The sequence below is a fragment of the Prenolepis imparis genome, unplaced genomic scaffold (assembly GCF_030444845.1).
Source record: "Prenolepis imparis isolate NDT839.2.m4 unplaced genomic scaffold, iyPreImpa1.0 SCAF_67, whole genome shotgun sequence".
Lineage (NCBI taxonomy): Eukaryota > Metazoa > Arthropoda > Insecta > Hymenoptera > Formicidae > Prenolepis > Prenolepis imparis.
In genome coordinates, this window is record NW_028141225.1 from 74358 (window position 1) to 146446 (window position 72089).

General features: G+C 39.0%; 3 protein-coding genes and 1 pseudogene across 3 annotated transcripts; 3 read left to right on the forward strand and 1 right to left on the reverse strand.

Annotated features, from left to right (window-relative positions):
• Nucleotides 1-26711: 26711 nt before the first annotated feature.
• Nucleotides 26712-28039, reverse strand: LOC145947333 (uncharacterized). The gene is made up of 2 exons (XM_083057137.1): nucleotides 27801-28039; nucleotides 26712-27696 (listed from the first exon to the last, which is right to left on the reverse strand). The coding sequence occupies exons 1-2, from the start codon at nucleotides 28037-28039 to the stop codon at nucleotides 26712-26714; spliced, it is 1224 nt and encodes a 407-aa protein (XP_082913263.1).
• Nucleotides 28040-40152: 12113 nt separating this feature from the next.
• On the forward strand, nucleotides 40153-48991 carry LOC145947334 (uncharacterized; annotated as a pseudogene).
• Nucleotides 48992-56026: 7035 nt separating this feature from the next.
• LOC145947335 (uncharacterized) lies at nucleotides 56027-62427 on the forward strand. The gene is made up of 8 exons (XM_083057138.1): nucleotides 56027-56039; nucleotides 59264-59481; nucleotides 60083-60331; nucleotides 60667-60801; nucleotides 60958-61158; nucleotides 61640-61881; nucleotides 61966-62125; nucleotides 62282-62427. Exons 2-8 carry the CDS (start codon nucleotides 59418-59420, stop codon nucleotides 62425-62427), a joined length of 1197 nt encoding a protein of 398 aa, XP_082913264.1. The 5' UTR covers nucleotides 56027-56039; nucleotides 59264-59417.
• Nucleotides 62428-70232: 7805 nt separating this feature from the next.
• LOC145947336 (uncharacterized) lies at nucleotides 70233-71030 on the forward strand. Its single transcript, XM_083057139.1, has one exon. The coding sequence runs from the start codon at nucleotides 70233-70235 to the stop codon at nucleotides 71028-71030; it is 798 nt and encodes a 265-aa protein (XP_082913265.1).
• The last annotated feature ends 1059 nt before the right edge of the window (nucleotides 71031-72089 follow it).

The window sequence follows — 72089 nt, forward strand, 5'->3', positions numbered from 1 at the left end:
AACTTGAAGAAAAATGAAAATATTGTCATTGATAAAGTGGTCATTTTTTTGTCCTTGAATGTATTTTTCGATAGGTACCCTTGCCCCCCAGGTAGAGAGCAAGAGTTATGTGGGATTCCTTCTCCTTATCCCGGGGAGAACCGAGGTTTTCCCCGTGATAAGGCACAGAGGGTTACCGCACTAAAATCACACCGGGTGTCCTTCTCGGGCGTTTAGGTAGGGGGTGCGGAGGATGCTGGTATCCCATGCCTACTCCGCACCCCCTGCCTTTTCCTTCTCGGGGGAGTCACAGGAGTGACCCTTCCCTCCGCCATCGTGCGGACTTCGCGGTTGCGGCGCAGGACGGCACCGATCCCACGCCGCGCCCACCCAAAGAGTTTGGGGGGAAGGGTCACGGCTCGAGTATTCCCGCTCGAGCCGGGCCCCCCCCCCGCCTCCGAGACTGGTGCTCCTTCTACCCCCAAAGGGGAGTTGGATTTGACAGTCAGCCCCGGAGGCTCTCGCCAGAGAGCCCCCCTCTGAGGGAGGGGAACTCTCTCTACGGCGGCGATGCCCTCACCCCGGTGCCTTGCGGCTCCCGGTAAGAGGGCACCCACCGCCGCATCTCCGTCCGAGGGGGAAGCCGCGCGCCCCCGGTGGCCGGGCCAAGATCCAACCCCCGCAGGCGCGCGACCCCCCCCCACTCCGGCCTCCACGATTGCGGCTCCTTCCGCTCCCTTGGGAGTTAGGATTCGGCCGCAATCGAGGAGGTTGCCCGTTTTGGGGCTAGGGTGAGCAAACCCTGCCAAAGCGAGGCCCGATCGCCCACACCCCCAATTCCCGAGAGGTCGTAGGGGGGGAGTTTGAGACTTAGTCTCCAGTTCCCCCCCCCGACAACCTCATTTTACCACAGTATTATCTGGGGTGGGGGGAACGACCCTCCCCCGGCCCCCGCCACGGCGATTTCTTCGCCCAGGCAGCCAAGAGGAGTCGTCCCTTTCCTCCCGGGATTCAGGGGTGAGAACAAGTCTCCCCCTCCTACCCCGTCTCTCCCGCTCTCTCAGCCTCCTCCTTCTGCGTCATAACAAGTTCGCAGAAGGAGGAAACCGCTGCCCATCCCCTCTCCATCCCGACCATGGCTTTCGCCACAGCCGGGAGGGAGAGGTCTCTCCCGATCTTCGCCTCCAGCTCCGACCTCTCGCCATTCCACTCGGCCAGGGTGTGCTGGGCCGTGTCCAAGTGGTCCCCGCAGTGATTGCAGGCTGTGGACTTCTCCTTTCCTATTCGACACAGATATTCACCAAAACATCCGTGACCGGTGAACATCTGTGTCATATGATACGTCATACTTCCTTTGTCCCTGTCTAGCCACTGGACCAGGCATGGACGAACAGCCTCGACTGTCCTGCGGCCTGGAAGGTTAGAGTCTTCTAACAGGCCCGCCCATCTTTCTATCAGGACACGTCGAGACTGTGTCCTTATTGCACGCCGGGTGCTGTCCGTCACTATAATCCCCGCCCGCTGTAGCTCTCGCACTCGGTTATATACATCCGAGTACATGCGGGCGAGGAGGTCCACTGGGGACACTCCAGCGAGTACCCCCACTGCCGTCCAGCTTGCCGTACAGTACCCTCTACATATTCGGTTGGCCACCCTACGCTGGACTTGCCTTAGGGCATCCTTCAGGCGTCGGGTGGCCACCATCTTCTCGGCCCAAATAGGAGCACCGTACAGCAGCATGGCATGCACAGTCCCGGCGTACAATCGGCGAACACTTTCCGCTGGTCCCCCAAGGTTTGGCAACAGACGGCTCAAGGCCATGGCCGCTTTTTCCACCCTGGGGATTATGCGGCGAGAATACTCGCCGAAGGCCCAGTGGCTATCTAGGTGGAGACCCAAATATTTTATATGGGTCCCCACTGAAACGGAGGTGCCTGCTACCGTTAAATTGATTCTTGATGGCGCCCCATGTCTTCTATTATAAAAGAATATTGCTTTCGTTTTCTGGGGCGCCACCTTAAGTCCCACAGCCCGAATTGTTCTCACGATCCTTGTTGTCGCCATGTTCGTTCTGGCGACGGCTTCCCCCCAGTTTCCTCCTCCGGCCAGTATTAGGGTGTCATCTGCGTAGCAGGGGGGACGGCAGTCCGTAGGACAGTGTCATATGTGATGTTCCACAGCAATGGACCTAACACTGATCCCTGTGGAACACCACCCGACACCGTTCTCTCTATTCTCCTCGCGTTCCGGTCGACATACGGTGTTGAAAGCATTTGAGATGTCTAACGAGACAGCTAGCAACACCCCGCCCTCCTCCATAACGGACCCCGAGATCGAGTGAACCCTCTTGATTGTATCAATGGTGGATCGTCCGATCCGGAATCCGTATTGGTCTTCGTTGATATTAGGACCCTCCCGGGACAAGTGCCGAACGAGGCGGTCACAAACTATCCGTTCCAATACCTTCCCCGCCTCGTCCAGTAAACATATCGGCCGGTACGCGGAGGGCTGTTCCCGCGGCTTGCCCTCCTTCGGAAGAAGGACGATGTTCGCCTTCTTCCAAATTGGGGGGAATTTTCCCTCCCGCAGGCAGATGTACATCTCCTTCATTTCGTCAACTAGGCCCTTGTATGCAAGACCCCAGGCTTTGCCAGGGACGCCATCGGGACCGGGTGCATTTCCGTTTTTTATTCTTCCGATGGCGTCCCCCCTCGTGACCCCCAACTCGTCTTCGTTCCACTCTATTTCCCTCTCCGGAATGGGGTCGTTGAGTCCTTCTTCCATCGAGGGAAACAGAGCGTCAACGACTCTTTCGATGAATTGGGGGTCCATTGACTCCGTCAGCGGGGACGCCGTTTGTTTAAGTTTTCCTAAGATCATCTTATACGGACGTCCCCACGGATCTTTGTCAAGGGAGGAGAGCAGCTCCCCCCAGGATCTTGCCTTTGCTTTTCTTATCTCCTTTCTGAGATTATCCCTCCTTTCTCGGTATTCTGCCCATCTTTCCTCATGACCGTCTCTGTGTCTGCCTCTAGTTGCCCTTCTCTTGGCTTCTATAGTCAGCTTTCTCCATTCCGCTATGTCTTCCGACCACCAATACGCTTTTTTGATGGCCGGAAGCTAGTCTTCGGCATGGAGACATTACATGCCTCCTCTACCGTTCCCAGTGTCCATTCCAGCTTGTCCTTAAGCTTCCATTCGTCCGTGGCCCCTCTCGTAAGAAGGGCCCCGTGTATTAACGCCATAAATGCGTCTCCATCCATCTTCTTGAGGGCCCACAGCTTCCTATCTGTTTTCCTTTCTGCTTGGCGGACCATGACCTCTCTAGGAGTGGCGACAACGGAGAATTCTACGTGTTGGTGATCGGATAGAATTTCTTTCTCCGTTGCCACCCTCCATCGCCTGATGAGTCTTTCAGCGGAGGGGTTTGCCCACGTGAGGTTGTGACCGGACGAAAAAGGTCGAGAGTAAGGGATTGAAGAAAACACAGGTTTCCTACCTTTGTTGTTACGGTCGCCAGTCCGTTTTTCCGTATCACGGACAAGATTTTGGATCCCCAGATTGAGAACCCCTTCGGTTGAGCACCTCTACTGCTTCGCTGTTTGCGGCTGCTGCGTAGTCTCCTTTGTCTTTGTAACAAAGGCACAAGATGACGTCATCCAACCGCCACCTTTGTTCCTTCGCGTAATGACGCAACACTTGTGTCCCACACTGTTTAATGATTAACTGTGTTAATTATTGTTTCAGGTTCCACCAGGATGTGACAGCTTCCTTCCACCGTCGTCGCTTGCCCTGGTTTTCTCGTCGGACGTCAGCACGTACGGGATTTAGGTTTATTAAGTAATCACTCACTCATATATATTTAAATATATAAATATTAAAATATTTATTTTAAAATATTTAAAACATAAAACTGATTACATAACAAAATTAATACATGCAAGCTATTGCGCATCTGTTTCGCATCACAACTTTTTATTGCACGGACTTTATTTTCGGGCGTCTCGCGTCGCGTTGTTACCCGAACTCGAAAGAGCAAAAGCCTCGAGTCTCTCTCCGCTCTCGCTTATATGCTTGGCTCCCCACTCTGGGTTCTCGCCTCGCGCCTATGCATTCTCTCGCACGCCTCTGGCGTGTTCACTTAGTCTAACTTATTCTATTTTGCCTTGGTCATACCTCGGCAGTCGGTAAGTTTAATAATTTTAAAACTAATTATCTCCGCCGTTGGTAAGTTCGGTCGGTGGTAAAATAAAAGTAAAATAAAATTTCCCTTCGGTCGGTAATTACCCGCCGTCGGTGGGTTCAGTCGGTGCTGAGCCTGATAGCTTATTAAAAACTAAAGTTTGCCTTTCGTTCGGCAATTACCCGCCGTCGGTTAGTCCCGAGTCGACGGATGATAATCTAAACTTAACTTATTTTACTCGTCGGTCGCTGATTTCTCCCTTGGTTGCCGATCTGCCCCTTCAAGACCTCAGTTTATCCGTGAGTCTCTCGATGCACACGGTGCTGGTGACTCCGGCGTTTTGATCGGGCTCCTCGGTTTCCTCGGTATCTTGAACGTTCCGGCTTCGTCCTTGGCTGTTTCCTTGATTGGCGGACTAATCCTTATTAGCTTCACCTCCCTTCCTCCTTATTAGCTTCATATTCCCTCCTTATTAGCTTCATATTACCTCCTTATTAGCTTCATATTACCTCCTTATTAGCTTCATATTCCCCCCTAAAGGGATTTGTCGCGACTTTATGTCGTGACAAAGCTCTTTATTTGTTTGAGCTTTTGTTTGGTGGTTGTCTTCTGTTAGCTTCCGTTTCTTTGTCTCGTCCTTGGCTGGTGAGATATTTTCTTTAATTGACTGTATTGTGCTTTCAGTCATCTTTATTGATGATTTGTTTATTTTGTGTTTCTTATCACCGTCTTTTATTTTAATGTTACTTATTATCTTTGGTGAGTTATGTATTTTTTCTGTCGGTACCTTATCGATAGTTTTGGTTTGTCCCTCGGTCGGTATCTGATCGATGGTTTTGGTTTCGTCCATCTGCTCTTTTGATAGCACTTTGAAGTTTTTAAGCCTTTTACCTTTATCAATTATGATTTCCGCACTGAATGCTCTGTCTTCTTCTATTCTATTCTTGAGGAATTTCACCTCCATGATTGTTTGCACTTCATATAGGTTTTCGTTGTTCTCGTCCTATATGACTGATTTGTCATAGTAAGTTTGCGATACTCCTTGTGCCTTTAATACTGAAATGATCATGGCGTTGACTCTGTTTGACTTTTCAGCCTCCGTGTTGATGAGTTCGTCAATCTCCTCAGGTGTGTATTTCGCGTACTCTTCTTCCGTGTCCGTGAACTTTTTCAGCATTTTGGTCCGTGCGTCTCGTCTTCTTTTGACGCCCTTTAGTTTAATTATTTGTAGCGCTCTCTCATATTCTGCGTCCTCCTCTTAGTAGAACTTTTGTACGGAGCTGGATTGCTGTTTCTTGTCCATAATTTATATGGATTTCTTTGACACTTCGTAGCACGTTGTGTTAGCTGTCACTTTGGTACGGCCATATTGGATCTTGACCTCAGGGCTTGTTTCCATGTGGCTGCGGTCGTTGTCCTTCTGCCATCTATCCTGGGTGTGTTTTGAAGTTTCATCTTTATTGTTCGCTTCATTAATATTTTCCCCTAGGCTAGTGACTTTTTGAAAAATCGTGTTTTTTACAGTTTCTCGCGATTTTTCGCTTAATTCTAACTTATTGTTTAAGTTTTTCATGTTGTTTATCTTCTTAAACGTTAAATTATTATTTTTAACATCGATATTCACTATTTTATGATTTGTTAGTGGATTGTTGGTATATTTCCTTTCGGAATCGTATATTTGTGTTACATAATTATATATTTCTAATTTTCCACTAGATTCTAGTGATTTTTCTTTAGTAACTTCTTTAATTTTGGCTGAATTCTCGAAAATTATGCATTTATCTTTGTTCTTAACCAATTTCTTTAAATTTTGGGTGTTTAGCGTCGCCATTGCACCGCTTTCTATCTCGTTATCGATAGGTGTTAATATTATTGTTTCTGTCGGCGAATTTGATAATTCGTCGACTATTTCGACTTCATTCGTCGTTTCTTGTTTTATATATTATCACTAGAATCTAGTGATTTTTCTATATCGTGTTTTAAATCTACGTTATTTAAAATTAAATTCCGATTAGTTTCGGATTGTTTCTTACGACTATTCTTAAAGTCTCTAAGAGTGTCTGTCAATTTTTCGCTGATTATTTTCACTTTTGTGTCTTTTTCAGCATTTTTATTGCTTTGTGCACTTTTTTCACCGTCGGAAAATAAATTTTCCGATATTATCGGAGTGACTCTGCTATCGCGCACCTTTTGTTTCTTTTTAGGTGGTTCTTCGTTTTGGGATTGACATTGGCTTCCTCCGGGTTTCTGGTCATCCTTCTGGTCATCTTGGCTGTCTGCTCCCCTGGACTCCAAAGATATGTGTTCGCTTCATCTCGTTAATGCGTATTATGTTTCTATCGATCCACTTCTGCTTTTATTGAGACTTTTGGCTAATTCTCTTCGCGTTATCCTTCCAATCATGAGACACGGTTCGTCTCCTTCAAGGATCATTGCTTCTACATTTAATTTTTTTCCGTAGGCTTCCATTTTTATTGGAACTGCTCGGATTCTGATCTTTTTCTCTCTTTTTAGATAAGCTGGGATGTTTTCTGGATTTTTTATTCTCTCCAGGATGTGTCCATCTCTTTCGATTCTTTCGATTGCTTTTTTAGTGATCACATTAAATTCTCCACGTGTGTCCATCAAGATTTTCATCACTTGACCTTCTACTAGACCCATCGTGAACGGAATTTGCTTGTTTCCGTACATCAATTTGGTTATTCTTGATATATGGCGCATCCCCTTCTCGCTAATCTTTTCTCTTCTTTTTCTTTTCAGGGATTGCTGGTTGACCTCCTGACTCACTGTTGACGTCTCTGCTTCGTCGTCTGTGATCTCCAGGTCTCTCGGCGTTGAGTTTCCTTCCGGCTCGCTCCAGGTAAGTTCCTTTTCTTGTTCATTTAAGTTGATCAAGAAATTATTGACTTGCTGTCGCTTAATCCCTTTCGTCGGTATTTCGGGCTTCATCATGTTTATTTGTATTTGAGGTTTTAATTTTGCCTCACGATGCGGTTTTAATTGTCTGGAGTTGAATGTTCCTATTTCGTTCTGATCTTCATCCTCCAATACGTATGCGTTCGGTCGGATTTCCTGTCGGATGGTATATGGTCCGTCGAACACGAGATGTATCTTCTTGGTTAACCGACGGCTGGCGTCGCTTCTGCGGTGGAGTTTTAGCCACACCTTGCTGCCTGGTTGGTAAGCTTTCGCCTCACCGTGTTTGTTGGTTTGGGTTTTTCCGCTGTGCTGCCCTCTTCTCGAGTGTTGCGGTTGCTTTGTTTATCTTCTGTTCCAGATCATCCTCTCTTTCCGCTCGGTCGGTATTCTCATCTTCGGGGTCGACGTTGCGTTGAGATGTGAACCTGGGGTCGATCCAAAGAACTTCTTCGTACCCTGGGTGTAGGTCCACCGGTCGGTAACCCGTGCTCCGGTGTGTTGTTGCGTTGATGTTGATCTCGGGTCTCTTTACAATTTTATCCCATCCGGTTTGCTTTTCGTCTAATTACGCGTCCTAATTCGCGCATTACCCTCTCAACCGGGTTGGACTGAGGGTTATATGGCGACGTCTTTCGGGTCGAAAACCCTATTTCCGTCCCAAACTCTCGCCATCTGTTAGTTATAAACTGACCCGCGTTGTCGGTCAGTATCTCGTCCGGTATACCGACCTCTGGAAAGTACTCTAATTGCAAACAATCCATAATCGAGTCTAGTTTTTGATTTTTCAGAGGGAAAAGTCTCGTTAGCTTGGAGAACTGATCCATTAATACTAGGATATACTTATTTCCGCGTGCGGTTTGCGGAAGTGGCCCGAATAAATCTAACGAAATTGTTTGGCCTGGTTTCAGAGGTAAGTTATAATATTCTGTACCTCTCGTTGGTCTCGTATAATACTTAGTAGCTTGACACGCGTCACAGGACGCTACTACGTCTCGCACTGTTCTTTCGAGATTTAGGATTGACATGTACCTCTCCACAAAGTCGGTTACCTTGTCGGAAGTGCAGTAGGTAATGATGTACCCGGTTGATAATTTTCCATTTTATCGACTCTGGAATTATCAGGCGATCTCCGTCATGCAAATTTAAACGAATCAAACCCTCGCGCTCTAAAAAGTTTTCCGGACGTTCGCGAGTTTGTTTCAACAGTTCCTCGTCCGCCCGTTGCGCTTCCGCAATCATTTCGCACCAATTCGACGTCTCGGTGTCGTCGTTCGGTTTGCTTATCGCTGCGATACGCTTAGTTTTCTCCTCTTTCTTTACGTAATCGTTTTTGATATTATTACGCGACAGTGTGTCCGCGATTTTGTTTTCTTTTCCCGGTACGTGTATTATTTCGAGATTGAATTCGTTTAGGAACGCGATCCATCTCGCGATTCGCAAACTATCGTCCACGCATGCGTTTATAAATTTAAGCGCGCGATAGTCGGAATGAACTCTAACATGTCGGCCTAGCAACGTAGTGTGCCATTTTCTCAAGGCCCACACCAATGCGAGACATTCTATCTCCGTCACCGTGTAGTTTAATTCAGCCCCTTTGAGGCTACGGCTCGCATAGGCTATTGTGAATTTATTTTCCGGTTCATCGTCGCCGTATTGGTACAGCATCGCGCCTAACCCGTATTTGGACGCGTCGATGTATATACCGAATTTTAATCCCGGACGGATCACGAATAATCTATTCGCGTCTTCGAACGCCTGTTTTATCGACTCGAACGCTTGCTGCGTTTCGTCTGTCCATTGGAATTTTGTCGCTTTTTCCAGCATATTCTCTAGAGGTTTAGTTAATCTAGATAGATTTTTTACAAAACGGCGATCCCAATTTACAAGACCTAGGAAAGCTTGGATGGCTTTTTTATTCTTTGGTTTCTCGAAATTCCTAATCGCGGTTTTGGTACTCTCATTCATCTCGGCTGTTACGTTATCGAACGTGTGACCCAAATATGTTATTTCGGTCTTGAGAAATTCGCATTTCTCCCAGTTCAACCGAAATCCTACTTTACGTAACTTCTCGAGTACGTAATTGACGTGGAATAGATGTTCCTCTATCGTATTCGACGCGATCAGAATGTCGTCTAGATACGCGATTGTGAACGCGTCGCATTCGTCTCCTATCGCCGCTCGCATCGCCCGTGTAAACGCGGCTCCTGCCGTTTTCAGGCCGAACGGTAGTCGTTTAAAGACGTAAGATCTGTTATCGAACATGAATCCGGTGTAACGCTTGCTTTCGTTCGTTAAAGGAATCTGCCAGAACGCTTTGGCCACGTCCAATGTCGAAAAGTAGTTTTTGCTGCCTATTCGGCGGAAAACTTTGTCGATCGTCGGAGGTTGCTCGTGGTCATTCGTCATTCTTTTATTTAGTTCGCGCGCTTCTACGCAGAGCCTAATATCACCAGATTTATTTACCACTATCACTACTGGGTTGACGTATTGAGTCGTGGCTCTTTCTATTATACCCTGGTCTTCGAGTTCCGCTAAATGTTCGCGCACCCGATCCCTATGTACCTCTGGTACAGGATATATTTTAGCTTTGTACGGTCTATCGGTGTTCATTTTTAACTCGTGTCGGTAATGCGTCACGCACCCTATCACGTTTTCGAACAACTCGCCGTTGTTGTTGATTATTATTTTTAATTGCCTCTCCACGGTATCTACGTCGATCGCGTTCAACTCGACAATATTTTCCTTTTCCGAGGGAAATTCTACGGTGAACCGCTCTATATCGCAGTGCAATGTAGCGGTGTTTTCCGTTAAAAAATCATGACCTAAGATCATGTCGTATGATAAGTTTTTTACCACGTATACTTCGTAGGTAAACTCCCTATCCATCAGCTTGAAAGTTAGCTGTACCCGATTGGCTATCGGCTGTCCCCGGTCTGAGAACGCTCCCACCAGAGAAAACTTTCTTATTGGTATGATCCTCATTGGGATCTTCTTTGCCGTCAACGTGTCGTACAGGGTCTTCGTTATGGCTGAGATTTATGCCCCTGTGTCGATCAACGTTTTTACCGACATGTCTCCTAACCTCACCGTCGCATACGGCATTGCCCTCGCGTCGGATTTCTTCTGACCTTCGCTCGATAGATCATCGATCTCGCGAACCAACTCTTTGGTCCTCATAATCGCGATTTTTCTGTCGGGTTCCGCGTTTTCTTCCGCTTCGCTCGTCTCCTCTCTCGTATCGATAGACGCTACTTGTTTTCGCTGAGCTCGTTTCTTACCGACACTTGTTTGAATGCTTTCTTATCGGCACTCTTGTCGTATTTCGCGATCTCTTTATTGCCCATTTTACCGACACTTTCTGTTTTCTCGACGTTACACGCGGTATTTTGCGCGTATTCCGAGTTTTCGCGTTTCGCGTTATTAGCTGCGTCCCCATGATTCGGTTTCGAGCTCGTTCCGTTTCGCTCACTCGTGTTCGCGAATCTCTTTGCACCCGTCCTATCCCTATTTGGATATTCTGATCTATTCTTTGGCGTTTCGGTACGCGATTTCTGCGCTTGTATCCTTTTACGTTCGTAATCTAGTTCGTCTTGATAACAGCTTGATAAGCTCCTCGACTGTTTTGACCGTAGTCGGTATAATTTCTCTAGCCATGGTCTCGCCAAAATGCCTCTTTACGCATCTAATGACTCCGTGATCCGACATTGGCGGTGACAAATATTTGGCTTGCTTGGATACGTTTAACGCGTATTCCGACATCGAGATCGCGGAATCGTATTTATACTTCCCGTTGTATACCTCTTCGCGGAATCGCTGTTGCTCCTCGCCCCAAAAATAGTCTCTGAACGCTTCCTTCGCGTCGCTTATATCGTCGGGATCGCGGATCTCATGCCAGCTGGCTGCCGCGCCACGCATGCACCTACCAAAGTAGTAAAGCTGGTCACGCTCGTCTACCCCCTCGTACTTTACGATATTCTCGAATTTCCGTAGAAATTTGATAGGATTCTGCGCGTCATTCCTCCCGGTGAACTTTAGTTCCTCGAATGGGTTCTTCAACCAACCCCCCCTCGGTAACTTAGCTACGATCGTATTTTCACCGATGATTACGAAAGGACCCCCGGAAACTTCTTCATCGCTCGACGTTGTATCGCGGATACTTTTAGTCTCGGCGCGTCTCGCTTCGGTCGCGTTTCCCTTACCACGAGCCTCAATCGCGTCTAGTCGGTTACTAATTGACCTCGACACTGTCGATAACTTATCGTCCGTCGACTCGTTACCGACCATGCCCTGCCTGACTCGCATGATACGGTCACCTCCTACCTTACCGTGCAACCGCAGGTCCGGGTGGAGAGGATGGTCACAGCCGGAGCCAGCAAGGAGCCAGCCAAACAACCGCCAAGCCCGTCTACAGAGGAGAAGATGGCCGAAGGGGTCCCGACAGACCAGATCCGGGACCAGGGAAAGAGGTCAGCCGCTGCAGACTTCTTCTGAGGTAACTAAGTGACAGAAGATAAACAGTTACCGACAGCCGACGGTCGGTAACTAACCGACCCGAGGAAAAATATTTTACACGTCGAGTCTGACCACTTACCGACGGACGATAAGTGACCGACTGTAAAATGTACACAACAAAACTTACCGACTTACTGACCGAGCACAGTCGGTAACCTTACCGACACTCGAACTTACCATCAATGGTACTTACCATTGAGGAGATAACCATATTATATTTAGTTATATTTAATTATTAATTATTATTTGTTGCGTTACATTTAAGCGTTTATTGGACTGTAAACAGTTATATCTAATAAGCGCAAACGATATAATGTGTATCTAGATTTTAAGGAGCGTATGCGTTACTTGTAGAATGCGCAGGCGCAAGGAGCTCTCGACGACGCAGAGTGGGGGCTCGGCTATATAGGGAGAGCCGAGAGAGGATTCCGGGCTCTTGCTCTCGCGACCACCGACGCGGAAAGACGCATGAGTCAAGTCGTGCAATTTTAACCAAAGAGATTTTATTTTGTATTGTGCGTGACGTATATTTTATTTTGTTTTGGATGTGAAGGGTATTATTTTATATTTAATTAAAATAAATATTTTATATATTTATAATATAAAATCGAGTGCTCGTTTATTTATCCATAAACCGAAATCCTGTGCGTGGTGACGTCTTCGGTGAATCCTGGACAGGCCCTGACGCATAGACTGGAAGCCGCTACATCCTGATGGATCCTGAAACAATAATTAATGCGATTAATTATTAACAAAGTGTGTGACGCGAGTGTTGCGTCATTGCATATAACGAACAAAAGTGACAGTTGGATGACGTCATCTTGTGCCTTTGTCTCTGACAAAGGAAACTACGCAGTAGCCGCGAGCAGTGAAGCAGTAAGGGTGCTCATCTGTAGAGGGGGTTCTCATCCTGGGGATCCAAAGGTCTTGTCTGTAGACAAGGTAAACTAAGTAGTAGTGGTGATCATCTGGAGAAGGGGTTCTCATCCTGGGGATCCAAAGGTCTTGTCTGTGGACCAGGTAGACTACGCAGCAGCGGTACTCATCTGGTGAAGGGATTCTCATTCTGGGGATCCAGAGATCTTGTCCGTGATGTAGAAAAACGGACTGGCGACCGTGTTAAAGGTAGGAAAATTACCTAAACAAAATAACTCCCGAACTCTCAAGACCCATCGTTCGGTCACAACCGACCGTTGGATCGGTTTGGTAGTTATCTATACCAGCGTGCCCGCCGGTCATCTCCCTTCCTTCATTATCGACTTGTGACCTTGGAATTGTTTTGGACGACTCGGTCATCATCCTTCCTAACCTCTCTGTCACTTTGTCTAACTGTGCGCGCAGCATATCTATTTCCGCGCACTTGACACCCAACATTTCTTCCGCGCTCAATGTTGACTTCGAACGCGTCGTTACCTTTTCGCGTACTTCCGTATCTCGCGACATGATCTCAACTTTCGCGTTCTCGCTCGCGTTCGTCACACTTTCGTTTCGACTTCCGGTTACGAGTTTCGCGATATTTTCCCCACGAGTCGGCGTATGCTTCACCGGTCCCGGGATTTTTGTAGCGATTTCGCTCGCTCTCTCCTCACACTCTCTCTCGTCTTTGTCGGCCATTATGCTAATCTTAAAGCTCTTCCGACACCGTTTGCCGTATAGCTACGCACTTCCTAAAACGATTATCACGTCGCGCACGTTTCTCAAATTCGCGTTACACGAACTCGTTTCCCTAAAGCACTTACTACACTGCTTCTAGCAACGTCCTGTCACGGTCGCCAATCGAGAGTTTTAACTTCTTCTTGGCTCTACCATTTGATTTGATCACCGCGTGTACTTCCCAAAGGAACAGCACGCCGGACTTCGTTTCCGAGACAGATTAGCGGATTACGGAATTGATATTTCTCCCGGATTAGCACAGTTTTACTGTGACCGGACGAAAAAGGTCGAGAGTAAGGGATTGAAGAAAACACAGGTTTCCTACCTTTGTTGTTACGGTCGCCAGTCCGTTTTTCCGTACCACGGACAAGATTTTGGATCCCCAGATTGAGAACCCCAGGTTGAGCACCTCTACTGCTTCGCTGTTTGCGGCTGCTGCGTAGTCTCCTTTGTCTTTGTAACAAAGGCACAAGATGACGTCATCCAACCGTCACCTTTGTTCCTTCGCGTAATGACGCAACACTTGTGTCCCACACTGTTTAATGATTAACTGTGTTAATTATTGTTTCAGGATCCATCAGGATGTGGCAGCTTCCTTCCACCGTCGTCGCTTGCCCTGGTTTTCTCGTCGGACGTCAGCACGTACGGGATTTAGGTTTATTAAGTAATCACTCACTCATATATATTTAAATATATAAATATTAAAATATTTATTTTAAAATATTTAAAACATAAAACTGATTACATAACAAAATTAATACATGCAAGCTATTGCGCATCTGTTTCGCATCACAACTTTTTATTGCACGGACTTTATTTTCGGGCGTCTCGAGTCGCGTTGCTACCCGAACTCGAAAGAGCAAAAGCCTCGAGTCTCTCCGCTCTCGCTTATATACTTGGCTCCCCACTCTGGGTTCTCGCCTCGCGCCTGCGCATTCTCTCGCACGCCTCTGGCGTGTTCACTTAGTCTAACTTATTCTATTCTGCCTTGATCATACCTCGGCAGTCGGTAAGTTTAATAATTTTAAAACTAATTATCTCCGCCGTTGGTAAGTTCGGTCGGTGGTAAAATAAAAGTAAAATAAAATTTCCCTTCGGTCGGTAATTACCCGCCGTCGGTGGGTTCAGTCGGTGCTGAGCTAAATAGAAATAAATAAAATTAGGAATAACTGTAGACGACCTAACTGGCTTAATTGATTTTTATTAATTCGATGTCATATAAAAATACAGACTACGTTTCGACCTTTGGTTCAGGTCCTTAATCCAAGTCTAAAATTATATAAAAAATAATAATACGAATATATCAAAAAGAAAATCATTTTATGGATGTATAGCGTAAACCAAGTGAAACTAACGATTGGTATAAAGTAAATCATTTAAACATACCTTACGTAACATTTAATAAAATTTCAACAAGTTAAACTTCTCTAAATACATATGATGTGTCAACTATCGTTTCATAGAGATGGTAACGAACGAACTAAGTTAAACATCCTTTATTATTCTATCATAAATAGGATTTAAATTCTCTGTGTCTTTATGTAGGTTAATCGTGTTGTTATATTTTTTTATATAAAACATTTCGGCTATCTCTCTTTTCCTAGTATGTGTTTCCCGATGTAAAATATTAAAGGTTGTCCAATTAAAGTCGTCTTTAATAACTAAACTGGGTCGTCTACAGTTATTCCTAATTTTATTCTTCACTGGCGATACAAAAATATTTGCTATATGTTATTGCACATTGACCGAATGATGGTGCTTACACGGATAGATGGTTTTTTTCAAACAATCTCAGATCAATATGGATTTTACCACACATTATTATTGAAATCATGGATTCATAACAAGAAGAAGATATTTACATCGAAACAACAACTAGTTTTCTTACTACGCTGCAGAAGATTTGATGTTCTTCCAACACACATCATGAAACTGAAAATGAACATCTTTTTTCACAGTAATAGCGTAAACCAAAAATTTGATTATTTTTCTAGACATACTCGACTTAGATTGTTGAATTTAGAAATTAAAGATTTAAATTTTAACTTAAAGTACTTACATTCTAAACTACATATCATTGAAAAAAGAATGTTTGATTCTCTTCCACGGAATTTATTGGATAGATTTTTTGAATTTAATTACCATAAACTATTTACTTTTAATCAAACAAAAAAGATTAACGCTATCAAAAAGTTCGACAATCTAATTCGAAAGAATAAAGTTTCACTTAACCCCTTTAGTAATATTGACAGATCGAAATGGATAGTAAATCTCAGTAATAAAATAATCCCTGAGAATATTTTAGATATTTTAAGCTTAGGAGAAAAATTCGGCATGCCCGTTTTACAGAATGATAAGAAAGACCGCATTAATACTGTTATTGAGGTTGTTAAGAACTTAGAAATTAATTGCTCTAAGATCCCCAAAGATCTTGTTGAATCGACAAGGAACGAAGTAACAAATGCGGTACATGGATATCTTAGTAAAAAGAAACACACTAGCTTCATAGATAGACATATTATCAATAGCTCTAAGCAATGTCATAAGTTCTTACGTGACAACGAGGACATTTTAGTTACTAATGCCGATAAGGGCCAAACTACAGTAATTTTAGACAAGAAAGATTATATTGACAAAATGAATGTGTCACTTAATGATCAATCTACGTATATTAAACTGAAAAAAGATCCTATTAGGAAACTATCCAGCAGAATTAATTCTTTAATTAAATCTTGGCGTGATAACAAATTGATTGATAATACAATATACAAACGTCTTAATACCACTAACGGAAATCTCCCACGATGTTATGGTTTACCGAAAATCCACAAAGTTAACGATCCTCTACGTATAATTGTTTCGTCTCTTGGGAGTCCGGTTTACAATGTAGTGCGCTTTATTCATGATATATTGGAACAGTCAGTTACGAAACCTGTTTCCCATATTAAAGTTGGTTGGACTTTCGCGAATAAAATCAAGAACGTTAATATTGACGATAGTGAAATGTTGATTTCACTTGATGTTACGTCTCTATTCACAAACATTCCTAAAGAATTAGTTTTAAAATCCATTGAAAAACGCTGGACGGACATTTCATGCAACACAACTTTTAGTTTAGCACAATTTTTATATGCAATCGAAGTCTTATTAGAGTCAACAAGTTTTTGTTCAATGATCAATTCTACGAACAGATACATGGGATCCCCCCTCACCTATTTTAGCCGATTTAGTTATGGACGATCCTGAGACACATTGTTTAAGCTCCTTACAATTTGATATTTCAGTTTATTGCAGGTATGTTGATGATATTTTTGCGGTAGTACCGCGTACTGAAATTGACACTATTTTGACTACATTTAACAGTTATCATCACCGGCTGCAATTTACGCATGAAATTGAAACAAATAACAGGATTAACTTTTTAGACACAATGGTTATTAGAAACGATGGGAAACTTATGACGAATTGGTATCGGAAACCTACCTCTTCTGGTAGATATTTAAATTATTATTCCAATCATCCGTTTAAATACAAACTGAACACCATCAATAACCTAGTTGATCGCGCTATTTTGTTATCTGATGATCGTTTCCATAATGGGAACTTACATATTGTAAAAAGAATCTTGTCTAATAATTGCTTTCCTATGACGATCATCGAGCGTTATATCTATAAAAGAACATGTTTTTTAAAAAACTCTCATAACGTTGCTGACAAAGAGAATGATTTTGATATTTCTTCTTGTATTTTAATGCCGTATATTAAAAACTTAAGTGATATTATTGCGAGATCTATTAAGAAAACAGGCTTAAATGTTATTTACACGATACCAAAAAAACTAGACAATGTAATTAAACGCGGAAAAGACAAATTGCTTAAAGCGGATATGACCGAGATTGTATATAAGATCGACTGCAACGACTGCGACGCTACATATATTGGACAAACTAAAAGACACCTAAATACTCGGATAAAAGAACATATGAATAACATAAAATTGCATAGTAGTAACCAGAATGTTATAAGCAAACATAGAAATGAATATTTACATGACTTTAATTGGACAACCTTTAATATTTTACATCGGGAAACACATACTAGGAAAAGAGAGATAGCCGAAATGTTTTATATAAAAAAATATAACAACACGATTAACCTACATAAAGACACAGAGAATTTAAATCCTATTTATGATGGAATAAAGGATGTTTAACTTAGTTCGTTCTTTACCATCTCTATGAAACGTTAGTTGACACATCATATGTATTTAGAGAAGTTTAACTTGTTGAAATTTTATTAAATGTTACGTAAGGTATGTTTAAATGATTTACTTTATACCAATCGTTAGTTTCACTTGGTTTACGCTATACATCCATAAAATGATTTTCTTTTTGATATATTCGTATTATTATTTTTTATATAATTTTAGACTTGATAAGGACCTGAACCAAAGGTCGAAACGTAGTCTGTATTTTTATATGACATCGAATTAATAAAAATCAATTAAGCCAGTTGGGTCGTCTACAGTTATTCCTAATTTTATTCTTCACTGGCGATACAAAAATATTTGCTATAGAAATAAATAACTTATTCCTTCGGTCGGTAATTACCCGCCGTTGGTAGGTTCAGTCGGTGCTGAGCCTGATAGCTAATTAAAAACTAAAGTTTGCCTTTCGTTCGGCAATTACCCGCCGTCGGTTAGTCCCGAGTCGACGGATGATAATCTAAACTTAACTTATTTTACTCGTCGGTCGCTGATTTCTCCCTTGGTTGCCGATCTGCCCCTTCAAGACCTCGGTTTATCCGTGGGTCTCTCGATGCACACGGTGCTGGTGACTCCGGCGCTTTGATCGGGCTCCTCGGTTTCCTCGGTATCTTGAACGTTCCGGCTTCGTCCCTGGCTGCTTCCTTGATTGGCGGGCTAATCCTTATTAGCTTCACCTCTGGCTTCAAGGTCCACAATGGAATCCCCCCGCATCCTCACACAGGTGTTGTTCGCTCCACTATTAATTATTACGAGGCCATGCTCCGCTGCCCAGTCCAGAACTTCCCCGCCCCACCAATCCGTCCGCGGGGAACCCCATACGCCAGACTTGGCATTGAAGTCCCCCGCGACAATTGTGGGGCGAGGTCGCATTCTCCTTACAATGTTACCCATCTTCCGAAGCTTGCCAGCGAATCTGGTTCGCTGAAGGCTCGGCGGTAGGTACACGCTAATAACAGCAGTGGGTCCGCAGTGCACTGCAACGAATCCCCTGCCTGCATGAACTTTCTCCATAGGCGGGGAGTTGCCAGAGTCTCTCCAAGTGATCGCCGCTGTCTTATCTAAGCTGGCGGCCCACTTGGACCCCTCCTGAACCATATACGGCTCAGATATGACCCCCAGTCCACAGTTGGCCTCAGCTAGGCTGTGGACAAAGAGGTCCTGGGCCGCTTTGAAGTGGTTCAGGTTTATTTGTAAAATTTTACAAGCCATTTAAGCTTCCTGACTCACCTCCATCTCGTTCTCTGCTTCCATATTGGAGGCAGAGCCTTCGTCCTCTATGGCGGCCTTTAACCTCCTTCTTTTACTCCCGCCGGTCGCGGGGATATTTTCCTCCTCTTTGTTCTTCCTCCTCTTTCTATTCCTTGATGGAAGCGGTGCTTCCTTACTTGTGGAGGGGGTTGCCTCCTTTCCCGCCATGCTGGTTTGAGAAGCCTTGTCTGAAGGGGTCTTGGTTTGTCCCAGTTTTATTAACTGATTTATTCCCCTTGTTAGATTAGGCCCCTTGTTCCTTTCTTTACCGTGGGACAAGATTTCCCTCCCGCCCTATGGTTACCATATATATATGATAATTATATGTGTGAGAGTATATATACATTATCTATATCATTTCTCTCTCAGTGATATAGAAAGAGAGGGAATGCACTCGGGTGACGTTTCCGAACGCAGCCCATGTATGCAATGTATACATGGATTTCTAACCTAAGATGATCGATAATATGGAATTCAAAATGTTAGTAATTACCATTCGATAATCAGTCGGTAATTACCAATAATTTTTAATTACAAAATAGTGGCGCTGCTTTTTTGTCGGAGTTCGTCGTTCGCTCGGGGATCCCCTTAAAGTATTATAACATGTATATTATTTAAAATATATTATTTTAATTTTTATAACACATTATTTCAAAACTTAATTAGGAATTAACGTTTTAATCAACTGATTTCTGTCAAAAATATTAATAAAACGTTAATTTACTAATTAAATTATAAAATAATAATACGTTAAAAATATAAAAATAGTTCTAAGTTGTATATAATATGTCATAACACCTTATCTTCGATTATAATAATTTTTGACAGAAATTAAGAAGGCAAATATTCTAAGACTTATAGTTTTTTACATTTTAGAATTTCAATTTTGAAAGTTATTCGCGAAAATTAAAAAACTTGCATGTATATATAGTTGTGCTCAATTCTACAATATTTGTTTATTTCAAAAAGAGCGTTAAAAATATTTCTAGCAAATAATTCAATTTGTACACGCGAATACCCTTTCGCATACCCCTATTAAGTTAGCCCTCCCACCAACGCAAAATTAATTTTTATCTTAATTAAAATTAAGTGCTAATTAAGTGCTAATTAGGTGCCGAAGTTCGAAATTAGGTGCTTGAACCGTTTGATAGAAAATTAAATTTATATTGGAAGGGGCTGACTTAACATTAAGCTGCCCCCCCCATATAAAAAAATATATAAATAAAATAATTAAAAAAAGGACTAGTACATAATAATTAGGTGCTAATTAAGTGCTCTCAGAATCCGTTAAGAAATTTCCAAAAATAAATTCTTTTCTACCACTTTACTCTTGTACGGCGGTCGCCGCGACCGAAATTAAAGAAATTCTGCTAAACGGACCGAGCACCTAATTCGGCGTTTAGATATCTTCAAATAATATTAATTAAGGAATATTTTCACGCCAACAACTTTCCGGTACCTAATTTTTTAATGCCACTTTAATCTTGTACGGAGATCGCCGCGAGTAACGTTAAAGTTCGAAAATTCTGCCAAACGAAACGAGCACCTAATTCGGCGTTTAGATATCTTCGAATAATATTAATTAAGGAATATTTTCACGCCAATAACTTTCCGGTACCTAATTTTTTAATGCCACTTTACTCTTGTACGGCGGTCGCCGCGACCGACGTTAAAATTCGAAAATTCTGCCAAACGGAACGAGCACTTAATTCAACGTTTAGATATCTTTGAATAATATTAAATAAGGAATATTTTCACGCCAATAACTTTCCGGTACCTAATTTTTTAATGCCACTTTGCTCTTGTACGGAGGTCGCCGCGTCCAAAAGTAAAGTGACATTAAAAAATTAGGTACCGGAAAGTTATTGGCGTGAAAATATTCCTTAATTAATATTATTTGAAGATATCTAAACGCCGAATTAGGTGCTCGTTTCGTTTGGCAGAATTTTCGAACTTTAACGTCGGTCGCGGCGACCGCCGTACAAGAGTAAAGTGGCATTAAAAAATTAGGTATCGAAAAGTTATTGGCGTGAAAATATTCCTTATTTAATATTATTCGAAGATATCTAAACGTTGAATTAGGTGCTCGTTCCGTTTGGCAGAATTTTCGAACTTTAACGTCACTCGCGGCGACCTCTGTACAAGAGTAAAGTGGCATTAAAAAATTAGGTACCGAAAAGTTATTGGCGTGAAAATATTCCTTAATTAATATTATTTTTCAAAAAGAGCGTTAAAAATATTTCTAGCAAATAATTCAATTGTACACGCGAATACCCTTTCGCCTGTAGAAAAGACTACAAAATTAATTTTAAAAAAGAGACTAATTGTGAACGCGTTAAAATTTCGTACATCGCAGTCGGCGGTAAATGTGTATTATAACGGCAACCTCTCCGTTTTTCTTGTAACTTTTATATTTTGTTTATTATGGTCTCTAAATAAGATTCTGAGAAGGAAAATCGTCGCTCATGTTCCATTTATTTTTAATTAATTTTTTTAATTTCTGGATGTCGTTAAGTAAAAAAATTATAAAAATTGATAATTAATGGATATTTCTCTCTCTCTCTCTCTCTCTCTCTCTCTCTCTCTCTTTTAAAGCAGAGAATATTTGTTAAGTGGTCGTAGAAAAGTATTTATACAATTTTATGTTATTGACAACATAAATAAAAGTATTCTCTGCTTTAACCAAGAACACAAACTGATAATTATAAAATATTCTCTGCTTTAATAAAAATCACAAATTGTTTTCTGTGGGAATAATAATTTTGTTATATTTAAAAGAATATATTAAATTTTAATCCATTTAAAAATTATTAAAATTTAATGAATTTAAGAAATATTTTTATCGGCTCTCAGTATTTAATAAATATAATAAATAAATATGATTTTTTTTAAAAACGACTAATGGAGCCAAGCACGAAAATTAATTCTAATTTTTAGAACTGTATCTCTTGGTTTGATATTACTAAGTTCCATCAATTCATAATCCTCGAACTTTACAACGGGAAAATAGGCGAGAAAAATATAGGTCCGAAAAGTCGCTGAAGCGGGAATTGAACCCGCGTCTTTCGCTTGCCGGGCGACTGCTCTTACCACTAAGCTATTCAGATCCTTTCGATCCTATATTTTTCATTTGCCTTATAATGGATGTTAGTAAATAGCGCCATGAATTAGGCCCAGACGCAAATAAATGAATTTAAGAAATATTTTTATCTCTCAGTATTTAATAAATATAATAAATAAATATGATTTTTTTTAAAAAAACGACCAATAGAGCCAAGCACGAAAATTAATTCTAATTTTTAGAACTGTATCTCTTGGTTTAAGATTACTAAGTTCCATCAATTCATAATCCTCGAACTTTACAACGGGAAAATAGGCGAGAAAAATATAGGTCCGAAAAGTCGCTGAAGCGGGAATTGAACCCGCGTCTTTCGCTTGCCGGGCGACTGCTCTTACCACTAAGCTATTCAGACCCTTTCGATCCTATATTTTTCATTTGCCTTATAATGGATGTTAGTAAATAGCGCCATTAAAATTTAATATATTCTTTTAAATATAATAAAATTACTATTCCCACAGAAAACAGTTTGTGATTTTGATTAAAGCAGAGAATATTTTATAATTATCAGTTTGTGTTCTTGGTTAAAGCAGAGAATATTTTTATTTATTTTGTTAATAACATAAAATTGTATAAATACTTTTCTACGACAACTTAACAAATATTCTCTGCTTTAAAAGAGAGAGAGAGAGAGAGAGAGAGAGAGAGAGAGAGAGAGAGAGAGAGAGAGAGAGAGAGAGAGAGAGAGAGATCATAAATTATCATTTTTTTACTTACTGACATCGAGAAATTAAAAAAAATTAATTAAAAATAAATGGAACATGAGCGACGATTTTCCTTCTCAGAATCTTATTTAAAGACCAAAATAAACAAAATATAAAAGTTACAAGAAAAACGGAGAGGTTGCCGTTATAATACACATTTACCCGATATTTTTATCATTGAGAGCTCTATACTTCTCTCACATAATAAATAAAAATTTCTCGTAAAAATACAAACTCACCATTATAGGCGAGAACGAAGAAGGCCTTTTTAACCAGTAGATGTGTGTGGACTAGTTTGGTCGGTATTGGTTTAACTTTTTCTATTTACGTTATTTATTATATTTAATTTACATCAAAACTGAACCTATGTGTCAAAATATCAAAATATGTCAAAATATGTCAAAACTGATAACCTAAATAAATGACATTCATGGAGCGACATCAACGCTGTCTTGTAATGAATGCTCAAACTGGACATTTTCTGGTACATGCGCATTGAGAAGGTCGACGACCAAAACTTGAATCAATTTTTTAGAAAATCAACTTTACATTATAATACTTCCGTTTACAAAGCACATAGAGAAAAAGTAGACACTTTTATTATATAATTTGAACTCAATCTATCGATTGAGCTCAGTAAGAACTCGATCGCATCAGCCGTTATTGCGTATCAGAAATATATGATACTCTCAACTGTCCGACTTGTGTATAATAACATGGCATACCTCGCAGTCGCTACGCAAAGCTATGCTCAGTAGACTTGGCGCGACTGACACTACCGTGTCTCTTGATTTGTCCGCCGACATAAGAAACAAATGTTTTTCATTAACTTGCATGTTTATAGCTGTTTCTCCCCTCGTCTTTAATGCAGATTTAAATACACAAATAGCATTAACAGAAGCCGACGAAAATTTATTACGTTTTTTTGTTTTTACATTATTTAAAAGAGAAAACATTCTCTCCGGATCGGCATTAGAATTTGGAAGCGATATAATAGTATTTATAACATTTTTTAAATTAGGATATTTAGCATTATTATTGGTGTCTCGTTGTAAAATTTCTTTCCAAGCATTATCAAAATTTAATTTAGTGAGGCTTTGTTTTTCTTCCATTGTAAAATCTGATGCTAATGCAATCCATTCTTTTTTTAAAGCATCTTCATCAAAACTACTAATAGTTTTAATGACGAAAGAAACGTTATTGAATAATGTTTCTCTATTATAAAATAAGCTTACAAATGGTTGAAAAACTATTAATTGTGATAAAAATGTGTCATTTATTGGTAATCTTTTACGAATTTCTTCTGCAGCAGTCACATAAAATGTTAAACAATTTTCTCGAATAATTTTAACAATGTCTACGTGACCTTCCAGTAGTAATTCGTTAAGATATTCCTCACATTCTGAACCCAAAGTAACTTTATTAAGATCTTTTTGATTCTCCTTTAGAGAGAATGCAATATTTTCAGAAAATGGTTGTAAATGCTCTTCTTTTAAAAAATTTTTGCAGATTTGGAAAAAAAATTTTTTGAATTTTGGTTGTAATAAATGAATTCTGTATACAAACTGTACAATAACGTTTCTAATGCTTGAAAAAATGCATTAAATGCATTAAAGAAATTTAAAGTATATTTAAAAAAAAGAAAATAAGCTTTTAGTTCTACGTTGTTCATCATAGACAGTAGATATTCTCCAGAATTTTTTTTTTCCCTTACAACCATTTCGGTAAGAAAATATTTAATTGTATCCCAAGATTCAAGAAGTCGTTCGACACATAAATAATGAGACAGCCAGCGTGTATCACATAATTTTAATATTTTGCGATTTGTTTCTTGGAAACATTCACAAAATTCTTTGAAAATTGCTGTACGTTTTGGGCTGCTGTTCAAATAATTAGAAATTTTTTTTATAAATTCATTGCAATACGCAGGTATTTTATTACATGCAGTATGCGCTGCTAATGCAGCGGAGTGGCAAGGGCATGTTAAAGTTAGTAAACATGGACATAGTTCTTCCAACTTTTTTTTGAACGATAAATATTTCCCTGTCATAACAGATGCGTTATCGCACGATAAGACAACAATATTTGGAAATGGTATCTGCAGTTTCCACATTTCACATTTAAATGCCTGAAACAACTTTTCTGCACTTGAATCTTTGGCATCAATATCGATTAATTTGACTAATTGCGAGCGAACATCTAATGTCTCCGAATCAACGTATCGGACAAAAAAGTCATCCATTTATTATTAGATATGTCTGATGTTTCGTCAATAAAAACTGAAAACTTTGTATTTTGAATTTTATTGACGACACGATCCGTCTCAATCGGACACAAAACGTTTGTAATAATGCTTTTACATTTCGTTCGACTCATGCTCATGCTTTTCAATACGTCAGGATCTTCTCCTATTTGTTGAAAAAATGTAAGAATCTCTGTTGCATTTTGATGAGAAATGTTTTCAGCAATTAATGCTGCATATCTGATTTCCGCGGATTTTTTACGCTCATTAAATGGCAAAAGAGATTTATTTTGCATATTTAAATCTTCGAAATTTGATTGATTTTTTTCTAGATATTTTTTATGTGTTTTGGATTCTGCATGACGATGGATTTGCGATAAACTACTAGCGATAGATTTATCGCAAATCAAACAAAAAAATAAACTTTCGTCATGTGGCACTTCACGCAACCAAAGTTTAAATTCTTCAATATCTAACCATTCTTTTTTATATATTGATTTACGCGATTTTTTTATTGGTATCTTAACATTATCATTACTATTATTATCAGATGATAATGTATTCTTTTTAATATTATTTTGATGATACGCGGAGTCAGCATGTCTTAATATGTATGTTGAATTGCACGAAAAAGTTTTATTGCATATACTGCAATAAAATAAAGACTACTATCAGATGATACTTTACATACCCAAGATTTGTATCGGTCGTCTATAAGCCAAGCTTCTGCAAAACTTCGCTTACGAGCTTTTCGGGGCTTTGTTAATTCAACACACATTTTTCGTTACTTTATACTATTTGTTAAAGCGAAATATATATACTGATCAAGAGCTAATTGCTCGAAAACGAGAGATGTTTATAGTAAAACGGTCTACAGCTGACTCGACGAATTTCGAAGACATAAATGTCAAAAACCTGTCGCTAGATTGTTATTGTGTCAAACAGCTGATTGGAGAGCTGCTTGACAAGACGAGACGCGCGGTAAAACGATCAACACGCGCAAAAAAGGTAAACACGGCTCGTCGGGAAGCCGAATATAATGATTGAAATACATTTCCCAATATACAATATTTTAAATTTTTGACGGAAGAAACCACCACCTTCTCGCGGTTTCCGTTGAGCAACAATATGTACGTCGTACATTAGTACAAAATAAATAGGGAATAAAAAGAATAAAATCTTAAACAATATTTATAAATTAAAATATTATTTTATTACAATTATTTCTTTAAAGATAAAAAATCTTTTTTAATAGAAAGGCGTATATATTGGCCAAGAGTGGATTTTTATTTATAAAATATACTTATAATTATTAATTATAATTATTATTAATTAATAATTATTTTTAATTAAAATTTTTAATATAAGTTACTTAATTTATGTTTAAAATATATTAATTTTATTAATATTATTTTATAATATTAAATATATTTTTTATATTTTATATTTTCTTTTTGCATATTGGGTCGCATCGCCTACTCGCTATCGCCAGTATTCCGGATTCGCTCGAAATTCGTAGCTCTATTCTATCAAAAGAAAATAAAGGACAAAAGATATATACCTGTCCTCTTCTACATATGTTCGAAGGACAAGGGTTCTCATCTTTTCGGTGCGCTCTGCGCTGCCGACCTACCCCCTCCACTGCAAGATGGCTGTCGCGAAGTGGCTGTCGCGCGTGAAATCTTGCATCACTGCCCCATAAACGTCAGCGAAGACACCCGCTGTGGTTTTAGTGAGGTAGGTCTTGGATCCCATCGTCGATCCACATGTGAATCGACGATGGGGGACAAGGAGTCCCATATAACCCTCATCCCCTACCCGGGGGGTGAGTGGTACCATGAGGTTTCCACAGCGCAAAAAAAAAAAAAAAAAAAAAAAGGGTGTCGTCAACGGTGCAAGAGTGGCTGTGAGCGACGTAATTCTCGTTCGATGTTTCGACCTGACAGGATCCACCCTAGGGAGGTGTTTTGTGCGACAGGCTCTCGCGGACCTCCTTTCACCACGCCGGAATCCAGGATAGCCACGTAGACGTCCGCGCCTAGCAAGATGTCCACCGGATCGATGACTTCGAACTCGGGATCGGCCAACTCCAATCCGCGCAAGTGAGTCCATGACTCTTTCCTCATCGTCGTTGTTCCGGCGTACACGGTGAGACGTGGAAGAATTAAAGCTGACACGGTCATCGGTGACCCTGCAGTGCGCGGCCGCAGCTGAAGAGATGCCCGGCCGTTCGCGGTGCCCGTTTGCGTCCCGCCGACGCCGAAAACGGTGATCGCGGCCGTTCTGCGCGGAAGCCGCAATCGTTGTGCTAGCGCCTCCGAGATCATGGAGGCCTCCGAACCTTGATCTATTAACGCCCGCGCTGCGTGTAATCCGCCGAATTTGTCCGCGACCCGAACGCGCGCGGTGGCTAGAAGAACAGCTCCCCGTCCGAGGCCCGGACGTTGTGCCACGTGTGATGTCGCGGCGACTTCGCGGCAGGTGTCGTGCAGCGACGTGTGGTGTCTGCCTCGGCACGCAGAGCAATTTTTCTTAGATTGGCACTCGCTAACCTGATGTCTGCCGAGGCAGTTGAAGCAGAGATGGTTCGCCTCGACGAGTTTCTTTCTTTCCTCAGGCGACTTCTCCTGGTAGCCGTCGCACAGCATGACGAAGTGGTCTTTTTTGCAGAGTGAACACCGTCCTCGTTTCGCCTCCTGCTTCTGCGCATGGTGAGATCTCGTCGACTTACTGTTATTCTCTCCTGACTTGTTCGGCTCATGCTTCTGCGGATGGAGAGCTTCGAGCGTGTTCAATTTCTTCTCCAGGAAGTCCTGGAGCGTGTCGTAGGAAGGTGGGGTCGAAGTTTCTCCGACGGCATCCTCCCAATCTCTCCGTGAACGTGCATCGAGAAGTTCGACAATTAGATGCACAAACAAGTCTTCGCAGTTCCTTATTGGTCGCTTTCGAGGGAGCCGACGGTGGAGACCATGCACTGCAGTATCCGTCTCAATTCGCTTGCCGACTCGCTCTTCATTTTGCTGAGCGCCGAAAACGTCGTGAAATATGAACGCACGAGCAGTCTCTTATTTTCATAATGCGCGACGAGTAGGTTCCAGGCCTGTTCGTAGTTTTCAGAGACGGCCGGAAGATTGCGAATGAGCGCCTCTGCTTCATCCTTCACGCTTGCTCTCAAATAATGTAGCTTCTCCACGGCTGAAAGGGTCGCATCCATCCCGACGACGGATCGGAAGAGATCGCGAAAGGGCGGCCAGTCGGCGTTTGCCCGAGAAGTTCGGTAATTGGATGCGCGGAAGGGTTGTGCGTTAGTAGGAAAACTATGAGAGTTCTAACCCAGGTCCTCCGAGGGGGGGTGCGGGGCGCGGGGGTATCTCAATGGCGCGGGGTATGACGTCACGCGGAGCGGGGGGTATCTCTTAGGCGCGGGGGCTGACGTCACGCGGGCGGGGGACGCTTATCGCAGAATCGGGGGAGGGGGGGGTCTAAGCATGTTCGGCAACTGATTATCTTCGTGATTTATGGCTACCCGAAGCCATAAAACTATGTTTTTCATTTTATGGACATTTTATCATTAGGAAAGGAATGAAGATTTTAGGGCCGACGCTGCGACGAACATGTCAAACGTTATTTATAGGGGTGCAAATGTAAAAGCGTTGACGTTCGGCAGCTTTGTACCCTCGCGGAAAATCTCCCATAAACGAGAGCGAAACATCATCCTTAATATTTTTTAAGGAAGAATTGCGACGTATCAGCGCCAACGTTCGGCTGCTTGTAACCGGAGCACTCTAGAATCCATAAAACTATGTTTTTTTTCATTTTATGTCTATAAAATCATTAGGAAAGGAATGAACATTTTAGGGCCGACACTGCGACGAACATGTTGAAACGTGATTAGGTGCAAAAGCGCTGACGTTCGGCAGCTTTGTACCCTCGCGGAAAATCGGTCGTAAACGAGAGCGAAACATCTTCCATACTTTTCTTCTTGTGTCCTTACTCCTCTATCCATAAAACCGATATCTCGGGAAACTATCTTTTGAGATACGCCAAATGTTAGAAAAGGAGATAGAATTAGGTGAAATATATATAAGGAGGATGAGAGCGCGTCAAACCATAGTGCGATTTGAAAGCGCATAGATGCAGCGGTGAAAAAAATTTAGTGGTTACTTTCTTGTATTAGAAGTGTTAGTGGTATAATAGTGAATAAAAAAAATAATGGAAAACATCGAGAACGAACGCGACCTGTTGGAGCAGTCCCGCCAAGTCACCACTTTGGGCGAATATTTTGAATGGGCGCTGCGCTGCGAGGACTTTATCAAACTGCTCGAAGAACGCAGTCGTGTCAAGCGTCCGCGACTCTCGATTGGATATAGACAATCTTTGGTTGCTAGAATCGCGCGACTCGAGGGTGAAAAGACTCGATTGCAGAGACAGTTTATACCCAGTGGTGGTAATTACAGTGGTGGTAATTATAGCGGCGATAATAACACGGGAAGACTTGTTTGGCGAGAGATCGATACCGCGTTCGAAAATCGGATACTGACAGGTGCGGTGATTAACGCAGACTATATCGAACCGCGACAATTTTTGGAAGACGCTAGTAGTGTAGTACTCGAGCAAGTGCAAGATGTTATAAAAATACACAACTGTGCAAAAGTAAATACCGTGTTCAACGGTGAGTTTGTGACAGGTGATAAGCGCGCCAACAAAAGCATTAACACGCGAAATTATGAACTCTTTCGCTCATCTGATTTACGCGAGTGGTATGACCGGCACGTCATCGAATCCACATTGGCGTCTCTCGAAGAGTTTCAGGAACGTGATAGCGGATGGGCATTGTCACGAATCCTCGATCTTACGGTCAACGTCAACAAGTGCAATCCTATGCGTGCTGGGTGTTATTTAAACTTGCCGCGAGAAATTGTGACGAAGAGAGCAGTGGTGAACGTGCGATCAACGGACAATGCATGTTTCGCATGGTCAGTGGTGGCCGCTCTGTACCCCGCAGAAAGACATGTGGAACGAGAATTTTCATATCCCCATTACACGACAGTGTTAAATCTTCAGGACATTGAGTTTCCGATGACGTTAAACCAAATTAAAAAGTTTGAACATATAAATAACATCTCAATCAACGTCTACGGCATCGAGAGGAAGAAAGAACTATCTATTCTTCCGATACAACTCACCGATCGCAAAAAAGAAAAACATGTAAATTTGCTGTACGTGGAGGAGGATGATAACATTGGGCATTTCGCGTATATCAAAAATCTGTCTCGCCTCGTAAGCTCGCAACTGAGCAAACACAATGGTCAAAAATATATCTGCGATCGGTACGTATATTTATTGCAAATTATATAATAATTGTAAATAAAATTGTAAATAAAATTGTAAATAAAATTGTAAATAAAATTGTAATTTTTTTTTCTTTCACAGATCCTTGCACTATTTCGGATCGGAGGACAAGTTGCAGTCACATACAGTATACTGTCGAGAAATGAACGACTGCGCTATCCGATTACCAAGCGATAAAGACAAGTGGCTCGACTTCGACAACTACAACAGAAAGGAGCGACTTCCCTTCGTGGTGTACGCCGACTTGGAGTGTGTGCTGAAGAAGGAGTATGACGCCGGAACATGCGTCATACTCCCAACATCACGAGGTATTCAGCATCGCTTATTATATACATTGTTCGTACGACAACTCGTTATCCGCGTATAATTCTCGCCGTAGCATCGATTGCGTTTCATGGTTCGCCGAAGAACTTAAAAATTTAGCGCATCGCGTAAAGGGTATTTTGTCTGATAATGTCCACATGACAAAATTAACGGGAAAAATTTCAAGATGAACGGGAAAAATTTCATAGCGCCACGCAATGTCACATTTGCGAAAAACCGTTTGTACAAGACTATACACGCGTACGCGATCATTGTCATCTGACCGGGCGATACAGGGGTCCCGCGCACTCAAACTGTAATATAAATTACAAAGACTCTTATGTCATTCCTGTAGTTTTCCATAATCTATCCGGCTATGACGCACATTTTATCATAAAAGAAATAGCTACCGCGTATGAAGGACGCGTAGATGTGCTTCCAATAACAAAAGAAAAATACATTTCATTTACAAAGACTGTCAATAGTACTAACGATAAAGATTGGAAAGCTTGCGTGAAATTACGATTCATCGATTCATACAAATTTCTCAATGCTAGTCTTGACAAATTGACATCTTTTTTGAATAAGGATAAGTTAAAAATTTTACGTTCCAATTTTTCTGCATTATCCGCTCACAATTTTGAATTATTAACGCGAAAAGATGTCTTTCCGTACGAGTACATTGACTGCGTGGACAGGCTGTAGGACACGCGTTTACCACCACGCGAATCGTTTTACAGTTCTTTCACCGGTGACACTGTATCCGAGAGCGACTACGCACACGCCGTCAACGTGTGGCAGCAGTTCTCCATTCAAATCTTGGGTGAATACAGCGATCTGTACTTAAAAACTGATGTCTTGTTGTTGGCAGATATATTTGAAAACTTTCGCAACACTTGCATCGCGAGTTATGGACTCGACCCTGCGTATTATTATACTCTTCCCGGGTATACATGGGACGCCATGTTAAAACATACACGCGTAAATTTCGAACTGCTTACCGATATCGATATGGTCATGTTTATCGAACGGGGTATACGCGGTGGTCTAAGTCAATGTTCAGGAAGATATGCGCAGGCCAACAACAAGTACATGCAGTCATATGATCCATCGAAACCATCATCATATCTCATGTATTTTGATGTAAATAATTTATACGGATGGGCAATGTGCCAACTATTGCCATATGCCGATTTTCGATGGGTCGCCGACGTATCTAATTTTGACATCTCGTCAATAGCGCTCGATTCGCCTACAAGCTATATCCTCGAAGTAGATTTAGAGTATCCACAACATCTTCACGACACGCACACTGACCTACCGTTTTGCCCGACACGTGACAAACCGCCCGGCAAGCGGGAAGATAAGCTTCTCGCAACGCTATATGATAAGAAGCGTTATGTCATACACTACCGCAACCTGCAGCAATGTATGCGACACGGCCTTCGCGTTATAAAAATACATCGCGTATTACAATTCACTCAATCTCCATGGCTCCGAAATTATATCGAACTTAATACAAAATTTCGAACACAAGCGAAAAATGATTTTGAAAAAAATTTATACAAATTAATGAATAATGCAGTATTTGGCAAAACGATGGAAAATGTGCGTAATCATGTAGATGTAAAATTACTGACAAAGTGGGACGGACGATACGGAGCAGAGGCGATGATTGCTAAACCTAATTTTCACAGTAGAAGCATCTTTTCGGAAAATTTAATTGCCGTAGAATTACGTAAACTCGAAGTAAAATTTAACAAACCAATCTATGTCGGTATGTGTATACTCGACATATCGAAAGTGTGTCTGTACGAATTTCACTACGAGTACATGTCACTGCTCTATCGTGAAAGATGCCAGGTAATGTACACTGACACAGATAGTTTAATATACCATATTAAATGCGAAGATGTATATGAGAATATGAAGCGCGACGTGAGCAAATTTGATACGAGCGATTACGCTGTGGGCAATGCGTACGGTATACCGCTCGTGAATAGAAAGGTACCCGGTCTAATGAAAGATGAAAACAATGGCGCGATTATGACTGAATTTGTAGGGCTTAGAGCAAAAATGTATGCCTTGCGAGTGGATGGCAAGAAAGATACCAAAAAAGTAAAAGGTGTCAAGAGTAACGTCGTCGCGAGAAACGTTTGACGATTATACGCGGTGTTTGAATGATGATATTGAAATGACACGTAGTCAGTCTTGTATAAGATCGAAATTGCACGAAGTATACATCATTCGCGAGACAAAAATTGCTCTAAGTCCGTACGACGACAAGCGGTATATCATACCTGAAACCACTGATACATTACCGTGGGGACATTATAAAATACCATTGTAAATTATATTTTGTAATGTAATGTAATGTAATGTAATGTAATATAATGTAATATTGTGTGTGTGTGTGTGTGTGATATAATTTTATGTAACATATGTGTATGTATTTCATATATTGGAACGGAAAGAATGTATTAATAAAGATTTTGTATTTCACATATTTCATGTATATTGTAATATTTCAAATACTTTTATATGTTGTACACATTATATATTTTTAAATTTTTGAGTAATTAATAAATACAGTTTGTATGAATTAAATTGTATTATCCTTATGTATCCAAGAGTTGTGTGAATTGTCAAATCCCAGCCATTTTACGTAAACCTCGTCACCCCTCCTGCGCAGTACTTTCTCCACGAGATAGACGTCCGGATAATTCGCGCTATGCAACTCGTGCTCGTAAAACGCTCCAGCGACAGATGTTTTGCGATAGTCCTCGAGTAGATAGGTTACGGGATTAGTACGCTGCACTTTAACAATTTTAAACACTTCGGTTGTCCAATTTGGTGTGTAACCCTTCTCAAAAAGTTTCTTGTACTTGCTAACGCGTACCGGGTCACCTACTTTGAACTTTGCCAGAGCGGCAATCTTTATGTTACTATATACCGTTTTTAAAAGTTTATCAGCGATCGCGGGGGTGACGTCGGCGGGTCGCATGCCAATCGTTCGATGCTTGCGCGCGTTGTAATCCGATACGAGTTCCGCCAACGCGTCGATCCACTTGTAAGTTCCATTCAGCGTAAACATCTTCCACATGTCGTTCTTCAGCGTGCGATTGAATCGCTCGATGACCGATGCCTTCAATACCGAATATGTAGAATAGTGATTGATGTTATGTTTCCGTATAAGCCGTTGCACGTCGGCGTTATAAAATTCTTTCCCCATTTCGGTTTGCATGTTTCTCGGGCATCTCTTGCTATCTCGAATTATCTCGGCGATAGCGTCAGCCGTCTCGCTTCCACCTTTACTCTTGAGTGGAATGGCCCACGCATGCTTGCTCAACACATCGATGACGGTATGTAGTGGTAACCTCTGTTGAAACGAGAGTACGGACGTATCTCGACGATGTCAGCTTGCTACAGGTCATCGTATCCCCGCACTATGACGTGTCTTCGTGGATAATTTTTCCTTGCCGGCGCGTGCAGTTCGTTCACCAACTGCCGTTTCTCCAAATTATGTTGTTTCTTCGCTTCGTCGGTTTTTCTCGATCGCCGTTTGTCGCTCGTTTTATGATTCATTTTCGTTTGTTTTTCTTCAATAGCATTTCTTGAGCCGTTTCTGACTCGTTCGTAGCCGTTCTTGACCCATTCTTGAGCCGTTCGTAGCCGTTCTTGACACGTTCCTGACCCGTTCCTGAGCCGTTCCTGACCCGTTCTTGAACCGTTCTTGAGCCGTTCGTAGTCGTTCTTGAGTCGTTCTTGAGTTGTTTACTTCCGTTCTTGATCCATTCGAAAATCGTTCTTGATTCGTTCGCTGCCTAGTTCACAGTCGTTTCTAACCCGTTCTTAGCCTTTCCTGACCCGTTCGCAGCCGGTACTGACCCGTTCGCAGCCCTGCTTGAGTTGTTTGTAGCCTTGCATGTAGCCGTTAATGACTTGTTCATAGCCTCGTTCGCAGCCCTGCTTGAGTTGTTGGTAGCCTCGTTCGCTGTTGCTAGGCCGTTCATAGCTTCGTTTGCAGTCCTGCTTGAGTTGTTGGTAGCCTCGTTCGCAGCTGTTGCTAGGCCGTTCACTACCACTGCCACTCATTGTAGTTAGACAGTTCGATAATCCTTCGTAGCTGTTCGATAATTGTTCGTAGCCGTTCGATAACTCTTCGTAGATGTTCGATAACCGTTCGATAGCCGCTCTTAACCCGTTCACTGCTACTCATTCAGGTTGATAGCCGTTTCTGAGTTAGCGTTAGCCGCGCGTTGAAGTTCGTTTATCACAATCTGTATTGCCCGCACATCCTTCTCGAACGAAGTCAGCTTCTCATCTGATTCTTTCTGTTGATTCATCAATCTTTTAACGCAGGATTCCACATACAGTTTGTTGACGGCATCGGTGTCAGCCTCAGGTTGCGCTACACGACGAATCTTCCGCGACCTTGCGTCATAGTCCGTAACGACGCGACACAGAGCGTTTTCGTGCACATAACTTTTCACCAATCTATCCCAAGAACCGCTTGTGCCGGTTGCATCATTTCTTGGTTCGAATAATCCAAATTTGTTGATAGGCATTTTTTTCCCTGATACGAGTGACGCTGATCGACTGATTAGATTTGTCGAGACACCATTCAATTTATAATAATGCCTGCTTCGCGAAGTTCCTCGATGATCGACAGGATCTCATTGTCGTGAGCGTTGTGACCAGCTCGGCGCGAAGCGTCCAGCAATCGTACCCGATTTAATTTTTTTATATAGTATCCCCATTAATTATCTCATTTACATATGTGCCCTAGTTATTAAATGCCGACATTTGAACTTTAATTCGCTATAATTTTTTGTAGTCATAAATTTTAAAATTAAGAGCATAAATCGATAGTAAATAATTTAAATAACAACAATTTGGCAGAATAAAAGAACTTTTTAAAGACAACATAAAAAATTTTGAGGAATAATGCTCAGGTGGATTAAATTTAATTGATTATGTTGATTATGTTAATAATTATTTAATAATTATTTCTAATTTTTTTGAGATCTTAAAAAGAAAAATTTATTATTTTAATTTTTTTATACCGTACGCTGAAAATACACGAACAAACTACTGCCACAATTACTACTACGTCAGCGGCTGCGAATGTTTTAGAGACCGCGGTTTTCATTTGTTTATATTTTTCATTTATTAATTTATTTATCGTGGTGACTCAGCATTAAGCGGAAGTAATTTCGATAAAAAGTTAACAATGCCTCGTAACCTGTGTCCGGAAATACGTGGACGTATTGTCGGACAGTATCAGGCCGGAAGAGCAGTAGCAGAGATTACTGCTGCTATTCCGTGCTCTGAGAAAACTGTTCGACGCTGGATACAACGATTTATTGATGGCGGTGATCATGCTTTGCATGATCATCGTGATAATAATCGTCGTCCTCGTAAAACGATGGGCGAAGTGGACGAGGCTATCGTCGCCGCAGTCTCTGAACATCCAAACATTTGGCACTGTTCAGGAGGCCATGAACGCGGCAAACATCGTCCAGATATCGGAGAGGACCGCCCGGCGACTCGCGGGTCACATTTCTTAAAGGAGAAAAAGAAAAGTACGACGGATCGATATTGGAGCGAACGAAAGACAGCGCGATCCGCGGTGTCCGTATAGCTTTCTCACTCGCACTCCCTTCATTCGAGCGTCGAGTGAGTGAGATAGCTTTTGGACAGCACTAGCAGTCATCACGTCTTGCATTGCTTTCTCTCTCGATCGTGCGATGTGCGAAAGAGATGCAATATCGGAGTACCTCCTACTACTTTCTCCTTCGCTCCTTGATCTCTGACGCGCTTCAAGCGACACGTATTTTCGCGCTATGTATGTGTGCGTATGACTTTCGGCTGTCATACACGTATTCACACATCAAACGCCGGACCGCCGCACACCATTTCTGCCGGTGCGTATACACATGTTTCAAGTTGGTACCATCCTGTTTAAACAAGATTAGCAGGTTTGCGTTGTCGCGTATAAGATGTTTCGGTATTCTTGCGTATGTCTGACAGAGATAGAAGCAGTCGACGTTCGAGTGGCGTCCCATTGAAAAGTACACTCTTATCGTATTTTGTTTGTCGCACGCCACGTCATCGAAAACGAAAATCGAGTTTGGACATGCTTCGCTTGGTGGAATGACGTCACTGTTATTGGAGAATGTAAAATAGCCGATTTCATCGATCGACGTCAACAAATTCTCCAGATACCGATATTTTGGCTGTTGCAGCGACTTTGAGTACACGTACACGTTTTCAAAGCGGACACCGTGCGGGCTTTCTATCAAACTAATCAACACGTTAGTTTTACCACAATTAGAGGGGCCGCAAACGATCGCGCGTATAGTAGTCGGCAGTATCGTACCGTGTCTACGCATCTCCGCGTTGCCACCATCGATCGTAATCTGGCGTCGTAATTCGTCACGCGTATCGCGAAAGGTTGTCGCACGAAATTCATGTTCACACTCCTGACTGGATCGAACGTCTGCCTATTTATAGCTGCGCGGAACCGCGAATTGCTCAGTAACGAAAAAATGTTTGTCTTGCTATCAAGTCCTTACGATATTTGTAATTTGAGCGCGGAACAGCTACAATTTGTGTCGAAAACAGTTTTATTGCGAATGTGCGGCAATTACGTCCACTGCGTGTGGGACAAGCTTCCGGAACATATAAAGGCGGATTTGGAGGTTCAAACCTATTGCCGCTGTTTCGAACATTACAATCGACCGTGGCAGCGAACGCACATTGACGGTCCAGCGCCGATGATAAAAGATTGCAGCGAATGTCAACGAAAATAGGTAGAGGCCTATTAAATCTCGCGATAAACGCACTTCCGATCGAATTCCATATCCCCGGCTATCAGTTTTGCGGTCCGCGCACGCGACTACAAAAGCGATTAGCCAGAGGCGATCGAGGTATCAACCCATTGGACGCGGCGTGCCGTGAACACGATATAGCGTACTCTCGAAGCAACGATCTCATCGAGAGACACGCGGCAGATAGAATACTCGCCAAGGAAGCGCAAACTCGCATCGTTGCGAGAGATTCGACTCTCGGTGAGAGAGCCGCCACAGCTGTCTGGGCAGCGATGAAAGCTAAGACGAAGTTCGGTATGGGCCTGAAGACGACAAAGACAAAAAAAATATGGCGAAGAAACGAATACTTCCGGTAGCGAAACGTGGGGGTGTATTGCCGATTCTACCAATGTTGGGCGCGCTCGGATCTCTGGTCGGTGGAGCGGCTGGTGTAGCAAAGATGGTGAACGACGGAAAAGCTGCACAACGTCAGTTGCAAGAGATGGTACGTCACAATCGCGCCATGGAAGGTCACGGATTGTATCTCGCTCCATACAAACACGGACGAGTTTCAACGAAAAAAAGGAAAAAAAAAAAACGTCAAAGAGACGCTAAAAATGCCGCAGGGTGTAACTACCCACATACAATTGCTACAACTGGCAAAACGTATGCACATTCCGTATTTTAGAGGTGTTTTCATGCGTGATTCATTACCGATCGGTGGTATATATCGAAACGAGAGCGGCATCATAAATTTGGATAACGCTAAAGGATCGGGTATTCATTGGGTAGCGTATGCAAAGAGGGGGGATCGCGCTATATATTTTGACAGTTTCGACAATCTTCGACCGCCGAATGAATTGGTGCGATATTTATATGTGACAAAGATACAATACAATTACACACCTGTTCAAACTTACAATCAAAGCATCTGTGGACAATTGTGCTTACAGTTTCTCCGAGCGGTCGATGCACGCGAATTTAAAAACTGACATTGCGCTATTTAACTCAGTATTCGTTTAACAGTTTTGTCAACATGTCTATGACATTCACACTGACCGGGAAGAGTAGTGTTCTCGCGGTAAACTACTTTCCCGCCGTAGATTTGAGCGACGATGAATACGAGCTAGGTCTAGCGGATTTTGAGACTTATCACACGATATCGAACGTGAATTCCTCGAATAATAAATTTTACTTTGGCAAAGATGACTCCGAAATTACGATTCCCGAGGGATCGTACGAGCTGCAAGCGATACATGAGTTTTTGAAACATGCAATTTCACGAAAACGTCCGCGACACGCTGTTCGTGACGATGATAAAAAATACGCTGACACCACGCATATTCGGACGAATGACGACGGTGACTTTGAAGATGGAGAATATCCGATAGTGCTCCGCGCTAATTATAATACGATGAGGAGCGAGATCAAATGCGCCTACAGAATGAATTTTAGCAAGCCTAACATCATGGGATCGCTGCTGGGATTCTCGAACCGTATACTACAGCCGCGAAAATGGTACCAGTCGGACATGCCGATTAATATTATCAACGTGAACATTATCCGCGTAGAATGTAATGTGATCGCGGGCGCGTACAGCAACGGCAAACTCGTTCATACGATACATGAATTTTCACCGAAGGTACCACCAGGATATAAGATATCGGAAACACCGGCGCACATCATTTACCTGCCGATCATCGTGCGGAGCATTACGGATTTAACGTTACGCGTTGTCGTTCAGGACAGACGATTGCTCGATTTTCGAGGAGAAGAGATCACCATTAGGTTGCACGTACGACGACGACAGCGATAACGTACGTGTGCGGCGTATGAGATGCTCGTGTTGAACGGAACGAAAGACACGAGAGATAACACAATCTTTACGGAGCCAGCGACAACAACAACAACGTCGACATTCGCTAATATCCAATCATCCGGTTGCACTAAGAAAAAGAAACTGAACGCATCAAACGTTGCGTTTTTACAATCTTTGAGATTCGCGGTGCGAAACATCTGAACAATGACCGACATCCTCAACATCGGAGACGAGCCAATCTTCGACGATCGCATCGTCAAGATCGAGACTCACACGTACAACCCGTTCGCTAACACAACATTCGGACACAGTGATGAGATAAGAATACCTATACAACAACAGGATCTGTATACGTTGCCGTATGAGAGTTTCCTATACATCGAGGGAGAACTAAAGATAAATAAACCAGCCGAAGGATCTGCTGTGATACTGGGAAATAATTGTGTCGCATTCATGTTCGATGAGATTCGATACGAACTCGATGGCGTGGAGATTGATCGCAACAGAAACGTGGGAATAACAAGTTTGCTCGAAAACTATATAACGATATCATCCGATAGAAGCGTGATTATGAGAAACGCCGGCTGGACTGATCCGACTACTGCGAATGGAAACTTCAATTTTTGCGTACCGCTCTACATGTTATTGGGATTTTGCGAGGATTACAGACGAGTGGTGATTAACGCTCGTCATAAGTTAATCTTAATATGATCGCGCAACGACAACAATTGTCTGTGTGGAGATTCGACGCTGGAGCTTGTGATCAACATATTCAAAATACAATGGCGAATGCCACATGTGTTATTGAGCGAGATTAACAAACTGTCGATGCTGCGCGCTCTGGAAAGCGGACATTACCTCAGCATGGGTTTTCGCTCGTGGGATCTGTATGAGTATCCGCTATTGCAGCGTACAACTAAGCATTCATGGGCCATTAAGACAGCGACTCAGCTGGAGAAGCCACGATATGTTATCTTCGCTCTGCAGACAGGTCGGAAAAACATTATGTCTGAGGATATGAGTCGATTCAACGATTGCAAGATGACCAACGTGAAACTCTATCTGAATTCGGAATGTTATCGGTACGACGATATGAATCTGGATTTCGATAAAAACAGATGGTCGATTCTGTAAGATACGTATGCGCGTTTCTGCAAGAACTATTATGGATACGAGTATCTCGAGCCGAGTCTCACCGTCTCAATGTTTCTACGTAACGGCCCATTTGTAATCATCGATTGTTCTCGACAAAACGAATCGATCAAGAGCGCAACCGTGGATGTGAGATTGGAATTCGAGTGTAAGGAGAATGTGCCGATGAATACCTCTGCGTACTGTCTCATCATACATGATCGCGTGATCCAGTACAACCCGTTGACCAACGTTGTGCACAAAATCACCTGAACGCACCAACAATTTAGAGAGAGGGGGAAGCATAGCAGAATATAAATCAAAGTGTTATGAGATGGTTGTCATTCTTCTTTATAACTGATGCATCGAAGAGAGAGATCTCGTCATATCCGTACCAATGTTTGTGGATCTACAGGGGTTTATCCTCAATAAACAATTCATTGTAAAGGAAGCGGCAATCCTGAGAAGAGGATTTATTTTATCCCATTATTTTTTCGCATGTCCTGTACCATGGGGTGTGCTCTGATAAAATCGGAGAGACACCAAGCCTCATGGTTGACTCAAAATCATCATGGATTACAATGGAAAGATGGAAACGTTCCATATAGCATGGCTCAGCGTTTGATTACAATAGCTATCGTTGATAGATCACATGAAGAAGAAGAAGAATCCATTCTCGTATATGTAAAAGGACTTGAAAATAGAGAATGGTTAGCCGATATATTGGATGGGGAAATGGTTTCATTATTGAGACCTTGGATGCTGATTACGACGATATCGAGTCTCTAAATAATCTAGATGTTAAAAACACTATGCGATATGGAAAACATGTTAAGAATTGCGCATTACAAAATGTATTCAAAATATTTAACTGGTGGTCGCAACGCCAGAAAGAATTGCAAGATTTGGAAAAATAAAATATTTAAACATTAATGTTTTATTTTTTATTGCCCCTCCTCATTCCTTCCCTCGCGAGTCGTTTAAGAATTCTTTTTATCCGAGCACCGTCTCTCCCTTCTCCTGAATTTCAGAGCGCCAATAGTATTCTAGAATCTCCCACCACATTTACCCCACTACTTTGAAAAATAAGTGTCACGTATATTCTTAATTTTATACGATCAATGTTGCGTTAACCGTTCGTGCTGGTGGTTCACTTTTAAAATCTGGAAATATGTACTACGCTGAAAGAAGCAGTGGCTCCGGCAGACGTGTGAATAATTACGTACCGAGTCGTGATGACACTCCATCGTTTGAGAATAAATGTGACGAGTAAGTTTTATTTAACTTCTTTCTATGTTTATATTTTTTTTTTACAAATTGTATTATTTTTAAACTAATTTCGTTTTTACAGCATTTTGTTGGAGCGTCGTGCTGTTCATATACTAGGCAGGCGATACGCATTGACAGTTACCGAGTTCAAATTCCTCGCAATTGGTATCAACGTGGGTCCACCGAGTTACGTGGAGATCGTTATAGGAGATCATCGAGGAAAGGAACTGATACTATCTCTCGAAGCGTGGAAGGGACTCTACGAGCAACGTCACAATATCCAAAATTTTCTTCGGTGCGACTCGAAAGATGTCCACAGTTTTATAAGCGTTGGACCACTAACAGTGAGATTTCCTACGATTAACGACGCCAAGTTAATAAGTCTTGAATCTTCAAATGTACGCATTATGATGATCGAATCGACGTTACACCATATGTTCGATCTCGATCCATGCATTGATGTAACTTTTGACCGATTGGTTAAAATTACCGATACAGTCGATATCAAGTTTACACAATTTTCAAATATCGCATCCAATGTAACGAATCCTAAAGAAGTATCAAATTAATACGCGCTAGCGACGCCTTCAACAAGCATCAGCTCATCGATTGCGAGCTGGCAGCTTTAGTTTTTAGTCCATAATATGTAAGAAAAAAATATTTAAAAGAAGAATAAAGAGTTTTTAAGTCTAAATTATGATGTAATTTCTTTGCATGCATTTCCAATCCGCACTCTTTCCCACCCGTAAACAGTTCCCTAGCTCTTATACGTATAACTCCCCAATAATTGCGTGGTCCTTGCGGGGGATGACGTCATGCGGGGAATGGGACCGCGAGGCTAGAGACCGAGAGGCTAGGGACTGAGAGGCTAGGGACCGAGAGAGAGGTAGCGCGAGAGAGATAGCGCGAGAGAGATGACGCGAGGCGCAGCGAGGAGAGAGAGAGAGAGAGAGAGAGAGAGAGAGAGAGAGAGAGAGAGAGAGAGAGAGAGAGAGAGAGAGAGAGAGATGACGCGAGGCGCAGCGTCGGCCCTAAAATCTTCATTCCTTTCCATAATATCCTAATGATTTTATGGACATTTAATGGACATTTTGTCCATAAAATGAGAAACAGTTTTATGGATTCTAGAGCGCTCCGGTTACAAGCAGCCGAACGTTGGCGCCGATACGTTGCATTCTTCCTTAAAAAATATTAAGGAAGATGTTTCGCTGCCGTTTTATGGGAGATTTTCCGCGAGGGTACAAAGCTGCCGAACGTCAACGCAAATAGGTAGAGGCCTATTAAATCACGTTTCAACATGTTCGTCGCAGCGTCGGCCCTAAAATCATCATTCCTTTCCATAATATCCTAATGATTTTATGGACATAAAATGAAAAAAACATAGTTTTAATGGACTCTAGAACGCTCCGTTGACAAGTTTGAGCAGCCGGACATCGGCGCTTGTTCTATATCTTTTTGGGAAAATGTCTAAGATCCCTCATAAAAAAGTCGTAAAGATACCATCTACAAATATTGCACTCAGAAAACTCCCCCTCCTTTGCCGAAACATCCCCTCCACCCCGCGTGACGTCAGCCCCCTCGCCGGCGAGATCCCCCCGCCCGCGTGACGCCAGCCCCCGCGCCAACGAGATCCCCCGCACCGCACACCCCCCTCGGAGGACCTATGTTAGAATTGGCCTAGTATATCTACTGTTTGCAAATCAGTCAATATAATTATAATAATTTCGTGTTATTTCGCTTTATGTTACATCAAAAAAACAGTTCAAATAATTACTCATTAGTTGGAAACATTAAACAATTTTCTTCTTCAATATTTTTCAATTAAACAAAGTGAGATCAAAATCCTCAATATCAGGTAAATTAGCGTTATAAGTTGACTGCTGATTGTTATTTGATGTTTCAACATCTTTAGCTCCTCTACCAGAATTTGATAGATTGTCTGAACTGTTTAAGAATCTGCACAAAATTAAAAATATAAATTTCGGAATTAATCAATATCATATTTTTTTTGTAAAATGTGTACGATGTATAATTGTTAAGTACAAATAATAAATATATACATATAAATAATATTACAAAAAATTAAAAAGAAATTTATGTCTCTATCAATGCTTGAAAGATAATCAATAAACAATTTGTTCGCAAAAATGTCAATTATAATTTTGTATTATTTCGCTACATCAAATAAGCAGTATAAATAATTACTCATTAGGAAAGACCATTAAAGAATTCTCTCCTCTAATATTTTCTATTGAACAACTCTTTTTTCCAATATTCTTCATTACATTATTAACAGAAAAATCGATATCTTTTTTAGTATCCTCAGAGACAGTACTACAACTTGACAAAGGAAAACTGCTTGATGTTGCAGCATATTTACCGGAATTGAAAAGATTTTCTAAACGACTTGATAATCTGCAGAATTAACACAATATAAATTTCTGAATTAATCAATATTATGAAGACTTCAAAGTAAATTATGTGCACAATAAATAATTATTGAGTACAAAGTTTATAATTGCAAACTATAATATTAATAAAACAGTTTTATTATCCAAACATTTTTTGCTCAAAATATCTATAATCAAATACATATATATTTATGTATAATGTGTGTGTATATGCAAATATGAAAAATAATAAAGAAATTCAAGACATTGAACAGTTTTAAACTGCATGGGTATATGTATATATTTTTCATTTTCAATAGAAACATAAAACATTAGAAACATCTATTTGCAATTTTTTTCTATTAATTAATTAGAATTACTTGTATTCGTGTGCGTGTGTGTCATATATAATATGTAAGTAATTCTAATTAATCCGCTACACACACACACACACACACACACACACACACACACACACACACACACACACACACACACACACACTTGTTCAAAATTTGAATTATGACTATTAAGTTTAAACTTTTGCATCTAAAATATTAGTTTACTCGAATATTTACATTTGTAATAAACATATTCTACAAATCTAAATTTTATATATTATTATTCATTATGCATAATTTTGTTCATTGCATAAAAAAATGTACATTAATGATTAAAAGAAAACAAAACAGTAATAAATCAATTTATCGATGTTTCTCTTATCCCGTTGGTATATGTTCTAAAGGTACCGAGATATTATGAGATTGAGATAAATGTATCATTAATTTAAAAGAATTACATTTATCAATCTATTCGCAAGTTTCGCATTTCTGAGTGACCTCAAATGTGTCCAGTACCCAAGTGCTGAATAAACCAATTTAATTGCTATTTCTTCACAAAGCTTATGTTTACTTTCCATGTGTTTCATTATTGTAGAACATATACGAATACTTTTTTCATAAGTCTTACAATTGTTAGTACAATTATCACATTTAAATTTGTTTCCTGATGAAGAATAGGGCAACACTCCTGATGCATCAATTTCTTTATGCATTCTTTTTATATGATCTTTAATAATATTCTTGTAAAATTTCAGTTGGTATATTGCATCACAAATATAACATACTGCATGATCTTCGTTATATTTTGCTAAATAATTCCATATCCATTGACGAGATTTATTTAATCTGCATAGAATAAAAAGTAAATTGTTGGAGTTAACAATATGTTAAAGCCTTGCTTGAATTGTGCACAATGTATAATTACTAATACTAGATAAAATCCAATATTATTAATAAGCTTTTATTGTCTCCTTCAATTTCTTTCATCCCTAAAACTTGAATTTTCAATATTCTTAAATATAAACATTAAACAATTATCATCAAATACAAAAATGTTTACCCTGTTATTCACATACTTGTTCATACTTTTATATAGAAATGCCACAAACTATCGATTATAAAAGTTCTAAATGTAATAAATGGCAAATTTATTAATATATATTACATCATATTTTGCATATACATAAGATGTTAAATAAAAGAATTTTTGAGAATAAGTAGATTGATTTAAAAAAAAATGTAATTAACAGGTGTTCTACAATTAAATTCTTTGAATTAATTAGACTTTGTTTTCTTGTTCGGATTAAATATGCTTTCAAAATATGTGACTCTTTTTATAACCTTGTATATTTGTACTTTAATATTATATTAGCTAACAATAAAAGTTAACTCAAATATTTAATATTTGTGATAAACATCCTACATATTTGAATTTATGATTTTATTCATTATACATAATTCTATTCATTGTGCAAAAATAATTCAAAAGTGCGAAAATAAAAAATGAAATTTAATTCATCGCCGTTTCCCTTACCTTTTACGTGTCGCCATTTCCGAAAGTACAACAAATTATATTTTTTTTCTGTATTCGATAAATTTGATAATAATTAACACAAATATCAATAATGCTTGATTGTTCTTGATGTGATATAGTCTCACAATCGGTCTTATTACCTTCACTCGATCTTGCTGATATCTGCTCTGTATCATAGATCGTGCACTTCTATATAGGTACATGTGAAAAATTATTTTAACGAAAAATATACGAAAGATATACAAATTTGTAATAGAATAAAAGAAGGTCGTGGGAAGAAGTATAATTCGTTGTAGAAACATAAATATTGGTACACAATTTAAACTTGCCTAACGTTTTAAGTTTTACGATTAAATGTTAACCAATAATGACACCGAGTAGGAAACAATTTGAAAAAAATTTTATAATTATAAACATTACAATAGATGTTCGACACTTTCCAAATTTCTGAAAGATATGTTTGACTTAGCAGATATTACTTCTGTCAAAATAATTAGTGTAAATCACTAGGCTAACAAAAAAGACAAAAATACGGAATATCAATTTTTAATCAGTTAATATATAATAGACTTGTATGTGTATTAAATAAATTAAAAATATATTTATTTTATTTATTTTTATTTTATTTTGTTTTATTTATTTTATTCATAAATTTGCATTAATTTTACATTACTATTATCACTTTCAATGCATCGGATCTATCAAGAAATTATGTATAAACACAAAAATCATTCTTGCGAAAATATTTTGGTTTAATACTCTTTTAAAAGAGTATTAAATTCTTACAAAATCTAAAATAAAATTATATCTTTCTTTCTCTCATTTAACATGAAATATAAGTAAAATGTATAAAAAAATTATTTATATATGAACTATAAAAAATTTATATAAAATTATTTATTTTTGGCAATCCTTAATAAATAAATAGTTAAAAGAATATGTGTGCATATAGATATAATTAATTTGTATGTTAAATAATGCAAGAGACAAAAGCAAACGATTGTTTATCAGAGGCTCTTTAATTTTTACACTTTTTTGGAATTATTTAAGTCAAAACTGAAATTATTGCAAATTGTATGAATGTATGCAATTGCTTGATATAGCAACTACTTGATACAGCACAAGATGTATTACTATGCTTATGTAAAATACTATTTTATTAATGACAATGTATCAACTTTATATTTTTCTTCTTACATTTACAGTATCGCATAAGAACACATATTTTTACCTGAACAAACTAAAATGTTATTTATAAAATAACTTATGTACATTATTAGTACATTTTCTTATTAGTTATTAGTACATAGTTATTTTTACATTTTATTAAAATTATTTCTGTGGAATATATAATTATAATATATAGAATATATAATTGTATAAATTATATATATATATATATATATATATGTTATAAATATGTTATATAAAATATATATAAATACATAAAATATAAATATATTATATAAGATATTTAAAAAATGATGGATATCTAGATAAAAGACATTTTTCAATGTGTGGCGATGCTTACTTAGGAAATAGTTAACACATTATATGTTTACAGATAATTTTATACAGTTTTACAAAATTATTTCACGTTATATATATTATATTGTATATATATATAATTGAATATATAATTAATAATTATAGATTATACAAGATATAAAATACATGGAGAAATAATGGATATCTGTAGAATATACCTATAATTATAGATTATACAAAATATTATTAAGAAATATAAAATTTCTTATATAAAAATTTTTTTTAAGTTGAACAAAGAATTTATGCATAAGATGCTCCTCAGGTAATTACGGACGAGATCAGGGTGAACATGTGAAGAAATTGAATAGTGATTTCCACAATGTTGCACCTCTCAGTTTATACTACGAAGAGCAATACCGTCTTCGAGATACACAATTTCGAGATGAAATAAGCACTAGTATTCGCGAATTCTACTTCGACAATGAAGACATCGATGAATCCGATGAAGCTAGATTCAAAGTCATCGATGTAAGTCCAAATTAAATAATATAAATGTTAATATTTTTGAAGTTTTAAAACGAAAAGAATATATGATTTCATTTTCTATTTTTATTATATAAAAAATAAGACATTTTCTTTAACTCGCAAATAGAGTATACAGTTACTACAAAAATTATTTTATTCTAAAAAATTATTTAATAATACTTATAATATGTTTTCTATTTTTTGCAAAATTAATCCAACAAGAGAATTGCAGTATTAATTTAATTACTAATTAGTTTCTACTAATTACTATTTAATTACTAATTAATTTAATTAGTTTCTGTATTAATTTAATAACTTTGCAGATGTACAGCGACGCGTGGTTTAATCACGGCACTCACGAAGCTATCCAAGACTTTATTGTGAATCAAACTTCACCAGTCTATTATTACTACTTCGCGTACAAAGGAAGCGCGTCTTTTAGCTCGATATTCGGCGATAGAGAGAAGAATTATGGAGTGTCACACGCGGACGAATTGCAGTATTTGTTCCCTGTGGATGAACAATTGTTCGTGGAAACGGAATTGTCCAAGGAGGATAACGAGATAATCAGTATCATGACCGAACTCTGGTACAATTTTGCAAATTCCGGGTAAGTGTTAATATTTTAGCGATAAAATTTATTACTGAATACAACCAGCTATCTCACAATTCGGATTTACATCGTGATTTTATTATGACTATATATCAGAATTGTATACATATACATATATAAGTTTTATAAAAATATGAAAGACCAGTATATAATACAATTAATATTTAATCACGATAATAGTTAGCATAATAATGTCTATTTTTTGCATTATTTTATCATGATTATCTTATAATAATTATATAATGAGTTAATAATGGAGTTATAGTAATTTTTTCTTTTGATTATACGTTGAAAATGAAAATTATTAGTATATAAGGTACATATTACAATAAAATTCTTTAGAAATCCAACGCCAAAGGTCACGAAGGCAATTCCCATAAAGTGGAAGCCGGTGAAAACAAATTATTCACCAGAGTATCTATACATAGGAAATTCGTCTAAGATAATTATGGAAAACAATCTTCTCTCGGAAAGAATGACATTTTGGAATCAGCTAACACATCGGATGAAGTTACATAGTGCAGATTTAAAAAATTTTAAGGACGAGTTGTAATTCACAGTTGTAATTAACATTTTTATAAATTGTTGTACGAAGATCTTTCAGTGATTGCAAGAACTTCAAAATGTTGAGATCTCTTAAGAATTTTTAAGAATTGATTTTCAAAATTTATTTTATAAGAATATATTTTTAATCTTAATTGAAACTTTATAAACAATTTTATAATTAAAATTGGGTTATTATAAAATTTTGTATTAAAATTATTTTAATAAAGATATTAAATCTAATGTATATGTTCTCAAGTTGCATTTTCTTTATATTTTTTCTACAAGGCTTAGGCTTATTCTGTTTTTTTTCTTTAAGTCTAAGTCTCACTTCATAAACATCAATGCATTTTATGAAATCATTTGGTATCAATGCACATTTTCTTAATTTCTTATTCATAGATATAGTCGTAAAATTAAGAGTCATAATTTTTATAATCTTCCTATTAACAAATATTAAAAGATAAATATATATCTTGTGATTATTAATTTTCTCAAATAGTAATAACATAATCTGTGCACAATTTTTCTGTTATTTTAACATGAACAGTTATATTCCATTTTTTAAAGAGTATATGATATTTTTCTTAAATTTTCTGAATCTAAAGAATAAAATATAATTATTATAAATTCCCATATTTATGATTATATATTTACAATTATATATCTAATTATATATTTATAATTATATATAAGTAGATATACTATACCAATTCTAACTCAGGGGCAATGAGGGTGGAGAGGGGCGAGGGGAACCTGTGGCGCGGGGGAATGACGTCACGCGGGAGGGGAAATGACGTCACGCGGAAGGGGGAAACGTCCGCGATATACCGCGAGGGGTCCACGGGGTGGGGGGAGCGTCCGCGATTTTGGTGCCGGGTCCGCGAGGGGTCCGCGGGGAGGGGGGAGCGTCCGCGATTTTGGTGCCGGGTCCGCGAGGGGTCCGCGGGGAGGGGGAAGCGTCCATGATTTTGGTGCAGGGTCCGCGAGGGGTCCGCGGGGAGGGGGAAGCGTCCGCGAGTAGTCCGCGGGGTGGGAGAGGCGTCCGCGTGGTTAGTGTCCGCGAGGGGGCCGCGGGGAGGGGGAGCGTCCGCGATTTTGGTGCCGGGTCCGCGAAGGGTCCGCGGGGAGGGGAAAGGGTCCGCGATTTTGGTGCAGGGTCCGCGAGGGGTCCGCGGGGAGGGGGAAGCGTCCGCGAGTGGTCCGCGGGGTGGGAGAGGAGTCCGCGTGGTTAGTGTCCGCGAGGGGGCCGCGGGGAGGGGGAGCGTCCGCGATTTTGGTGCCGGGTCCGCGAAGGGTCCGCGGGGAGGGGAAAGGGTCCGCGATTTTGGTGCCGGGTCCGCGAGGGATCCGCGGGGAGAGAGGAATCCGCGAAAGACCGCATGAAGCTTTTTGGGTGAGGGGTCCGCAGGGAGAGAGGAACGCGAAGGAGAGCGCGAGGCACACGTGAGAGAGATGACGCAAGCGCGGCGTATATGCAAAAGCGAGAGAGATAGCGGTCGCGAGATGATTCAGCGAAGGAGAGCGCGAGGTGTTGCAGCGAGGCGTATATGCAAGAGCGAGAGTGATAGCGCGAGATGAGAGGTAGCGAGATGACGCGAAGGAGAGCGCGAGAGCTGATGCAGCGAAGGAGAACGCAAAGAGAGAGGCGTTCGTAAGAGAGAATTTTTTTAATTAATATTTTTTTTCTTTTAATATTTTTTTAAATTAATAAGATTTTAATAGGAGGAAAGGAGAGAGGACCTATTCTAAAATAAATTATATATTTTTTAATATTTAAAATAATGTTTATTATATAACTCTGTGTGTGTGTGTGTGTGTGTGTGTGTGTGTGTGTGTGTGTGTGTGTGTGTGTGTGTGTGTGTGTGTGCAATCATACAATTTTGTGTGTAAATTTAAAAATTTTAAATATAAAATATAATATAAAATACTATGATGGCTGCGTCATGATGATCGAACCAGGTGGGTCGATATGATATTTCGCGATGATCGACCCATGTATCACGACTTGTGGTATGAGGCGGAGGCTGTGAGGTGGTGGCTGCGAGGTGGTGGGGCGGTGGCTGCGAGGCGGCAGGGCGGAACTCCTACATGACAGAAATTTTTTATTAAATATATTATTTATTTTATTAATCAATTTATTATTTTAATAATTTATAATTGAAGAGAAATACTTACATCAATTATTCCTCCTCAGAGGATTCTCTATGCTCAGCATAGTAAAATCTAGAAATGCTCGACTCGAATAGGAGAAAGCGATTTTTCGGATCAGCCCATAGTTTCATAGCCCATAGTTGATATTTTAGAGCATCAGTATGAGGTTTTTTCAAACCTATTTCGCGCCCATGTATCATCTGCACGATTAAATTAACCGGAGTGTTTGTCGATACTGCCGGAACATTCATATCTACGCTTAAGAAAGGTTTGCGTAGCGATCTTTTTAAGTCTTGGAGTTGCACGATTCGAGCTTTCCGCGACTGCAAATTTCCAATTAATAATTTCTTGGGGTTGATTTTCATTCCGAAAATTCTCATTAGTTCTTGTGGACATTGTCCTTCTAACAAGTCGATACAACCATCACAATCTGGCTCCCACATACAGTAAAACGTTTTATCAATTTCATGTGGATGCAATCCGATTAAATTATGTTCTTTTAGCTCAGCAGCCGTCACCAACACAAGTTGTTCCAGTAATTCAATGCATTCCTCCAGAGTTAACATCTTCACATCACTCGTCATTTTCACAGCACTTTAAGTGTTTTAATTTTTAAACAGTTTAATGTGTGCAAGTAGGACACACACTGCACGATAAAATTTGATTTAGGGAGCATCTACAGTTGCAACACGTTTTCCCTTCAATTAGAGTATATCTTACAGTTTCATACAACCGCACAGCACGAGCATGCGAGTAGTCTGCTACTCTATGACACGACACATATATTATAATGTTGCTCCCCTCTTGATTTTAATTCTACATCTCTCTTCATCTCTTCATCTCTCTGTTCTAACTGGAGTATCATCTAGCTCATCATTTTTCTACATCTCCAGAGAGTTTTGTCGACTATGTATATCAGACAGGGAAGAAATAATTAAACACAGTTTAACAGTAAAATAATTTTATTTGTTGCAAGCATTATAAATAATTTAATTTATAACACAAGTTATCAATTCACAATCTATAAGTGATTCGCTATTAAACATATTACTATCACGTATCGCCTTTGCGGCATTGCTCACATCGCGGATATTATCACATTGTGAAATATTTACAAATTGCTTAAATTTTTCATTAACACTATGAGTATTCTCACACAGCCAGGAATACATATGATCAATACATTTTTCGAAATCGAATAAATGTAGTAACGTTGATGGTTTCATGTACAAAGAATTATCAGATGATGTAATTTTTATAATTTTTGAAGTATACATGTTAACCGCTTCGAGCGTCAGATCACTAATCCATGGCGGAGTTTCAGTTAGCTGTTCAATGTCTGCTCGTTTCCGCATTAGAGATTTCCATGTTTCAATGGGCAATATTATTTGATTACCTCGATTATCACCGAGAGCCAATTCCACATAGGATATTATTCCGACGCTGATTCCTATTTCCAAATATTTGTATGATGTTGGGGTTAAGACGTATCTTCTTCCAAGTATACGAGCCGCACGATGAGATAAAGCGCTACAAAAATTTTATTGAAAATAATTATTTAACAAAAAAAAAGTTGTTTATTGAAAATTCATTTAACAGATAATATTGAAACTTACTTGTCACATTTCTTCTTGCACAAAACATTGCTCTCTTGTACTGGAACGTAATAATTCATGCTGGCGGAGTACATTTTAAAAGAACCTTTTCAATCGAGTGATCAATGTGATATTAAATTATTTTTAAATTTTATCCATAATATCCATTGTGATGGGGTGGGGATTATTGCTGATCCAATATTATTTTCAACCAATCAAAGCACCGATGCACGACTGCTGCTATGACATCATCCTCAAATGAAATGTCAGAATTATTGTAAAGGTTAAAATGTACAAAATGCAACATATTCAAAATTTTAAGCGCTAATGCACAGCTGCTACTATGACATCAGTCCCAGGTGTTCAAAATGCAGCATATTCAAAATTTTCAAGCGTCGATGCGCGGCTGCTATGACATCATCCTCAAATGAAATGTTAGAATTATTGTCAAGGTCAAAATGTGCAAAATGCAACATGTTCAAAATTTTCAAGCGCCGATGCGCGGCTGCTATGACATCATCCTCAAATGAAATGTTAGAATTATTGTCAAGGTCAAAATGTGCAAAATGCAACATGTTCAAAATTTTCAAGCGCCGATGCGCGGCTGCTATGACATCATCCTCAAATGAAATGTTAGAATTATTGTCAAGGTCAAAATGTGCAAAAATGCAACATATTCAAAATTTTCAAGCGCCGATGCACGGCTGCTATCACCTTGAGATGAATCTTGCGAAATGTGCTAAATGTATCACGAGCGCCACTGCACCGGCTGCTGTCATCCCCCAGGTGTTCACAATTAGTTGATTAGCAAAATGTGCAAAATCGCAATTTTCAAACATAGCTGCATGGTCGCTATGACATCATCCTTAATGAAATATTAGACGCAAAATGTATCAATTTCAAGGCCGATGAGCCGCACGTGACAAAATCGCAACATACTCGAGTTTTTCAAGTGTCAGTAATCAAATCAAAATGCTGGTAAGGAGGCATACTCTGTCAGTATCTTTGTCAGAGGTTCAAGAAGTGCATCTCGAGTAAAGAAATATGGCACAATTGGAAGCAAGTTTGTTGGAGCAAGCCACAAGGGTGAATTCGGTGGAAGAATATATTGTGTGGGAGCAGTGTGACGAATACATCGAATCACTGGAAGAACAAAGTCGAATAAAACGTCCACGATTACCGATCGGAGTTCGACAATCGCTTGTCTCCCAAATCGCGCGTCTCGAAGGGTTGAAGAATTCGGTACGCAGACGTTTTGTACACGCAGGTGCCGGAAGCAGTTCGCGACATCGGACATCGGACTCATATGGCGAGAGATTGATACGGCGTTCGAGAGCCGCATCTTGACTGGTGCGGTGATAAACAGCAATCACATCGAACCTCGTCAATTTCTAGAGGAGGCCAAAGACATTGTGATCAGACACGTGCAAAAAGTGTTGCAAAAACACCCTAGTATGACAGTGAACACTATGTTTAATGGCGAGTTCGTGTCGGGCGATAAGCGTGCTAATAAAACTATCAATACAAAAAACTTTGAAATCTTTCGCACCTCCGATTTACATGATTGGTACGATCACCGCATTATCGAGCCACGCTAGCATCGCTAGAAGAATTTCAGGAACGCAATAGTGGTTGGGCATTGTCGCGAATAATCAATTTAATTGTAAATATAAACAAGTATAATCCAATGCGTGCGGGATGTCACATTAAATTACCGCGAGAAATAATGATGAAGAGAGCAGTGGTTAATGTGCAATCAAAAGACAATGCATGTTTTGCGTGGGCGGTGGTCGCTGCTCTGTACCCCGCCGAAAGAAATGTGGAACGGGAATCATCATATCCGCATTACACAACAGTGCTGAATCTCCAAGACATTGAGTTTCCAGTGACTGTGAATCAAATTAAAAAGTTTGAAGTTCATAATAACATTTCGATAAATGTGTACAGCATCGAAGAAAAGAACATTGTCTCGATACGTCTCAGTGAGCAGAAGAAAGACAGACACATCACCTGCTGTACGTGCATGATAGCAACAACGTTGGACATTTCGCATGGATCAAGAATTTATCCCGCCTCGTGAACACACAATTAAGCAAAGATGGTCACAAGAAACATATCTGCGATCGGTACGTATATTTATTGCAATAAAATTATATATTAAATAATCATAAAATAATTATAAAGTGTTTGTAATTGCTATTATCTTTTACAGATGTATGCATTATTTCGGATCTGAAGACAAACTGCAATCACATACGGTAGACTGCGGAGAGATGAACGACTGCGCTATCCGGTTACCGAGCGATAAGGACAAGTGGCTCATCTTCACCAACAGGAAAGAGCGGCTTCCATTTGTGGTGTACGCCGACTTGGAATGCGTTTTGGCAAAGACGGAAGAAGAAAAAAACTTTCAACATCATCAAGTATTTAGTATTGGATACTACCCACACAGCACAAGACATCCATCGGACGTCCAAATTATATTCGTGTCGGAACGTCCGTGAACATATTACGAACGTCCTATCGACGTCTGTTTATGGATATCCATTAGACGTCCATCAAAAGATGTCCAATAGATGTCCAAAATATAACCGTTTTATATCCGATTTCTTTGGACAATTTATGGACATCCATTGTACGTCTCGTTTGGGACGTTCATCGGATGTCAGCCACAGGATATTCAATGGATCCAAATCACATCCATTTTACGTTAATAAATCCATATGTAGAGCGACACAAATTTAATCGAATATTTTGTACAAATAAATCTATTTTTCGATTTTTATTACGCGTACGACGACTAAAATATATCTCTGTGCTCCGCTATTTTTGTTTTAAATTCAAAAATCGATTAAATATCGATATCCGGTTCAAAAACTCTAATTTTGAGAAAAGTGTAGTCTAAATAATAAGTGTAATTTTCTTTAAAAATAATATATGAGATTATTAACACTTATATGGTTAATATTTTAATGCGTACGACAAATTTTTTATGTTAAAATAGGCTGCAGAATAGAGAGGTTCTCGAGTTTCTAGAAATTCTTCATTTTATAGTCAATCATTATACCTAACAAAACTTGTACAATACATGAAATATCACCTAAGTCTGTGTTACATTTGAATATGTGAAATAATATGTGAAATAATATATGGCGCGATTTCCATATATTGGCGCCACTGATTTCTGTACTATAGAGATCAGTGATTAGCGTTTGTTTAATTCCCGCGTTTTTGTCTGTGATTCTCACATGTTCATGGTGCCTGATGGTGCCTGGTATGCTTTGTGGCCTTTCGCTGAATCGTCTCGGGCGAATTTTTATTTTCTTTATGCTGGATTCTTTTCAGGTAAGTGAATTTTATTTATGATTTAATTTATGTTCATAATAATGTTCGTTAATAATGTTCATAACTCACATATATAATTAATTTAAGTATATGTAAAATGTATTGCGCTTTTTTAGAGGTTATGATAGGTTATGAGATGTGACATGATCGAGCTGCAAAAAAAATGTGTTTTTGATATCCTTCTTTAAAGAAATCTTTTCGCAAACATAATTTTATTCACATTTTGTCTATAAATTCCGAGGTCAGACGACGCGTGCAGCAAATGTATATCATACGTATTTCGTATACAACATGCATGATTTATATTGTAAGAATAAATATTCTTCGCATAGACTTTTATTCTTAATGTCGACGATACATGGCTATGTTCTCATCAAAAAAGTTTATCAATATGGAATTCCTTATTGTAGAATAGGCTTGTTGAAGTCAGAAAATATTATTAGCTACATTAAATATAATTCAGTTCCTAATTCAGCTACATTAAATTCAGTTCCTAAATTTAAATTAGTTCATTAAATTTATTTGATTTGTTTTACATAAAAATAATCTTAAAAAATATAAATTTTATGTATATATAAATGAAAAAAATGAATGTTTTTTATGGTTAAACGGCATAAGCAAATAACTTTACATCACTTTACATCGAATCTTCTTTTCATCACCTCAACAATTAGTCTTTTATTTTACTTTCGTTTATCTTATTTATCTTACTTTTGTTTATATCTTATTTATGTTTATCAACTTTGTAGGTAAAATATAATCATGCCAAAGAGGAAACCAATAAACACTGTGTCAACTCGTCACGTTAGAAGATTAATAAATAAAAAGACTTTGTTTCTTCATCAGTACTTTTTAGATGAGCACAGATCTTCGAATTTAGACAGTAAGGAAGAAAATTCGATAGCTTCCAACATAGTTTCGAATTCATCGTCTTCAGCTAAATATTCAAACGAGCAAATATTTGATGCACATGTTAATGAGGTAAACATTGAAGAGGTGTCTTTCTACTCAAGTAACAATAATAGTTCGGAAGAAACTGATTTAGAAGAAAATAATTCTGAAGAAAATAATACATTTCAAATTATTACTGAATATCACGAAAATGAAGTCGTGAATATTAATCAACAATTACAGAAAATTGAATTAAAAGTCGGTCTTGCAAAGTGGGCTGTAGAAAGGAACATTTCGCATTCCGATTTATCAGCGCTTCTAAAAGTATTAAAAACCGACCCTCATAATTCGGATTTACCAACTGATCCGCGAACATTATTACAGATTCCGAGACATACAAAAATTAAAGAAATGGCACCCGGATTTTACTGGCATTACGGCTTAGGTCGTAGCTTAATAGATTTTATTGAACAGAATTCCAAAATGTTTGTTGAATTTGAAAATACTATTTCTTTGTCTATTAACGTCGATGGGTTACCATTGTCTAGATCTTCAACCAGTGCACTATGGCCAATATTAGGTTGTCTAATCGAGTATAGCATTGTTTTTTTAATAGGCGCATATCACGGAAATTGTAAACCGAGCGATGCTTCCGTATTTTTAAAAGATTTTGTAACAGAAGCTATTGATATTGTTCGAAATGGTTTGATTCATAATGGAAAAATATATAAAGTTGTCATCAAACAAATAATTTGTGATGCTCCAGCAAAAGCTTTTATTTTAAATGTAAAAACTTTTTCAGGGTACTCTAGTTGTACCAAATGCTGTGTAGAAGGTAATTTTAGAAAAAATAGAGTATGTTTTCTAAAAAACGATGCCAGAAGACGAACAGATAAAGACTTTGTAAATCAGACGGATGATCATTATCATTTAGGACGTAGCATCTTGGCAGATATTCCTAATTTAGGTTTAGTAACAAATGTAGTATTGGATTATTTACATGTAATCTGTCTCGGTACAGTACGAAAAATGCTAAATGACATAGTTAGTGGCGAATTGCAGGTTCGTCTTCCTCATATCAAAATTGAACAAATATCTCATCGTTTGATCGAACTCAGATCGAGTATTCCCATAGAATTTGTTAGAAAACCAAGATCGTTAAAATATCTTGCGCAATGGAAGGGTACCGAATTTCGCCAATTTTTATTATATACTAGCCCTGTTGTGTTCGAATCAGTACTTAGTTCGAGTTTATATAATCATTTTATAAGTTTTAGCGTTGCTGTCAGAATAATGTGTTGCCCAAATTTATGTAAACAGTATTTAAATTATGCACAACAATTATTGAATCATTTTGTGCACAGTTTTAAAATTATATATGGTGAACATAAAGTTTCGCATAACGTGCATAATCTTATTCATATGCCTGATGACGTTAAAAACTTCGGTGTACTTGACTCCTTCAGTGCATTCAAATTCGAAAATTTTATGCAATATTTAAAAAAACTTGTGCGAAAATCAGATAAACCTTTACAACAGTTAAACAATCGCTATGCAGAATTAAAAAATATTTTACATGCATCCAATACAAAAGAAAAGCAACGGATTATTACACCTAGAGTACGTAATTTACACACAAATGGTATTCTTATTGATAGCTGTGTAGATCCGCAATATAAAGAAATTATGTTTAAGGAATATGTATTGCGATCTAATGATAAAGCTAATAGTTGCTGTGGGTTACGACAAGGAAATATCGTATTCATTGAAAACATTAGCTTCAATACAGAAATAAATGAATTCGTCATTATTGGTAAAGAATATGAAGAAAGGAATGATTTTTTTAAAATTCCATGTTTGTCGTCTATGCTTGATATATATATAGTTGGCAAATTATCTAAGAGAAGATGGTGGCGTATATCTGATATTTGTCAAAAATTTGTACGTTTGCCTTATGCACGAACGAATTATATCGTATTTCCACTACTCCATACTGATGATTAACTTTTTTTGGTTATTTTTTTATAATTTATAATTTTTAAATTTATAATTAAATTTATAATTTAATGTCTGTAAAATTGTAATGTAATTTTTTGTTATAATGTAACTTTGTTTAATTGTCGTTAAATAAACAAAATTTCAATTGCTCTAAAATATATTGCTCTAAAATATATTATTAGATAAATCATGCGTTAGGCACATAAAAAAATTGTTATGCTAACAAGGTTCAGTTCAGACAGCTCAATATCTGACGTTTCTTTATATTACTCGTTTGATTCGGTAGCGATTGGAATGTCACTTAATATTATTATTACTTTATTGTTTAACAGCAGCACCATGAAGGACGACTCACGAAAATACTACGTCGTTCAATTTGACGACGGAATTCAAGTTATTCCTGAAAATTAGTTTGTTGATGGAACTCGAATAAAAGCATACTGGCCAAATTACACTAACTTCAAAGCTTACGATAAGGCAGTTGAATCAATGCAAAATGTTGACATTGTTAATTGGACACAAGTCGCAGTACGTGAAATCATAGCATCTTCTGGTAAATATAGAAATATATATGTTTATAATGTTTGATATAATATATAAAAGTTAAATATTTATATAAATAAATAAAGATTAATATATAAAAAAAATATAAGTTCCTATTTTTAAAAAATTGATCTTAAATCAAAGCTTTCACATTATTTATAATCGGTTCTTATATTTAAGATCGTCTTAAGTACAATGATTAAGATGTCAAACCACTCACATAGCCGTATTAAGACATTACATAAGACTCTTGAAATAAGAACGATCTATATATGAATATCAGCTATTATTATCTAAAATCAAATTTGCATTATCACTTGATGCATCACTACTACACCCTATAAGATTTGTCTGAAACAGTTTTTTTTAAATGCTTAGCTTTAAAAATATTTTTCCATTTCCAGACTATTTAATAACCTGGTATAGTAAATTCTATAGTTTTTTATTGTAGATGCCTTATGTCAAGTGTACAAGAATCTAGAAAAGAAATTGATTACCGAATTTATTGCTTTTGCAATGTTTTGATTATTAGAATATCAATACAGAATTTTTTCACAATACTATAAATATTTCATCGATGCATGTTTCATTCTATACTACACTATTTTCAGATTCCTTTCAACGTGCGAAAGAAAAATTAAAGAGAGCAGAAATAGTCACAGATGTAAATACTGATACCGACGAATTACTTGCAAAGAAGCGAAGAAGAATTGCAGCAGCGAAACGTTTAATCAGTAGTGATTCAGAGGAGGAAGATTCGTTTGCTGAACTTTTGCCATCATTCCCGCGTCAACCAATTGCGCGACAACAAAGCTGTGGAAATAATTCATCTGCACATTACAGCAAAGGGGATATAAGTTGTAAGAAAATTATATTTACATTAATGTTGCTATTTACAAATCGATTCTAGATAATTGGACGCAGTTATGCAATATGGAACCAATCACCAATTTTTTCGATTTCGAGATTTTTATTGCAAATTGTGTCTGATACATTCAAATGTATCAGGTACAATTTACGATAAACATCTTGAAATAAAAAAAATGGTAGTTGGTTCCATATTGCATAACTGCGTCCAATTTATTAATTAAAAGCGAAAGAAATATTCTAAAATATTCCAACCAAAGCACTGGTCAACTAAAGTAGATTTGGCAATTTCTAGCATTACATTTTTTAATTGTCATTAATTTTACAGCTAGAGCATCATCTCAACAATCATCGCTATTGCAATTGCAATCCGAAGAACAGGACTATTCATTTCATTCCAATCTTTCTCAGAATAGTAGATCGTCAATAATAAGTAAAAAAAATACCAATAACATATACAATGGTAATTTTTAATAGTTAAATAATTTCAAATTTATCGTTTGAAATGTAGTTACCAATTACTCTATATAATCGAAATATTGAATTGTTTTTATCCTCCTTTTAATTGGCTTTAATCAAAATATTAATTATATTTTATTATATTTGTTATTTTTTTCAGATATTTTACAATCGCAGACAATAAAAAAGAAGGGAGTTAGAGATCTTTCGCGCTCAACCGATTTCATACAACGCAATAACATTTCTTCATCTGATTCTGAAAACGAGTCTAGTTTGGCACAATTTGCTAAGAATGTAAAAGAAACTGCACATAAATCTTCACCATCCATTGCGCAATATGACAAGCATATGCAAGTGGAAAGTAAGTCATAATTTATATAATAAGTTTGTTTATACACGGTAATTTGAAACAACCGTTTGTTTTTAAAATGTATTCCTGACTTAATTCTAAGACGATTTTTCCTTTATTAAAATTTTGTCCGAAGTTTAGTTTTTAAGTTATAAAAAGAAATAATTAACGAATTACGGGACAAGTATGAGAGATAGACAGGAGCGGCGCAACTCATCATCCGATATCACGTGTAACAAACAGCTGATCGTAACTATCGTAATAACACGCATCGGATGATGAGTTACGCCGCTCCTGCCTACTCCTCGTACTTGTTCCGTAATTCGCTAATTATTTCTTTTTATAATTTAAAAATTAAGCTTCGGATAAAATTTTGGTAAAGGAAAAATTGTCTTAGAATTAAGCCAGGAATACGACATTTTAAGGATAAACGGTTGTTTTCAATCTTGTATGTATTATATTATCAGTAATTAATAGTTTTGCATGCTTACAGACGATGCCTCATTCAAAAAGTACATTATAAAAACTTTAACGGACATAAAATATAAAGTAAACATTATTATTGCCAATCAAAATGATGAACGAAACGTATGTACCTGTAAAAAAAATCAAGCAAACGATCAAAATGAAGAGGCGGGAGAGAATCCGTTCATTTCTATGTTTCCGATTAAAAACGACGAGGAATTACAAACATTAGAGAGATTCTTAATAGATGAACAAAATCGCGCAAAATTGGTAAGATATTTGTTAATTTTCATCTATTTATGTTTTTGATGGTTTAGACAAGTGTATTTATAATTATATAATAATTTTGCACAGATAAAACAATTACAAAAACTTGGTGGCCAAAGTGCAAAACACACTGTACAAAACATGTTAAAAAAATGCATCGCATTAGAATTAGCGCAAACATTTAGTTGGTTTGGAAGAAGAAACAAAAAACAATTTTCTGAACTGCCCTTTTGCACAATTGTAACAGGTAAATAAGTTAATTATTATAATACACTTCCTATTATTGAAACTGAGTAATTATTAGTTTATAAATGTTAATTAATTGGTGATAGATTTAATATATTTTTTTTAATTTGATATTTTACTAAAATTTAGTATTAAAACTTGTTCTCTTATTTTTCAGATGTAGTTCAAAAACATTATCCCGATGCTACAAATACATTTATTTGTACTTTCATTAAAGAGTGGCTGCGTCGCGCGCCTGAAAAATGTGGTAAACGTGCAGATGAAGAAGCAGCAGTTGAGCTTCGTGCAAATGATAACGACTAGTCTTATCGTAAGCAATATATATATATATATATATATATATATATATGTGTGTGTGTGTATATCTACATATATATATATATGTATACACATATATATACCAAAGATAATAGAATTCATATTTTTGTTATTAACTCATAGATATTATTTGATAATTATAGTTTGGCCAAGTGCTTTTGTGTCACATCAATATAAACCAATTTTGTTAGAATAACTGTAACATTTTTTTATTATAATTAATAAAATAATTATTTAGTTTATTTTTATACGTTTAGTATATGTATAAAAAAGTTACTTATTATTAGAGTTTTGCTGTACAACAATGTATGTTACATATTATACGTATTATGTACAAATTATATTATAGAGATGGTAAACAGCACAATTGATTAATAATAAAATTAATTTTAATCATTAAATGTGTTTTTTTATAATAATAAAAAAATGAAAAATTAAAATATATTTATTAACTTGTCGAAAATAATTTATTTTATTCCTATATTGCACCACATTTACTCTGTAATAAATACCAGATTGATTTGTAATTTACAAGTTCAAAAACAGCGATTGTGTGTATTTAATAATCTTGAATTTGCAGTCTGCTCAAAGGTGGAATTTTATATAAGGAATTATTTAATAAAACGTTAACAAAAGTTCGGAAATCGTTTTATAGATTCTATGCCATATGTGCTGTATAAAATGGATATTCTAAAATAAACATCTATTTTTAATGATTATGTTTTTCAGACAAACCGGAGACCAGAGATTTGATTCTTGAATGCATTTGTAAGAGATACGTATGCGTAAATTCCATTTTTACAGAAAATCTACAAGTTTTGATTGGCTAAATAGCCAATCAACTTTTACAATTTTTCTGTAAGGGCAGAATTTGCACATACGTTTCTTTTATTAATGAATTCAAGAATCAAATCCCTGGTTTTATGGATGTTTGAATTGGACATAAATCGTACGGTATTCATTTATTGAATGTCCATGAGACATTTGAATTGGACATCCATTGGAGGTACTGTATTTTCATCCACTAGATGTCCATTGTACGTCCGAAGGGCATCTAATTAGTCCGATATGGATGTCCATAGGATATCCGTATTTGTTTACCAGATGTCCATAAGACGTTCTATGGACGTAAATAAGCCGGACATTGGGACATAATATGTACGCTCCATGCCAGCCAGCGGACGTATACGGACATCTTACGGATATCCATGTTAGATCAATCGTACGTTCGTCGGACGTTCAATGGACATCCATGTGCTATGTGGGTATGTACACTGCTCGTACAACAATTCGTTATCCGCGTACAATTCTCGTCGCACCACCGATTGCGTTTCATGGTTTGCCGAACAACTACAAAATTTGGCGCAACGCGTAAAGACTATTTTAACCACAAATGTTCCTATGGTAAATTTAACATCTGACGAGTGGGAAAAGTTTCACAGCGCAACGCATTGTTACATTTGCGAAAAATCGTTTGCGCAAGATGATACACGCGTACGCGATCATTGCCATCTGACCGGACGATACAGAGGTCCCGCGCACTCAAATTGCAATCTAAATTATAAAGAATCTTTTTGTATTCCGATAGTTTTTCACAATTTATCAGGTTATGACGCACATTTCATTATCGAGGATATAGCTATAGCGTTTGAAGGGAGCATTGAATTACTTCCGATAACTAAAGAAAAATATATATCATTCACAAAAACTGTCAATAGTACCAACGATGACAAAGATTGGAAAGCTTGCATAAAATTACGATTCATCGATTCATATAAATTTTTCACGACAAGTCTCGATAAATTGGCATCTTTTTTGGATAAAGACAAACTCAAAATTTTACATTCGAAATTTAAAAATTTACCGATTGAAAATTTCAATCTATTAACACGGAAGGGCGTCTTTCCGTACGAATATGTAGACTGTGTCGACAAGTTGCAAGATACGTGTTTATCGCTGCGCAAATCATTCTACAGTTCCTTGACCGGTGACACAGTATCCGAGACCGATTACGCGCACACCGAGAACGTCTGGAACCGATTTTCCCTTCGAACGCTAGGCGAATATAGCGATCTGTATTAAAAAATTGATCTCTTGTTATTAGCAGATATTTTTGAAAATTTCCGCGACACTTGCATCGCGAGTTACGGACTCGATCCTGCGTATTATTATACTCTTCCCGGGTATACATGGGACGCGATGCTAAAACATACAAATATTACGTTTGAATTGCTTACCGATATCGACATGGTTATGTTTATTGAACGGGGTATACGCGGTGATCCAAGTCAATGTTCCAACAGATACGCGCATGCTAATAACAAGTACATGCAGTCATATGATCCATCGAAACCATCGTCGTACCTTATGTACTTCGATGTAAATAATTTGTATGGATGGGAAGTGTGTCAACCATTGCCTTATGCCGATTTTCGATGGATCGAAGACGTTTCAAACTTTGACGTTAACGCGATCGCTCCGGATTCGCTCACAGGTTATATTCTCGAGGTTGATCTAGAGTACCCACAAAATAAACACAACACACACATTGACCTACCGTTCTGTCCGACGCGCGACAAGCCGCCCGGCAAGCGGGAAGATAAGCTCCTCGCGACGCTATATGACAAGAAGCGTTACGTCATACATTATCGCAACCTGCAGCAGTGTACACGTCACGGTCTTCGTATCGTAAAGATACATCGCGTATTACAATTTACTCAATCCGCATGGCTCCGCGATTACATCGAACTCAATACGAAATTTAGAACACAAGCGAAAAATGATTTTGAAAAAAATTTGTACAAAATTGATGAACAACGCGTATTCGGTAAAACTATGGAAAACGTTCGAAATCATGTAGATGTAAAATTATTGACAAAGTGGGACGGACGATACGGTGCGGAAGCGATGATCGCGAAATCAAATTTCCATAGCAGGAGCGTCTTTTCGGAAAATTTAATCGCCGTTGAATTACGTAAACTAGAAGTAAAATTTAACAAACCAATCTATGTTGGCATGTGCATACTCGATATATCGAAAGTGTGTCTGTACGAATTTCACTATGAGTACATGTCACCGCTCTATCGTGAAAGATGTCGGATAATGTACACCGACACCGACAGTTTAATATATCACATTGAGTGCGACGATGTGTACGAGAACATGAAACGCGATATCGCTAGATTCGATACGAGCGATTATCCAATTGACAACGCGTACGGTATAGCGCATGCAAACAAAAAGGTGCCAGGCTTGATGAAAGACGAGAATAACGGCGCGATAATGACCGAATTCGTCGAGCTTAGAGCAAAAATGTACGCGGTGAGGGTGGACGGCAAAAAAGACACTAAAAAAGCAAAAGGTGTCAAAAGTAATGTCGTAGCGCGTAGTATAACATTCGACGATTATACGCGGTGCCTGAATAACGAGATTGAAATGACACGTCAGCAGTCATGTATTAGATCGAAATTGCACGAAGTGTATACCATCCGCGAGACAAAAATTGCTCTAAGTCCGTACGACGATAAGCGGTATATTATACCTGATTCGACCGACACATTACCATGGGGACATTACCAGATACCCTTATAAAATATAATGTAGTATAATGTGTGTGTGTGTGTGTATGTGTGTATGATATATTGTTATGTAACATATGTGTAATATATTGTAACGATTAAAGGAAAGGATGTATTAATAAAGATTTTGTATTTCATATATTTCATGTATATTTCATATATTTTATACGTTGTACACATTATATTTTTCTTAAAATAAATAGTCTATATGAATTTGTTAATATAGTTCACTAGGGTGGTGGTTAAACATACGAGAAAAAAGCTACGTGAAATTAATAGAAAACGATCAATTTATTAAATCACTTTCAACAAACTTTTGTACACGAGATAATCGAAGAAAGAATAGATGGAGCGGACACTGATATCAGTAAAGCGCGATGTTTATCGTACGAAGGTCGTGAAACGATTAACCGAGGGTTTTGCCGCTTAAAAGAATACGAATATAACATGTAATCGAGTCAGCTGTTTTGAACTGGGAAGTGAGCGTGAGGGGCGCGCGCGGTAAGACGCACGAGGCACGAAAAACCTCGTAAACACGACGGGCGCGGGATATATAGGTATATACAGATAGAGTGAATACAATACGCGAGCAGCTGATTTTGATTTAGTGAGATGTAAATGAGAATTATATGTGAAAACATGAATGCAAGCATAATGCGAGAAGAAAAGAATACAAGAAAAATTCTTAACAGAATTAAATCACATTGTCTTTATGTATCCAAGAATTGTGTGAATTGTCAAATCCCAGCCATTTCACGTAAACCTCGTCACCCCTCCTGCGCAGTACTTTCTCCACAAGATACACGTCCGGATAATTCGCGCGATGCAACTCATACTCGTAAAACGCTCCAGCGACAGATGTTTTGCGATAGTCCTCGAGTAGATAGCTTACGGGATTAGTACGCTGCACTTTAACAATCTTAAAAACCTCCGTCGTCCAATTTGGCGTGTTACCCTTCTCGAAAAGTTTCTTGTACTTGCTAACGCGTACCGAGTCACCTACTTTGAATTTCGCCGGAGCGGCAATCTTTATGTTACTATATACCGTTTTTAAAAGTTTATCAGCGATCGCGGGGGTGACGTCGGTGGGTCGCATGCCGATTGTTCGGTGCTTGCGCGCGTTATAATCCGAAACGAGTCGCGGCAACGTGTCGATCCACTTGTAAGTTCCATTCAGCGTAAACATCTTCCACATGTCGTTCTTCAGCGTACGATTGAATCGCTCGACGACCGATGCCTTCATTACCGAATATGTAGAATAATGATTGATGTCATGTTTCTGTATAAGTCGTTGCACGTCAGCGTTGTAAAATTCCTTCCCCATATCAGTTTGCATGTTTTTCGGGCATCTCTTGCTCTCTCGAATTATTTCGGCGATAGCGTCAGCCGTCTCGCTTCCGCCTTTACTCTTGAGTGGTACGGCCCACGCGTACTTGCTCAACACATCGATGATGGTGAGTATGTAGTGATAACCTTTGTTGAAACGAGAGTACGGACGCATCTCGACGATGTCGGCTTGCCACAGATTATCATATCCTCGCACTATGACATGTCTTCGGGGAAAATTTTTTCTCGCCGGCGCGTGCAGTTCGTTCACCAACTGCCGTCTCACCAAACTATGTTGTTTCATCGCTTCGTCGGTTTTTCCCGATCGTCGTTTACTGCTGTTTATTTTATCGCTCATTTCCGTTACTGAGCCGTTCGTAGCCATTCTTGACCCGTTCCTGAGCCGTTCGTAGCCGTTCTTGAGCCATTCGTAGTCGTTCTTGACCCGTTCTTGAGCCGTTCATAGCCGTTCTTGCGTTGATTACTTCAGTTCTTGATTCGTTCGCAGCCTTGTTCACAGTCGTTTCTAACCCATTCGTAGCCGTTCCTGACCCGTTCGCAACCGTTCCTGACCCGTTCGCAGCCATTCCTGAGTTGATAATAGCCTTGTATGTAGCCTATAATGACTTGTTCGTAGCCCTCGTTCGCAGCTGTTGCTAGGCCGTTCACTACCACTGCCACTCATTGTAGTTAGATAGCAGTTCGATAATCCTTCGTAGCTGTTCGATAATTGTTCGTAGCCGTTCGATAACCCTTCGTAGATGTTTGATAACCGTTCGATAGCCGCTCCTAACCCGTTCACTGCTGCTCATTCAGGTTGATAGTCGTTTTTGAGTTAGCGTTAGCCGCGCGTTGAAGTTCGTTTATCGCAATCTGTACTGCTCGCACGTCCTTCTCAAACGAAGTCAACTTCTCATCTGATTCTTTCTGTTGATTCATCAATCTTTTAACGCAGGATTTGTTGACAGCATCAGTGTCAGCTTCAGGTTGCGCTACACGACGAATCTTGCGCGATCTTGCATCATAGTCTGTAGCGACACGACACAGAGCGTTTCCGCGCACATAACTTCTCACCAATCTATCCCAATGATCGCTTGTGCCAGTTGCATCATTTCTCCGTTCGAATAATCCAAATTTGTTGATAGACATTTTTCGGTGCGAATGACGCCGATCGACTGATTAGTTTCGCCGAGACCCCGTTTAATTTATAATAATGCCTGCTTCGCGAAGTTCCTCGATGATCGACAGGATCTCGTTGTCGTGAGCGTTGTGGCCAGCTCGGCGCGAAGCATCGAGCAATCGTACCCGATCCACTAGCTCGTTGGGGTCGTCCCAGTGCACGTAATCGATTTTATTGTCGGTTAGCGTCATCGCTTGAGGCATGAATACACCCTTTCCAGATTTTTTCTTTTCAATTGACATCAACGGTGCGATTATTTGTTTGTATTTGTATCCCCTGTTGCTCCGTAATTGACCTTGCGCATCATATTTGCATTTATGCGCGTTCGTCGCCAATAATATGCTCTTGTATTTTTGCATATCGTGTTCCGTGTAAATAACGTCATCGGGAATCCTCTTGAAGACTAGCTCGCATAATTCAGGTGTACCAATGTACTTTACTTTGTCTATAATTATAGAATCATATTTATCCATGTCGAATCGTTTGTTACCGAGCAACATTCCATCCTTGTCGAAATAGACACTATATACGTAATCGATCTCGTTTTTTTATCGCCACCGAGGAGAGCGCCCATGTATTTTTGTCCCAGTGGTCCAAAGTGTTCTCGCAACATTTCTTGACCTTCCGATGTTTGTAACGTGTTTCGAACGGATGTTTCAAGTGAATTGCTTGTGGTTTCGAAAACATTTTCGTTTGCGAGTGATTCGGGTATTGTAAATGGTACGATTCTCGTTGTCGCGGACTGTGTAGAGGTGGACGGTGTAGAGCTTATCGGTGGTTCATCCAGTAAAAATCCGTCCGATGTACGTGACGTCAATGAACGATTTGTGTTTGGTCGTTTTCTCTTTTTTGGTGTCGCATCTTCCTCCTTCTCCTCGTACCGCTTAACAGCAGGTAACGTTTTAATTTTCACGTCAGCTTTACTCTCAGGTTCGTTTTTCACTGCGATCAAGCTCGCGTTGTCGACAATCTTTTGTAGTGGTTCGATAATAGGTTTAAAGTGAGTCTTGACTGCGATATCGTCATCGATCTTACCAGTCTTTAAAGCACGATGTCTCTTACGGATCGATTCGCTCGTTTTCACAATTTCCTTCGCAATCTTTTCACGCTCGCGAATGTTATCGTTATCAGCCATGTCTGCAGAGTGCTCGCGTTTCACTCTTCTCGACAGAATATCGGCAGCGACTAATCGTTTTGCGGTATCGCAAACTCGTTAAATCCTTTTCTGTATCGCCCGTTTGTAAGCAAGCTGTCCTTGTCTATCACTAGGAATCCATACTTTTGTTGCCAACAAATACGACATAATTTACTGAAATCTTCGTACGACATGTCGGTATTCACATGATCGTTGTACACGTGTTTCAAGTTGGTGCCGTACTCTCTCTCTCTCTCTCTCTCTCTCTCTCTCTCTCTCTCTCTCTCTCTCTCTCTCTCTCTCTCCCTCTCCCTCTCTCTCTCTCCCTCGCTCTCTCTCTCCCTCTCTCTCTCTAGAGACTCTTTCTGTCGTTAGAGACGGGTTTAACGGCACCACATCATCGCCGGCATGCATAACCGCAGGTGTTCCTCAGGGCTCCGTGCTGGGACCGCTATTGTTTACTCTTTATGTTGCAGACATTAGCAAAGAATTGCAGTATTGCAAATATAATTTCTACGCGGATGACCTGCAAATTTATTACCACTGCGAACCATCGGATTTACCCGGCGGTATGCGGAGGGTAAACGATGATATCGATTCCATAGTTCAATGGGCTACCAATCGCGGACTGACACTCAATTCAAAGAAGACGCAAGCTATTATTTTTGGCACAGCTAGACTCGTGAATACAATCAAACAAGACATACTACCTACGATCAGCATCAAGGAACAGGCCATCGAACTCTCCACCAGTATTAAATATCTTGGCGTTACAATTACCAACACACTGTCTTGGAATCTACATGTTCAAAGTGTAGTCAAGACGGTACGTACAAAATTATATCAGCTTAAATTAACTAAACATCTGTTACCGAAGGAACTCAGACTGCGCCTGATCGTCTCACTAGTTTTTCCATACCTCGACTATTGCTGTGCGGCGCTCACGGACATAACTGAACAGCAGAATGTGCAGCTCTATAGAGCAATTAACGCCTGTATTAGATTTGCGGCCAACATAAGATGGAGCGAGCATGTGACGCCGCAATACCGAGAATTTCGCTTGCTTAAAACAGAGGCTAGAAGGAAGTATTTCATAGGCTGTCAGCTTTTCAATATCATCTGCACACAGGAGCCGAGAGTCATCTACAGCGAATTTACCTTCAAATCTACAACGGCATTGAGGGAGACGCGGGCCTCGGGGGACCTACTCTCTCTGCCTCTGTGCAGGACAGAGTTGTATAAACGCTCTTTCAAATCCAGTGCATCCAAGCTCTGGAATGACTTGCCGTCTGATATACGCGAAGCGCGAACTATAAATGAGTTTAAATGTAAACTATACGATTATCTGCTCAGAACGACCTTATTTTAGTTTCTGGCGGGGGATACTGCTGCCTCATTTTAAATTTTAAATTTTTTCTTTATTTTCATTTCTTTATTTTCATTTTTCATTATTTCTTCTCTTTGGCTCTTTATCTTGCTAATTTGCAATCATCGATTATCGTATGACATCACTCATTCCTCATGTACACTTCACTCATGCATAATATTTTGTATTTTTCATCCCATCATGACCATGAATTACGTCATCATATATTTATATAAATATACACACAAATGTAGAGGATGCATGCGCCAAGCGAACGAATGCTCATTCATACCTAATTGCTTATCTCTAGTGGTAGTAAGAATTACTTGAATTACTTATATTACACGACACACTGTGCATGACTTTTGTATATATTTGTTCTTATTGCTTGTATCTAGTACTTTGTGCGCTTGAGGAGACGTAGTCCCAGAGCGCTTTCAATAAATATTTGCTTTCTCTCTCTCTCTCTCTCTCTCTCTCCCTCTCTCTCTCTCTCCCTCGCTCTCTCTCTCTCCCTCGCTCTCTCCCTCCCTCGCTCTCTCTCTCTCTCTCTCCCTCTCTCTCTCTCTCTCTCTCTCTCTCTCTCTCTCTCTCCCCCTCTCTCTCTCTCCCTCTCTCTCTCTCTCTCTCTCCGGCGACAATGGTCTCAAATACACACGAATTAATATTATATAATACGGCGGCGCTCAGTCTCTCTGGGATTTCCGGTTTCGCTCTCTCTCTCTCTCGCTCTCTCGCGATTGGCGTGACCGCTCCGCTTTTTGCCCCGCGATTAGGTTGGGGTGAACGCACGTCGTAACGACCACGTCACAATATATATGTATATACTTTTAAAAATATTTTTACTAATAGAAAATAAAACTTACCAAATACTGCAGCAACCTTAGTTACTTAGGAAAATCTCTTTTTTTTTGTTTCCCACAACCACTAAAATTGATTGAAACAGCCTTCTTCATGAGTAATTTCATTACTGATGGCACTATTTCTTTTATAGTTTCTCCGGAAGCAAAGTTAAGATATTTTACCTATATAAGAATTAAAAGAATTTTATTCATATAAGAA

What these genes read in the sequence shown, in the direction of transcription:
- LOC145947335 (XM_083057138.1), top strand. Translation starts at nt 59,418, where the DNA reads ATGCAAAATGTTGACATTGTTAATTGGACACAAGTCGCAGTACGTGAA. An exon ending in TGAAATCATAGCATCTTCTG is followed by an intron (nt 59,482 to 60,082) that starts GTAAATATAGAA and finishes CACTATTTTCAG; the next exon opens with ATTCCTTTCAACGTGCGAAA. An exon ending in AACAAAATCGCGCAAAATTG is followed by an intron (nt 61,882 to 61,965) that starts GTAAGATATTTG and finishes AATTTTGCACAG; the next exon opens with ATAAAACAATTACAAAAACT.
- LOC145947333 (XM_083057137.1), bottom strand. Translation starts at nt 28,039, where the DNA reads ATGGATGCGACCCTTTCAGCCGTGGAGAAGCTACATTATTTGAGAGCA. An exon ending in GAATTGAGACGGATACTGCA is followed by an intron (nt 27,697 to 27,800) that starts GTGCATGGTCTC and finishes ACGTTCACGGAG; the next exon opens with AGATTGGGAGGATGCCGTCG.
- LOC145947336 (XM_083057139.1), top strand. Translation starts at nt 70,233, where the DNA reads ATGCGGAGGGTAAACGATGATATCGATTCCATAGTTCAATGGGCTACC.